This window comes from Sminthopsis crassicaudata, chromosome 1, assembly GCF_048593235.1.
Source record: "Sminthopsis crassicaudata isolate SCR6 chromosome 1, ASM4859323v1, whole genome shotgun sequence".
NCBI classification, from domain to species: domain Eukaryota; kingdom Metazoa; phylum Chordata; class Mammalia; order Dasyuromorphia; family Dasyuridae; genus Sminthopsis; species Sminthopsis crassicaudata.
The window spans coordinates 632251702-632323790 of NC_133617.1; the positions used below are offsets into that span (position 1 = coordinate 632251702).

At 34.2% G+C, this 72089-nt stretch overlaps 1 protein-coding gene across 3 annotated transcripts; it reads right to left on the bottom strand.

The window, feature by feature from the left end:
* Positions 1–1288: 1288 nt before the first annotated feature.
* Positions 1289–57400, bottom strand: PUM3 (pumilio RNA binding family member 3). 3 transcript variants are annotated; one of them, XM_074282824.1, is made up of 19 exons: positions 57328–57400; positions 41460–42479; positions 37493–37584; positions 36139–36642; positions 34203–34338; positions 33641–33716; positions 31412–31505; positions 30922–30988; positions 29924–30098; positions 28993–29096; positions 27817–27895; positions 23875–23973; positions 21814–21867; positions 11244–11324; positions 7857–7999; positions 6118–6340; positions 4803–4890; positions 3694–3784; positions 1289–1589 (listed from the first exon to the last, which is right to left on the bottom strand). In XM_074282824.1, exons 3-19 carry the CDS (start codon positions 37572–37574, stop codon positions 1460–1462), a joined length of 2226 nt encoding a protein of 741 aa, XP_074138925.1. In that variant the 5' UTR covers positions 37575–37584; positions 41460–42479; positions 57328–57400; the 3' UTR covers positions 1289–1459. The 3 variants fall into 3 exon arrangements, with proteins under 3 accessions (XP_074138925.1, XP_074138924.1, XP_074138926.1); XM_074282823.1 differs by lacking the exon at positions 57328–57400 and having other exon boundaries at positions 41179–41462; XM_074282825.1 differs by lacking the exons at positions 41460–42479; positions 57328–57400 and adding an exon at positions 40331–40511.
* Positions 57401–72089: the final 14689 nt, after the last annotated feature.

Consider the following 72089-nt stretch of genomic DNA (forward strand, 5'->3'; position numbering starts at 1 on the left):
AATTGACAAACAATAAAACAAAACCAAGAAAATAAAAAAATTGAAATAACTCATTGAAAAAATAACTGACCTGAAACAAGAAATTAGATCCAGGAGAGGTACTTTAAAAATTATTGCCTTACTTGAGAGCCATGATTAAAAAAAAAAAAAAAAAAAAAAAAAGCCTAGACATTATATTGTAAGAAATTATCAAGGAAAACTGTTTTGATATTCTAGAACCAGAGGATAAATTAGGAATTGAAAGAATCCACTAATCATCTCATGAGAGATTCCCAAAACTCCAAGCAATATTATAGCCAAATCCCCAAGCTTCCAAATTATTGTAACCACAAAGAAACAATTCAAGTATCATGGAGCCACAAACAACATAAGATTTTGCAGCTTCTACATTAAAGCATCAGACAGTTTGGAATGTGATATTCTGGAGGACAAAGGAACTAGGATTACAACCAAGAAATCACTTATCCCGCAAAACTGAGTATAATCTTTCATGTTTAAAAATGGATTATCAATGAAAAAGAGAACTTTCAAGCAATTTTTATGAAAAGACCAGAGCTGAATAGAAAATGACTTTCAAATACAAAGAAGTATAAAAAGGTAAACAAAAAAGAGAAATCATAAGGGATTCAATAAAGTTAAGGTCTTTACTTTCTTATGGGAAAAGATGATACTTAGAGCTCCTAAGAACATTCTTATTACTATGACAGAAATAGTATATGTAGCAGGCAGTGGTGTGTTTTGAATATGAAGGGATGATTTTATATATATATGTACTAGGGAAAGGGAAAGGCAGAACAAGGCAAATCAAAATAATCAAATAAAAAATAGATGTTAATTTGATTTACTGAATTAAAGTTTTCTTTATATATATGTATCGTGATTTTTTGCAGTATGCTGCAAATCGCAAAAAATTCCCGATTATCAATGGCCCATGAATAGCCCAAAATATGAAAGAAATGTGTAACCCATAGATGTTGAGAGATGACATATTTCTGAAAGGAAACCAGTTTCTTAGGGTACAAACTTTGATTTCTGCCTTTGTATCTCCAGTGACCCACAATGCCAGGCAATTAATGTTTCTTTTTTGATTAAGTATTAAATATTTTTGCTTTCTTAAGTTATGAAGTCCTTGAGATTCATGCATTAAACTGCTTTGTATTCTCCTTCAACTCTTAAAGATGCTGGTACATTTGATGATTTGCTGATATCAATGAATAAGCACTGAAATGAATACATATCTAAAGAATCTGATACAAAAAAAGACAGCTGAAGTTTTGAAAGAAGACAATTTATATTTTAGAAAATATTTATTTTAGAAATAGACATTTCTACAAAAAAATTTATATATATATATATGTATATATTATATAAAAGCCTCCTCCCAACAACCAAACTGGATGATACCCTTCATCTGAATCACCAGGAAAAGTGATTCTTATTCTTCATTATTATTTTCCAATTAAGCTCTTAATTTCTCAAGTAAAGCAGTCATGCCTTTGCTGTTTTTCTCTTTTTCCAATGTGGGGATGAGGCTTTTCAGTCCAGATTTAACTTTATTTACCACTTCTGGATCAGGGCTTTGGAGCAGACTGAATAAAGAGAGGGGGAAAAAAACCACAACTTAATTTAATGAAATTTCAAATGATCTCCTTTAGGTCAAGTGACAAAATTTCTGAGCTAGATACCTAGAGATGTCACTTAATCTTAACTCTCTCAATTTTTTACATGAGAAAACTGAGGTCCATAGAGTTTAAGTGATTTGTCCAAAGTCACACAGATGTTATGTGGTAGAGACATTACGCAAACAGATTCCTTGACATCTGTTCAATACCTTTTCTCCTGTACTACATAGCCTCCTTAAGAAAACTGATGTAGAGACCTAAGAAAGAGAAGAGATCCCATATGTACAAAAATATTTATAGCAGCTCTTTGGGGGAAAGCAAAGAACTAGAAACTGAAGTGGTGGCCATCAACTGGAGAGTAATTAAACAAATTATGACCTATGAATGTTACTTACTGTAAGAGATGAGGAAAAATTTCAGAGATATAGAAAGACTTGTATGAATTGATGCAGAGAAAAGAAAGAATTAGAAGAATAATGTATAACATCAATAACATAAGGCATTCTTAGGTCACTCTTGCAATTTATACAGATTGCATATGTGTATTACTAGATAATGATGTGAGACTTGTTTTATGGAGTCTTGTCTTCTTTACTGCATTTTTCAGCACAAAAGGAAAGGTCTTTTTTCTCTTTGTTCTACATCTGGTGTGCTCTGTAAAGTGTTATATAAAGTAAAGATACACTTTCTGAATAAAGAGTAAATCAACAAATATACATGAGGGGCTTCTGAGTTTTTAGTGTTCTTTGAATTTTTTTTTGGATGACAATACATAGTGCCAAATTTCCCTCAGTTTACTATATTTTAACCATCCTGGAAAGTAAGCACAACACATTTACTGCCAAGTCTTGGTATCTTTTCAAGTATTTGATTTAGCTAAGAATGAAAAACCTATTATCAATAAGAAAGAAAAAAATGCTACTGTATCATCAAGAAGGCAAAAATTTAGCTGAGGCCTAATAAAATTAATCTTAAATTGTGAATCAAGAAAACAAGCAAACATGTACAGTTACATGGCCAAAAGGCAGTTACTGACTTAAAAAGAAGCTATAATATATTAGATTAGATATGGTCACTAAGGGAACATATGACAAAATGTGATAGGCAGAGAAGTAAGATTAGTTAAGAGTGCCTAACACACTTGGAAATTGGCGAGCAATTGTCACAAGAAAAGACAAGAGAATAAAGATGATAAAGCTAAGCTTCAAGGAAGAATGAACAGCAACAAGAAAATATAGGCATTAATTGTATTTAACATAGACTTTTATCCTTTGGGATTTTAAAATCTGAAATAAATCCATTAGTATTTTTGCCATATCTCACATTACATAAAGTAGAAATCCGTTATCCCTATTTATATATAAATTATTTATTTTTATTGAGATTATTGAGAATATGACGTGTTATACAGATATGCAAAAGTATAGTGAAAAGGCTCTCCCCACTACAGGGCAAATCTTTAATTCTTCAATGATTGGTCTATCTCTCAAACTCCATCATTCTAGTGGATTTGGAGATTTATGTTACACAATGGCTTTGCTATGCATTACTCTGTGACTGTGGACAAATCTTTCCCTTTGAATTTGTCTAAATTTCTTCCTTTATAAGAGATGAGAGTAGGACTAGATGAACTTTAAATTTACTCACAATTCAAAACCCCATGATAGGATTGTTAACCATGGCTTTCAATCACTTAGGTTTTGTTTTTGTTATGTCAGTTCCAGGTTACCTTTCTTCAGACATGTAAGCTTCTAGGACAAACCCACTTACAGTATATAGTATATGCTTAGAAGCTGAAGATTAATTTGAATTTTGGCAAAATGTAAATATAAGATAAAAATAATGAAGTTACATATTGCATTATAATTCAAAATATAATCCTTTAGAATGGTAAAATGGATAAAATATTAAATTTGGGTTCTGACACATGAAAGATTCAGTTAAGCCACATCATTTCTATGATCTTTATCTGTATGTTTTCTCTTCTTTTATTAACATAAAACAGAACCTATTAATAAGAACAGAACCTTAGTATTGGGGACTAAGATGAATCCCAAGAAATAATACTCACCGAGAAAGAATAATAGCACCCCGATTAACTCCTGCCCAACTCTTCAATTTCTTGACACCAACATGTTCTACCAATGTTTTGGCAAAAGAACCTATAATGACAGATATAAAATTAGTCAGTAAACTTTAGCAAAGGAAAAATCTACAATGATGTGTTAGCAATAGTACTTTCAGTATGAAATGGTCTCTTGATTGCCTTTCAAAATAATTACTATTTAATATTGTTAACTTTTTGGTCTATATCTTTTAACTCTCAAGTGGTATATAGGATAATTAAGGATAATTTAGGATACAGTCGCAGTCAAGTATTCCGAACACTTACAAACATGAAAAAAGGCCACATATTCATTTTTGAGGGTATTGTTTAAATGGTCTGATACAGATTAAAGAATTATCAATTAAATATTTATTAGATGACTATTGTATAGCAGGCACTTTTGCTGGGTTCTGAAGATACTACTACAAAGAATGAACAATTCCTAGTCACAAACAGCCTACATTTTAATGGGAGAAAATAGTAATTACATTATATAGAAAAAAGTGAAAAAATACAGATAAACAAAAAATAGTTAATACAAGATTGTTTGGGAAGGAAGGCACTTGCAGTTGGTGGGAGTGAGGGAGTTACACATTGTAAAAGCACACACACACAAGATAGAAGGCCAGTTTGCGTGGCTCTCAAAAGCGAAATAGGGAAAGCAATTTCTAATAAGAATAGAAAAGACAGGTTAAGATCAGCTTATAAAGGGGTTTAAGGGCTAAAGAGAGTTTGTTTTTTCCCTAATATAGTTAGAAACCCTTATGGTTGATTTAGGGGAATTACAAGATCAGATTTTCACTTGAAAAATTATACTGGCATCAGTATGTAGCATGGAAAGACATTTAATATAAGACAAAAGAAGACATATTCTGATAAGAAATCAACCTAAACATGCCTCTAACTCATTTGATATACTGTATTGCTTTAGTGGTACTTCAGAATTTACTGATGTAAAATCAGCTTAAAATTTAAAATGTGCTAATCCTAAAAACATAAGTAAGGTATATATTAGTTGGAAATTGCTGAATTTCTAAATAATCCCTAAGAAAAATCCAAATTCCATAACTTACCTTCTCTTCCATTTTCTTTCATTTTTTCATCTTGTTCTACTAACCATTTCAGAACTAGATGTCCAGCTGGATGTTCTGCCAAGTGGAGCTATGAAGAAATCAAAGTTACTAATGTAAGTGATTTTCATCTATGATGTAGCATGTGGCTCAGCATTACTCATTTAGATACTTAGATAAAAACAATGTAGAATAAAATAAGGGATTGTTCATGTTTGGATCCTTATTTGGATATAACTATACCCATAATAATTTTCATATTACCTGCCATCTGTGTATTTGAAGATAGCATGACTTTCAGAAGGTAGTTATGTACTTAAAAGTACATTAACACATATTCTAAAATATTCTTGCTGTTTCTGTAGGAACCATTTTACAATAACATTTTAGAACTACACTGACAGGCAACAAACATATTGCTAAGCATCCACTAACTGCCGAATACTATTCCAAATGCTGGGGACACAAAGAAAGGAAAAAGATAGTTCTTGATCTCAAAAAACTTAAGAGACTTATAGGGGAGACAACATACAAAACAATGTTTGTATGCTATATGCTTGTATGATCAAGCTATATACTAGATAAATTGGAAATATGGCAATCAAGGAGGATTAAGAGGAATTTCCTGGAGGTGGTTAGTTTTTAGCTGAGACTTGAAGGAAGCAAGGGAAGTCAGCAGGTAAAGATATGGAGGGAGAGTACTCCAGGACTGAGAGATAGCTAGAGAAAATGCCGGGAATAAATTGATGGGATTGGGGAAGGGAAAGAGTGGTGGTGGTATATGTGTGTGTGGGGGGGGGGGGTGGGGGGTTGAGAGAAAAGGAAGAGAGAAGAGGGGCCTTTGTATGCAAGGAAGTCAGTGTTAATGGCTTAACATTTTTTCCCCAGAATATACATGGAGGGAACTGGATATAAGCCAAGATTGGAAAAGCTGGAGGAGGGGAATACCAAACAGAGGATTCTATAAGAATATTTATTTAGCAAGATCACTTTAAAGACAACTAAGTGGAAGACGAATTGTAGTGGGGAGAAACTTGTGTCCAACTGGTGTGTGACCAATCTGCAGACTACTGCAACAGTTCAGGTACAAGAGTGGTCATGAGGGCCTACACCAAGATGGTGTCAGTATCAGAAAGAAGGGGGTATGAGATGGTGCAAATGAAGATTATGATATATCATGTTAAATCCTGCTTCATGTGTGATCTGTTTAACTAAAAATACTTTTAAAGTATTTATTTCATTATGTTGATCTCAGAAGATTCAGGCTTTTTAGAATTAAGCAAGTCTCCTCTGTTTGTTTCATAATTTGATATATTACCTCTCCATCCTTGCCACCAGGAATCATTTCGAAAGCGGCTAATTTGGCAATGGTATCCATAGCAGGTTGAATATCTCCAATAGCAGATCCCAGAACATTAACAACAAAAACACATGTTGATTTGTCTGTCATCAATTTCTGGACATGTTCTTGCATATAGTTTAACAGGGATGGGGAAATAGACTCCAAGAGCTCTTTACGGCGGATTATACTATCTTTCTTACTGTCAAAAGAGAAAGCAAAAAGAGAGATGATGGTCTTGTTATCACAGAATTCCAATGATACCACTTGTTTCAGAGCTTACAACCCTGCTTAGATACAACAATCTAGGTAAATTTTAGCATGTTTTAGGATCCTGGAACTTTATGTGCTCTTTAAAAGAAAAAGATTATGAATCTTCATCCTCAGTTCATCAAAGCCCAATTTTATACAATCAATACCTTCTCTTCTATGTTTTTCTTTTGATCCTTAAAAAACAAACTTTTCTAGCTACCTGAAATGTCTGGCACACATTTTCTCAATTTATACTGCCTTTATTTTTCCTGAATGTTAAGAGGAAGAAGATTTAAGAAGAGGCTAACTTGTCCAACCTCTCATTTCATACATGAGAAACAGAGGTTCAGAGAAGTTAAATGACTTGAACAATATTTGAATCCAAACTCCTGATTTCAAATCTGATGTACGCTGATGCTCGGAGAGTGTGTTTCTACAAACAGAACCACATAAGATAAGGATTTGAGAAAATAAAATGGATTGGTAGCACAAAGATAAATGTTTCCATTTATTCTTACGTTATTATTTGTCTCTAGATAAATAACTTAATTTAACGAAGCTGGACTATGCATTTCTTGTTTAAGTACATTACTTAATATTTCCAGACTTCAGTCTCCACAACTGTAAAATGAGGGAGTTGGACTACATGGCCACTGAGGTCTCTTCTAATTTTCAGCTTAAGATGTGTCTGTGCATAGCTATACTATTAACATAAAATTTTGGTGGAGGATAGGGAGATAAAATCTTTCCAAAGGAAGAAGGTATAATATTGTGAAAATTGGAACCCATAAAGTTATATAGTAAGGGGAAATATCTGTAATATATGTCTGTTTTCCTGTAATCATTTTGATTTAGAAAAAAGCAGTTTTCCCAACTCTCTTAAATGTGTGGGTCAAAAGCACAGTTCTCATTAAAACATTTTACAAATTGAAAGATCTGACAGTCATTAAGCACCTTTTAAGTGCAAAGTGTCATGTTGTATTCTAAGAGAAATACTGAGGAAGGATTACTTCAGTCTATATAAATTAAGGAAAACTCTGAGTTATGAAGAAATTCAACAGAGATAATGAATAAAAGGCAACAGTCTAGGTTTTCTGAATACATTTGGAATTCAATGGAAAGAATAAGTTAAGATATTTGGGAAAACTGAGCAAGAAACATATCTGTCCTACAGACTACTATATGAAAGGCATGCCACCTAAATATTTATTTTTCTGCTATAAAAACACTAAGAATCCCTTCAACAGTTTAAAGGTGAAGCTATATCATATGTAATTCCAGAGGAAAACTGATATGCATACTTCAGTTCACAAAAAAAAAAAAAAAAAAAAAAAAAAAAAAAAAAAAAAAAAAAAAACCAAACCAAACAACAACAACAAAAAAACTCTGGACAACAAAAGTAAAAAGAGAAAAATAATTCAGATTCTTCTTTGGGCTCTAAATACAGAAAATGTTACCGAAATTACCTATGTGCATTTCCATCACCCTTCTGTAAAACTTCAATGATCTCAGGTACAAGATGGGCAGGATCTCTAGGACTCAGTAAATACAACAGAACTTTCCTTCCATATTTGTTATTCACTATATCCGACAGGGAGCTGATGATTTCCTATAAGAATACATGAAAAATCAAATCAAATTACAATCAGTTTGTTTGAGTTTTGAATATATAATTGAACGCTTGATTTTAACAGTGAAAGGAAGTAAATATAAGTTTATTTTCTCATTAGGTAGATATGCCTCTAAGGTCTTTCTCCCTAAATCATAAATAACTATCTGAAACAAAGCCAGGATCCCCTACTTATCTCCTATGTAAAGAATATAAAAAGTCAATTCACTTGAAGTTTATTTAACATCCCAAAAGAATTTTTCTAAATTTATGGAATCTCCATTCTCTATGACCATTATTTAAATTATAATTATTAAGGATACTATGTGCTTGGACTATTGATTGGATGTTAATTTGTAGCTGTATTTAAATTTAGCAATAGGCAGTGGAGAATAACTTTTCCTAGAACATGGTTACTGAGATAAATGCAATAGGCTACTATAAAAAATTCTTACTAAAATAAAGAGTGGATAAAAGTGTAAAATTAGGTTGTTTGTCATGATGAAGTCTGTTTATAGTAAGGGAAAAAAACTTTAAAAGTGAAAAATTTAGTTATACTCTACTGAATACTCAATCACCAAGAGAACATTTTTGACCTCATTCAAGATTAAAAATCTTTCTAGTTTAATTAACAGTAATTGTCAAAAGCAAAGGAAATCTTTCTCTGCATCCCATTCAAAAGTAAATTATGTCTTTAAGAATAGAAAGAAAATCCTCCAAAACTTAATGTTTCCTAACAGAAAAGTTAAAGGTTTCTTTTAAAAAAAATTATCTACTATCTCCTATAATAAAAGTAAGATAAATTAACTGTACTCTTTATTTTTTTCCATCCTATTTAGTAAATATTGTTGATAAAATGAAGTTTAAATATAAAAAATTGACATGCGAAAACCAATCAAGTTAAATTAATTCACCAAGATACTAAGAAAAGATACTACACTGCTATATCCAGAAAAGGAACACTGGGAAATGAGTGTTAAGCTGTTTGCATTTTTGTTTTTCGTCCCAGGTTATCTTTACCTTCTGAATCCAATTCTTCCTGTGCAACAAGAAATTCGGTTCTGCACACATATATTGTATCTAGGATATACTATAACATATTTAACATGTATGGGACTGCCTGCCATCTAGGGGAGGGAGTGGAGGGAAGAAGGGGAAAATTCAGAACAGAAGCAAGTGCAAGGGATAATGTTGTAAAAAATTACCCATGCATAATACTGTCAAAAAAAAAGTTTTAATTATAAAATTAATAAAAAAGATCCTACATTAAGAAATAAGAAAAAATAACAAGTTGAAAATAATGGCATTTCTCAATGGTGAAATGGATAAGTATTAGTTCAATTTTAAATCCTATGATGCCAACATTCAGGCTACTTAAACTATCATACCACCTTCATGTAAAGTTGTAAGAAGAGGATGATAGCTTTGTTAAGCTTTAAAATTTTATAAAGCATTTGACAATTATCTTTTTTTCTTCACTCTTCATATAAATAAGTAGGTATCACATCTTACAATCAAGATTATATTTCCACACAACAAAGCTTAGAGTCAGAATTTTCTTTAATCAGAATCGATTTTAAATATGGCTTCATTTAACCTCTATTTGCCTCAATCTTATGTCTGTAAAATGAAGACAAAAATAGCACCTAACTTTCAGGGCTATAATGAGGATCAAAATGAGATAATAATTATAAAAGTGCTTAGCATGGTACCCTGGCACATATTAAGTGCTATAAAAATGTCAGTGACGATGATGATGATGATGATGATGGCCACATAGAAAATAGTGGAGGGATAAATCTAAAATCAGAACTCTCAATTCAAAATATGTTCCTTTTTGATACACCACTTTATCTTCTTTTAAGGAAAGAAGATACTTTTTGTATCCTGATCCCCAAAGTATTCAAAACAATGCTGTATAAACATCAGGGGATCATTAACTATTTTAAATGATAATAGGGTCTGTGTTCAGTAGACATATAAGGGCTACTTCGAGAGTTAAGCACAGTACTTGATACATAGTAGGTTCTTTAAACTTTTTATTTATTGAAAGATTGGTTTAAGCATCTGAAAACTATTTGTGCTGACAGATTTGGTATATTTTCCCATTTGATTTTTAACCAATTCATGTGAAAAGGGACACTAGTATTTTTGTATATGAATAATTAGAAAACGGACAGATTTACAAATCTTGGGTCAATTTCTACAATATTCCAAGAGCCATGGTATTTTTTCTAAGTAATATTTTTTTTGAAAGAAAAATTCTTATGGCAATAATTAAATTAGTAAGACACAGTAAGCCCCTGTTGACAAAAAATTTTATAGTAGCATTTTTGAAACTAAGAAGGTGCTCTTTACTTTGGGAATGACTATATGAATGTTATAGAATATTATAGTGTCTTAAGGAATGATACAAGAGATTACTTTGTAGAACCTGGGACATTTATGTGAACTGATACAAAAACTATTTTGAAAGACTTAAATGCAACAACCAATGCAATAACTAAAGATTCCCGAGGACTTATAATGAAACAAGCATACTCATTAACTCCTGACAAAGAGGTGATAGACTCAAAATGTGGAATAAGATATAACACTTTGGACCTAATGCAGGAATTTGTTTTGCTTCATTATACGTTACTAAGATAATTATTATAAAAGCTTTTTTTTTCTTTTTTTTTTTTTCAATTGAGAGAGAAGTAAAGGTGAGAGGGCACCTAGGGATAGGGGAGCTCATGCTCTGAAAAACAAAGCAGGAGGACCATTGAAATTTTTAAGGCACAAAATGGCCAGAAATAAAAAATGCATGATAGCTCTGAAAGTTGCATATTAAATTTGTTATATATATAAAAGCAAAAGTTGTATACATATTATAGAATTCCTGTTTAATATATAATCTTTCTCTGTCCTACTTGTATAATAATATGCTTTTATTTGGTATTTGTTAAATTCAAAATTTAAAATTGTATGTGGATCTGTAGCCAAATAATATTCAAATGTTGATGTTGTTTTTTTTTTTTTTTGTTTATTTGTTTTTAAATGATAAGGAAGGAAAGTCTAGAAGACTGATGCCAAAAACCGGGGAAAAGGGTCATTAAGACATTTTTCAATCATATACACAAAAAGAAAGATAAACTATATGGGAAAGCTGTGAATGTATATGTAAACCTTTCTTGTGTTCTATATGGAAATGTGCATTTTTGAGGGAACATTTGTTCTCTTAAGAATATAAAAAAAGACTCACCGACATAACTATTTGCTTCATAAGCTTAGTATCATCCACACAATCAAATGCTGCCAGCAAAACTAAATGAGAATATTCACCCTGCAAAAATGAAAAATTAATAAAGGTTAAAAATGCATTTTCCCACTTAGTCCTTCTATTAGTACATTTTATAAAAGTCACTAATGATGACAATCAATGTCACCTATCTAGCATGCATCAAGCAGTTAAACTGGATCAAATGAATGGCCAGGCCTAAATAATTACTTTCTGCAGGCAATATTAAAAGGACCATAGATTTATAGCTGGTAGGTACCCTAAAAGTAATTTAATCCAGTTACTCCTACACCTTGCAGATAAGTGACTTTGCTGAAGGTCATGTTAGCAGCAAGTGGCAGAACATAGATTTAAATTGAAATCTTCCAATTTTCCATTCCAATTTCACAATTTCCCATTGTACCATTGTGTTAAAACACTTTTGACTTAGTCAGCTACTAAAAGGACACTTCCAACGTGACAGTGCCCCTTCTGCTAGTTAATGAAATAAGTTCCCTGAATTAAGTATAAAGTATAACTCTAAAGAAGTGAGAAATATTTGTCTCCTTAAATAGGCACCATAAAGAGAGGGATTCTCCTGAGCTCTCCCCTGGACAACTTTAAATAATGCCTCAAAACAGATTTTAGATTTGGCTCTTTTTTCATAATTTTCTTGCATTACTCATTTTCCTAATTTTCTTCTACTTCTATTATGATTTTAATGCTCATTTTTGAGTTCTTCTGCAAGTTCTTTTTGGGCTGGAGACTACTTCCAGTTGTTCTTTGGTGTTTTGACATAGTTGCTCTCTTCTGAGTTTCTATCTTGATCTTTCCTATTACTATAATTGTTTTCTAATAGTCAGATTCTTTTTTTTGCTCATCTTTTTTGGGCCTTTCCCCCTTAAATTTGATTACTCCATTGTTTCAGGTTTCACATGCATGAGTGTTTACCCCATGTTGCACTGAGAGTGCCCTGAGGCCCATAGGGGACTCTCATATCTGGCACTATACACCAGATGGTGATGGAGTTGGGGGTAGCTAGTGCTGCTAGAGGTCTGGCAGTTTACCTGGTGCCAAGTTAGGATTCTATTGCTGGTTACAATGTGTTTTTGCATTTCCCCAGGGCTACACTGAAGCATGCAACGGTCTGGCTGCTGGCTACTGCCGTGTGCTTGAGATTATGCTAAAGTACGCAGTGGTTTTTGGACCCAGAGTCTGCTATGCTGAGGCACATTGGGATGGGGTGGGGGAAGACACCTGCTATTGGTGCTTGTTGCTTCATCACAGGGGATCAGGATCTCCCACTTGTTTGCTGAGATGGGGCTTGCTGCTCACTTGTTGGGACATCTCCTGTCCTGAATTGCATTCCTCCTTTACTCAAGTAAGACAGACCTTTCTTGTTGATCTTTTAAGTTTCTTGGGGTAAAAGATTGCTTCATTCTGTTTTTTTGCTGGTTCTGCTGTTCCAGGATTTGTTTTGGGGTGCATTTTATGATTGTTTGGAGGTGAATATAGGAATCATGTGATTTACTGTTTAACCTGCCATATTGGTTCTCAGAAATCTAACCAAAAATTTCTCACTATGTTCCACAGATGGATGCACAAGAATCCACAGAAGAATAATAATTCTTTAGTTAACCTAGTTATTAACTTCTGAAGGTAGTTATCCTGGTTCTCAAAGGATAAACACACTCTACTATCAAAAATCCTCCAGACTACTTAACAGATATCTCACAATGATATGGAATCTTCTTTCTTTTAAAAAATTTTGACTCACATGTCAGTGATCCTCTTTCCTTCTGAAATGTCTTTCTTAATAGTTCTCTAAAATCTCAATCCTAGTCTGACCTTCTTGTAGGTGTTGGTTATCCCAAGAGTCAGGTGGGCTAGATTCCCAAACTTCACATTTGGCACATGAAGAAGAGTTCAGTAGTCATAATCCCATTTGAAAACATTTCCTGTCCATTTATGAAGCCTTGTGCCACAATGGAGCCTTGGGAGATGGCTGTAATGATGACAATCTCATTCCGTTCTTAATTTGATTGCAAGTTCACCATCAATCTTAAGCCATTTATGCTTAACAGAATATTCTAATAAAGCTGGTTATCTGATTTGCTAGCCCACAGCAAATGAGCAAGTAGAAAATGTTATCACTGAGAGTCAACAAAAATTACTATGGACATTATTTATTAGATCTCCAAAAGGCAGACATAAGTCAGAATGGTTTTGGCCCATATACTATCGAAGAAAACAAATATGTTTCTTAATTATATCTGAAGGCAATAACACTGTGGTCAGCATAAAACTATAGCTAGTGCAAATTTATTATTTTTTCCTTTTTATTTTCTTTTTCTTTTTTTTTTTTTTAATTTTTTTTATTATATATATATATATTTTATAATATTATCCCTTATATTCATTTTTCCAAATTACCCCCCCTCCCTTATTCCCTCCCCCCGACGACAGGCAATACCATACATTTTACATGTGTTACAATATAGTCTAAGTACAATACATGTGTGTGAATATCATTTTCTTGTTGCACAATAAACATTAGAATCCGAAGGTACATGCAACCTGGGCAGACAGATATTAGTGCTAACAATTTACATTCCCCTCCCAGTGTTTCTTCTCTGGGTGTATCTACCTCTGTCCATCATTGATCAACTGGAAGTGAGTTGGATCTTCTTTATGTTGAAGATTTCCACTTCCATCAGAATACATCCTCATACAGTATCGTTGTTGAAGTATACAGTGATCTTCTGGTTCTGCTCATTTCACTCAGCATCAGTTGATTTAAGTCTCTCCAACCCTCTCTGTATTCCTCCTGCTGGTCATTTCTTACTGAGCAATAATATTCCATAACTTTCATATACCACAATTTACCCAACCATTCTCCAACTGATGGACATCCATTCATCTTCCAGTTTCTAGCTACAACAAAAAGAGCTGCCACAAACATTTTGGCACATATATGTCTCTTTCCGCTCTTTAGTATTTCTTTGGGATATAATCCAGTAGTAGCGCTGCTGGGTCAAAGGGTATGCACAGTTTGATAACTTTTTGGGCATAATTCCAGATTGCTCTCCAGAATGGCTGGATTCTTTCACAACTCCACAGCAATGTATTAGTGTCCCAATTTCCCCACATCCCCTCCAACATTTGTCATTATTTGTTCCTGTCATCTTAGCCAATCTGACAGGTGTGTAGTGGTATCTCAGAGTGGTCTTAATTTGCATTTCTCTGATCAGTAGTGATTTGGAACACTCTTTCATGTGAGTGGATATAGTTTCAATTCTCTTCCTCTGAGAATTGTCTGTTCATATCCTTTGACCATTTATCAATTGGAGAATGGTTTGGTTTCTTATAAATTATGGTCAGTTCTCTATATATTTTGGAAATGAGACCTTTGTCAGAACCTTTGTTTTTAAAAATATTTTCCCAATTTGTTACTTCCCTTCTAATCTTGTTTGCATTAGTATTATTTGTACAGAAACTTTTTAGTTTGATGTAATCAAAATCTTCTATTTTGTGATCAATAATGATCTCTAGTTCTCCTCTGGTCATAAATTCCTTCCTCCTCCATAAGTCTGAGAGGTAGATTATCCTCTGTTCCTCTAATCTATTTATTATCTCCCTCTTTATGCCTAAATCATGGACCCATTTTGATCTTATCTTGGTATATGGTGTTAAGTGTGGATCCATATCTAATTTCTGCCATACTAATTTCCAGTTTTCCCAACAGTTTTTTCCGAATAATGAATTTTTATCCCTAATGTTGGAATCTTTGGGTTTGTCAAAGATTAGATTGCTATAGATGTACCCTTTTTTGTCCTTTGTATCTAATCTGTTCCACTGATCTACCGGTCTATTTCTTAGCCAATACCAAATGGTTTTGGTGACTGCTGCTATATAATATAGCTTTAGATCAGGTACACTTAGACCACCTTCCTCTGAGTTTTTTTTCATTAGTTCCCTTGCAATTCTTGACCTTTTATTCTTCCATATGAATTTTGTTGTTATTTTTTCTAGGTCATTAAAATAGTTTCTTGGGAGTCTGATTGGTATAGCACTAAATAAATAGATTAGTTTGGGGAGTATTGTCATCTTTATTATATTCGCTCGGCCTATCCAAGAGCACTGAATGTCTTTCCAATTATTTAAATCTGATTTTATTTTTGTGGCAAGTGTTTTGTAATTTTTCTCATATAATTCCTGACTTTTCTTTGGTAGATGGATTCCCAAATATTTTATACTATCAACATTTGTTTGGAATGGAATTTCTCTTTGTATCTCTTGCTGTTGCATTTTGTTAGTGATATATAAAAATGCCGAGGATTTATGTGGATTTATTTTGTATCCTGCCACTTTGCTGAAATTTTGAATTATTTCTAGTAGCTTTTTAGCAGAGTCTTTGGGGTTCTCTAAGTATACCATCATGTCATCTGCAAAAAGTGATAGTTTAATTTCCTCATTTCCTACTCTAATTCCTTGAATCTCTTTCTCGGCTCTTATTGCCGAGGCTAGCGTTTCTAGTACTATATTGAATAGTAATGGTGATAGTGGGCAACCTTGTTTCACTCCTGATCTTACTGGGAAAGGTTGCAGTTTATTTCTATTGCATATTATGCTTACTGACGGTCTTAAATATATACTCCTGATTATTCTAAGGAATAATCCATTTATTCCTATACTCTCAAGAGTTTTTAGTAGGAATGGATGTTGGATTTTGTCAAATGCTTTTTCTGCATCTATTGAGATGATCATATGGTTCTTATTAATTTGATTATTAATATGGTCAATTATATTAATAGTTTTCCTAATATTAAACCAGCCCTGCATTCCTGGAATAAATCCTACTTGATCATAGTGTATTATCTTGGAGATGATTTTCTGAAGTCTTTTTGCTAATATCTTATTTAAGATTTTAGCATCAATATTCATTAAGGAGATTGGTCTATAATTTTCTTTCTCAGTTTTCGATCTACCAGGTTTAGGTATCAGTACCATGTCTGTGTCATAAAAGGAATTTGGTAGGACTCCTTCATCCCCTATTTTTTCAAATAATTTATATAACATTGGGGCTAATTGTTCTTTAAATGTTTGGTAGAATTCACATGTGAATCCATCTGGCCCTGGGGATTTTTTCCTGGGGAGTTGATTAATAGCTTGTTCTATTTCTTTTTCTGAAATGGGACTATTTAAGCAATTTATCTCCTCCTCTGTTAATCTAGGGAGCCTATATTTTTGGAGGAAGTCATCCATTTCACTTAAGTTATCAAATTTATTGGCATAAAGTTGGGCAAAGTAACTCATTATTTCTCTAATTTCCTCTTCATTGGTGGAAAGATCCCCCTTTTCATTTGTAAGACTATCAATTTGATTTTCCTCTTTCTTTTTTTTGATCAAATTTACCAAAGGTTTATCTATTTTATTGGCTTTTTCATAAAACCAACTCTTGGTTTTATTTATTAATTCAATAGTTTTTTTACTTTCAATTTTATTGATTTCTCCTTTTAATTTTTGTATTTCGAGTTTAATTTTTGGTTGGGGGTTTATAATTTGGTCTTTTTCTAGCCTTTTAAGTTGTAAGCCCAATTCGTTAATCTTCTCTTTCTCAATTTTCTTCAAATAAGCCTCTAAAGATATAAAATTTCCCCTTATTACCGCTTTAGCTGCATCCCAAAGATTTTGATATGATGTCTCATCATTATCATTATCTTGGGTGAAATTGTTAATTGTTTCTATAATTTGCTCTTTCACCCAGTCATTCTTTAAGATGAGATTATTCAGTTTCCAATTACTTTTTGGTCTATTTACCCCTAACTTTTTACTGAATGTAGCTTTTATTGCATTGTGATCTGAGAAGAAGGCATTTATTATTTCTGCCTTCCTACATTTAATTTTGAGATCTTTATGTCCTAGTATATGGTCAATTTTTGTATAGGATCCATGAACTGCTGAGAAGAAAGTATATTCCTTCCTATTGCCATTCAGTTTTCTCCAAAGGTCTATCATACCTAGTTTTTCTAATGTTCTATTTACTTTTTTAATTTCTTTCTTGTTTGTTTTGTGGTTTGATTTGTCTAAATCTGAGAGTGCAAGGTTGAGATCTCCCACTATTATAGTTTTACTGTCTATTTCTTCTTGCAGTTCTCTTAACTTTTCCTTTAGAAAGTTAGATGCTATACCACTTGGTGCATATATGTTTAGTATTGATATGGCTTCATTATTTATGCTACCTTTCAGCAGGATATAGTTTCCTTCCTTATCTTTTTTAACGAGATCTACTTCTGCTTTTGCTTGATCTGAGATAAGTATAGCTACCCCTGCTTTTTTGGCTTTACCTGAAGCATAATAGGCTCTGTTCCAACCTTTTACCTTTACTCTGTATGTATCTCCCTGCTTTAAGTGTGTTTCCTGTAGGCAACATATTGTAGGGTTCTGCTTTTTGATCCAATCTACTATCCGTCTCCGTTTGATGGGATCGTTCATCCCATTTACATTTACAGTTAAAATTACTAATTCTGTATTTCCTGCCATCGTATTATCCCCAGATTATGCTTTTTTCCCTTGACCCCCCTGATCCCCCTCCCCGATATTTAATTTACAGACCCCCCTTGTGATGCGCAACCCTCCCTCTTTTTTTTTTTTTTTTTTTTTAGGATCCCTCCCCCCTCCCTCCAAGTCCCTTCACTTATTCCCCTTTTCCTTTTCCCTTTTCCTCTCCCCCCTTTTAATGAGGTGAGAGAAAATTCTCTGAAAAACAAATATGTTAATTATTTACTCTTTGAGCCTCTTCTGATGAGAGTAAGATTCACACAATGATTCTCCCCCTCACTAAGTTCCCTCAGATATGGTGTATTTTCTATGTCTCTTCCTGGGATGTAGTTTCCCTCTTTTTATCACTTCTTCCCCTTTTTCTGAACCGACCTCCTTCCCTTTACTACACCCCCCTTTTTTTCTTTTATATCAGTAAAATCAAATTATCCTTGAGTATTTTTTATATACCCACAACAGAGTTACAGTTCTCAAGGGTTCTGTGTACCTTTTTCTGTTTCTCTTCAGTCTTGTGGATGTAGATCAAATTTTTTGTTTAAGTCTGGTTTTTTTCTTAGAAACATATAGAATTCCTCTGTTTCATTGAATGACCATCTTCTTCCGTGGAAAAAGATGCTAAACTTAGCTGGGTAGTTCATTCTTGGTTGCAGTCCTTGATCTTTTGCCTTACGGAATATCAGGTTCCAGGCCCTTCTATCTTTTAATGTGGAGGCAGCCAGATCTTGGGTGACCCTTATTGTGGCACCTTGGTATTTAAATTGTTTTTTTCTAGCTGCTTGCAGGATTTTCTCCTTTGTGTGGTAATTCTGCAGCTTAGCCACAATATTCCGTGGTGTTCTTTTTTTAGGGTCTATTTCAGAAGGAGTTCGATGAATTCTTTCCACATCTACTTTCCCTTCTGTTTCTATTATCTCTGGACAGTTCTCTTTGATAATTTCCTGTAAAATAGAATCTAGGCTCTTTTTTTGGTCATAGTTTTCTGGAAGTCCAATAATCCGCAGATTATCTCTCCTAGATCTATTTTCCAGGTCTATAGATTTTCCCAGTAAGTATTTGACGTTGTTCTCCAGCTTCTCATTTTTTTTGTTTTGTTTGACTGATTCTTGGGTTCTCTGTGAATCATTCATTTCTATTTGTTCCATCCTGACTTTTAAGGAGTTATTTTCTTCTTTCACAGTTTTTAGTTCTTTTTGTAAATGCCCAATTTCGTTTTTAAATGAATTGTTTTGCTCTATTGAATTTTTTTCCATTTCCCTAATTTTTTTTTTTGAGAATTATTTTCTTTTTCCAATTCAGAAATTCTATTTTCTTGAGACTTTTTTATCTTTTCCAATTCAGAAATCCTACTTTCCTGTGTTTTTTTAACCTTTTCTAATTCACTAATTTTGTTTCCCTGCATCTCCTGTGAATTCTTTATTTTTTCCAACTCCAATTTCAGGACGTTGTTATTCTCTATCATAACTTCCCTTTCCTTGCCCCATTTTTCTTCGATCTCCCTCAATTTCTTAAGAGCTTCTTCTAGGAGAGAGTTATGTGATGGGGGGCAGGAATCGTTCCCCTTTAGGTTGTTATCTTCTGAATCTTTGCTGTTAACTTCCTCGGGGTTGGATACCCGCTCTTTCTCTGTATAGAAGGAATCTATAGTTTTTCTAGCTTTTTTGCTCATACTTAAAAAATGTTTTGGGGTCTGTCCCTGGGGTAGGAAATTATTTACTTCTTTACCAGCTTCCTCCCAGACCGGATGGATGCAGCGGCCCCTGCGCCCGCGCTAAGAGAGAGCTCTGGGAGAGAGTTCCCCACCCCCTCCCTGGAAGTGCCTCAGAGGTGATTAGCACTGCTGTGCTTTGAGGGCGTAGAATAGTGAAGACAGCAAGAAGCTCAGCCTATGTGTCCGGGTGGGGAGTGGATGTCTGCAGCAGGTGACGTGAGAAGCCCCTGCGCTCAAACTGGAAGTGTCTGCCAGAAACCGCGGTCCCTAGTTCAAAGGTTCCGCTTCTCTGGGACTTCCTGGAGCTGAGTTCCACTCCCTCCAGCTAAGCTAGGCAGTGTGTGTTGCCTTGGGCCGTATCCACCCACTTGTCAGTCTCTTAACTATTCTCAGGAGGTAGCTGAGGCCACACCCCCTGGTGCAGAGTCTGCCGAGTCACCCCCAGGGTGTGTGTGGGGGGGGAAATCTAATCTGAGTTTTAAAATATTTTGGCTTTCTCTTCTGAACTGCTAAATAATTAGCAGAGAAGAGCTAACAGCCTGTGCCAGATTCCTTTACCTCAGTGGCTTCTCTGATCCCAGAGCCCCTCCCAGCGCAATGGGCGCAGTGTGCCCCTACCCCACCGTCTGTGCTGGTCTTTCTTATTCCTCCCCTGAGAACTGACCTTTCCTGTTGAAACTCCAGATTCTCTTCAGCTGGTAAGTCGTGCTTCCAGTCCTTGTGGTATCTATCAGTCCTGAGCTAATTTTGAGACTTAATTTATCTAATTGGTTGTGAGGGAGTGAGGACGTTCACTGAGTCGTGTGTTTCTTCTCCGCCATCTTGGCTCCGCCCCTTTCCTTTTTATTTTCAAAACATATGCATGGATAATTTTTTTTTAACATCTACTGCTCATTTATAATGATTCTGAGCCAATAAGGATATATGTTTTATTTAGGAAAGCTGAGAAGTGTGATTGATAGATCTTGGAAACATATTTCTACCAAAAAGGGCAGAAATCAGAAAAGGTTTTGTTACTTAAAGGGATGTCTCAATAAATAGCAAAAAGCTTTATAATCAGGAAAGGCATTTCATATATTAAGACTGAAATTTCATATAGTTTTGAAAAGTCAAATAAACTCTCTTTTAAAGGATTTGTCTTGCAATAACACAGGTTAAGACCCTGATCAAACTGAAGGTAGTTTCTAATGTATAAGATGGTACGATGGTACTGGAAAACCTCATTTTTATGTGGTGGTGGTTGTATTTCCTTCTTACTTCTCCTTCTATGGATCCTTATTCTTTTTTTAGGTCTGATTCAAGTGCTACGCTTCCAATTCCCCAGTGAATTTTTTTCTCCTCCTCAAATTGTCATAAATTTATTTCTGTACATGTTTTATGCCCTAACAGAATGTGAGCCCCTTGAAAACAGGGATAACTCGTTTTTTATCTTTATACTCCAGCCCCTGGCATAGTTTATTGAATTGAGATTCATAATGTTATAGAAGGTAAGCACTAAAAAGCATCCATCTTAACCAGAAGGAAAAGATGAAAATCAACACTGAAGTGGGAGGATAAAGTAACAACTCCTATTTGATATATTAAAAAATTGATGATTTTTAAAAATGGAAACTGCTAAGACATGAGTTTTAATTAACATAATTCAATTATCTCTCAGAGCCTCAGGCAACTTTAAATAGTACCAATCTGCAGGGATAGAAGATGTTTCTTCATCAGTAGCTACACTAATGAAATTTCAAGAGGAAGATTATGAGTAGTATAGTCACACAAAACAGTAAAGAATGGAAAAAGCTTGATATAAAATCCAATTAAGGGAGAGTTTGTATAGACGTTAAAGATAACAACAAAATAATAATGGAAGCATGGACATCATTTACATAACAAAATATTTACATCACCTTATTAAATTTATCATATTGAAACATTTATAATCATGTTTATAATATTTTACTATTTGAAAAATTGTCATATTTCTAATTGAATTATTTGTAAAGCACTTAGTATAATATCTATTACATTGTAGACATTTAACAAATACTTATTTTTCCTTGTTAGTTGATTTTTAACTCCCTCCTCCTGTCTCCCCCCTCTGCCTCCTGCCATGGGTGAAATTATATTCAGACCAAAAAATATAAATATTTCTTAAAACTAAGCATGCACCCCAAATTATGACTGTACATGTACACATGATCCATAACATAAATAGGATTTATTTTAAGCAAATCCTACAAAAATAATCTTTAATCTACTATAATCAGAAATACATTTAAGTTTTATTTTACTTACGTTGGCTACTTTTTCAACATAAGTCTTCATTGTTTTAATAATAACTTTTCTATCCTATAAAAAGAAAAATCCTTCAGTGAATATGATTAATGAAACAGTAACTTTCCCAATGTACATTATTAAATCTCATTTACTGATTTCTCATAAGATATTCATATAAATATTCTTAACAAAGATGATTCCCCTACATTTGCATATTGAAGTCAGAAACACCTGGATTCAGAAAAAATAAAGGTAAAATTCACAATTAAGATGAGGCAGGGCTGTCAATTACCAGCCTATCAGACAAAGAATCTTTATTTTAGGTATTTCTAAAATTTGAAAACGTGAAAAAAAATAACAGGAATTTCAAAACATTCAAGCTACTCTAAAACCATTTTTTGGAGCTAGCCAAAATATGTTTCAAGGAGTATAGAAATAATTCTAAATTGAGTATTAATTGTCTAAGTATTGATAAAAAGAAATGAATACAAGACTTCTTTCCACAGTCTACTTGACTCTCTTTAGTACAATCAACATTAAATCTGATGTATCATTATTTCAACTACAATTACTCTTCTGAACCCTAACACTTTTTTTTCAGGTTATTTTTAGCTTAGAGATTATGAGACTAAGAACTGGAGTGTTACTCTACTGTAAAAAGACTAACAGTTAGTCACATGTCCAAATATAAACCCAAAAGGCAAAAAATTCTCTGGAATAATACAGGTAAAATCCAATGCTGAAATGAATTATTGGGTCCCAAATTTATAAATAATGAGATTTATATAGTGCATGAGACAGTTAGCTGTTTATCAGCTGCCACTATATTAAAACAATATAGCATAATATATATGCTAATCTACATTATAAGACATCAAGCAGAAGATATTTTTAAAAAATAGACAAAACTGTTTTCATAAAACTACTTTGAATTTGTAAAATACTTCTCTCATTCTGGGTGTCCTTGAAATTGTATAAAACTAATTGTTGTGATCAAACAACATGAATTTTACCTTGGCTTTCCCCCCCTTTTCTGTTCCATAAAAATGCTCTTGATTCACAACTTTAACGCTAAGCATAGAAAATTATTTTCTATAAATTTCTTGAAATATTTTCATAAAAAGCATATATGAACCAAACTTTTTTAAAAATGAAACTAGGACACTTTATTGACAGAGAGTGATATTTTCAATGGGCAACTGTCTTTAGGTTTTTAAAAAATATCATGACTAAAAACACTTTTTCTAACAGATTTGTTCACTTACCTACAATATTAAATAACTATTTCCTTCAAAATTTAGATCATAACCTATTTTAAATGTATAAATCATTTTTGTATTTTTATGACCATTAACCATTCTAATAATTTAATTGCCATCTTAAATCAGTCATTTAAAATTTTTCTACCACTATACTCTAATATCAATGACTGTATCTTATTTCATATCTCCCCCAATGCTTAACACAGATGCTTAATATATCTATTTGAATGAACAAATTTGTATTAATCATTAATAGTGCAGAATGAATAAAGTGAAATTTTGTCCTAAACATGGTGCTCCTTGAATCAAAACCAGATGATGTTTATTCATATCTATTCATTTCCAAAACAATGAATATAAGTATTATAGTGATCTAATTTCTTGCCCCTTATCCCAATAATTAAAAAGTTAATCACCAAGTATTTTGCTTTTGATGTCTTTCTCCAAAATGAGCTCTTTCCTGATTTACACTAATTTCTTTATGTAGTTATGTCAAAGAAGTGGTTTTATTGAATAACAATCTCTATTGTTTAACTGAAATTGAAATTAAATTATGTTTATTAAATTACATAAATTAATTTCATATCATTTAATATTTAAATTAAAATATATCATACTACGGAGAATTTCTACATCCAAATAACTGTTGATTCATAAAAAAACACAGGGAATTTTGGGAAGAGAAATGCTATTAATGTGCATTAGAACAAAGCTCAAAGGAGATTTTAAAATCTAAATAAAAGACAAAGAAACTTGGTGACACCTAACGGACATGTTACATTCTCTCTCCCTTAGCTGCTGAATCTGTACAGCATACCTTTGGTGTGCCATGCCACAGACAGTACATGGCTACTCTAGCTCCATCGTGTGTATGTGCAAGATATATTACAGCTTCTCTGATTGCTTCAATCATTTCCTAGGGAATAAAAAAAGAAAATGATTTTATTTCTGTACAGTCTTTCCTCATTTCATCAACTGATTAATTACTATTTAATTTAAATTTAATTATCATTTTGTTTTTTTTTTGGGGGGGGTGGAAATGGTTTTAAAACTCAGATTGATATTGACTGCCTCTTTCCTCAGCTTCAGTCCTGAATCATCAATTAACTATTGAACATTTCCAAATGAATGTCCTAGAATCAACTCAAAATCATCATGTGACACTTTTCCTGAAACCCTCCCAATTCCATCATTTATTATGGGCACAAGTATTCCATTACTTTCATATATTGTAATTTGTTCAACCTTGTTCAATTGATAAACAATCTTTTAAGTTTCCAGTTCTTTGCTTCTACAAAAAGACCTGATATAATCACTTTTTTCCATGTGAATTATTTTCCTCTTTGAGTTCTTTGGAAATAGCTCTCATAGTGGTATCAGTGAGTCAAAGTAGATTTGCAATTTATTAACCTTTGGGAATAGTTCTGATTCTTACAGAATAAAAGTATACAAATCACAGCTCCACCAATAATGCACTATAGTCCTTTCAACATTTATTATTTTCCACTTTTAAGGTCAACTTTGTAATCTGATGGCTATGAGGTAGAATTATGGAGTTACTTTTTCCAATTGTTAATTGATTCCAAACATTGTCATATGGCAAAGTGAATTCTTAAAAAAAAAAAAAAAAAAAAAGTAAGCAAGCATGTAGATATTGTCTGTTTTAACAATATCTGTTTCTTCTTTTTAAAAAAGACAATGAACAATGAAGTGACACCTCATACGTATTGGATTGGCTAAAGAAAATGACAAATGTTGGAGATGTGGAAAAACTGGTACACCAATGAACTCTTGGTGGAGTTTTGAACTGATCCAACCATTTTGGAGAACAATTTGAAATATGCCCAAAGGGCTCTAAATCTGTACATGCCCTTTGGCCCAGCAATACCACTATTAGGATTATATCCCAAAGATAATAAAGAAAGAGGAAAAAGGCCCATATGTACAAAATATTTATAGCAGTTCTTTTTGTGGTGGCAAAGAACTGGAAATTGAAGGGATGTCCATCAACTGGGAATGATTGAACAAGTTGGGGTACTATGAGGATGACGAAATACTATTGTGTTAGAAGAAATGATGAGCAGGATGGTTTCAGAATAACCTAAGAAGACATTCAAGAAATCACCGGACAGTATTGTATAATGATCAACTATCAATGGCTTAAGCTTTTCTTAGTAATATAATATCAGAAAACAATTATGAAAGACTTATGAAAAATGCTATCTACTTCTAGAAAAGGAATTGTTTAAGTGTGAATGAAGATGAAAGCATATTTTTGACCTTTTTTATTTAATTCTTCTGTAATACAGTTAATATGGATGTTTTTCATGACTTCATATGTATAATATATATGAAAATACTTGTTTTCTCAAGGAGGGGGGGAGAGAGGAAAGGAATTTGAAACATAAATTATTAAAAAATGTTAATTGTTTTTACATATAATTGAGAAGATAAATATATTCTTTAAAAAAACTAAAAAAATTATTAGGCAGCCAAGTAAATCTCTCTAAATGCTTATATTCCTTTGCTATTTGAATTTGCAATGAAAGGATATGGCCATTTACTATTTAAAGAAAAAAATATTTCATTCAGAAAAACAAAACAAAACAATTGTTTTCCAGAATCTGTTACTTTTACCCTAGTTTGAACGTGTTAGCAAAATATCACCTTTTTTGGGGGTAACAATTCTATTATCAGTGAAAGAAGATAGTTATATTACATAATCCAAGATTCTCTTCTACTAGTTAAGATTCCATATCTTCAACTTCACAAGATAGAGTAATAAATTATAATTGGGAACTAAAAATGAAAATTAAATATTAAGAAAACTAATAATGAGCTAACAGATGAGAATTTTACTTTTACTATAAAGTCAACATATTAGGAATCATTACCTGAAAGTTCAGTCATGGTAGCATTGTGGGATAAATAAAAAGACTTGAAAGACTTACTAATTTGAAGGAGAAAAACATTCATTTATAGGTATATAGGGTGTGAAAGGATCTGATTAAAAGTCATATTACTAATCATCATGCCAATAAGGAACCAATAACTCAAGAAATTATTATATATTGAAGAAAAGTAAAGTAAAAGCTCAGAGGAATAAATCCATCCACACCTATTTCTATACACTCCATGATATAACAGGTCTCGTTTATCCAGCTAACATCTATTTTTATGATTTTAGGTTGCCAGTTATAACCTTTCCTGTTGAAGCTGACATCCCTCCAATCCAGCTTCTCTCCAGTTCTGTTCCTTGAAAAGTTTTATTACTAAAGCACTAGATTAGAGAATCACAAAAGAGGCAAAATAACAAAGAAGAAGAAATCTGGAAGGCCTGGAATCAGGCCAAGTTTCTTTTAAATGTCCATCTCCTAAAAATCTGCATCCCACTTTCTTATCTTATGCAGAACCATCTGGACTCAGCTTTCTGTCTAGGGGCTTCCAGGTACCTATCCCCAAACCTCAAGACAGGCCTTCTCCTAAGAGTCTTAACTTAAGAAGCTCAGTTATTCCTCTTACCCTAGAATCCTAAGTTTTGTGTCTAGTAGAACCTCGTCTTCTATTATCTCTGCTTCCTTGATTCTTTCTCCGGCTTTCAAGAGATTTCTTACCCAAGTTTCTAAACAGCCTTTTTGCACTCACCTGTTACCCTGACTTATTTTAGTGGCATTAGTTCTTCAAACTGTCATGTGTTTATATCATTTTTGTTTTTGTTGGTATTTGTTTGAAGTTTGCTAGCACTTGTGAAAATTAGCTAAACCCTAATTTATGAAATTGGTTTCACTACCCTATGGCCTTAGATACAAATCTAAGGTATCTAGGTTTCTAAGAGCTGGACTCCAGGACTTCTGGAACTGCATAGTCTTGGAAGTCATGATCTCCTCCTCTAAGAGTTTGATTTTGGCATGGTGTTCCTACCCCAATTAAACTTCTCCGTGTTCAAATAAACCTATGCCCTGTGGTGGTACTAGCAAATATGTTTCTTTCTCTTGGTTCACAGTTTATTGTTAAAGTGAATATATAAAACACACTTTTAAGCAAATTTTCTTTCTAGTCTATGGTGCTACATATTAGCACCATACAGTCAATAACCAAATTCTTATACTTATCTTCTCATTGTGCAATGGGGATTGATAATTAATTGATTCCAGAATAAAGAATAAATTCTAACAAAGCAATGTGGAAAACTCTTATGGACATACTAAATAATGCTTTCTGTGGAACTTAACAAATAATGAATTTGCAGAAAAAGTTAACTCTTTTTCTCAATATTTGAGGCCCTATGTTTTTACAATTTATAGTATTGCCCTACTGCTGTTCTTTCTATCCTTTTGACTCAAAGCAATTTTTCTAGAAATAAAAAATGAATTTTTTTTTTCAAATTTTTTATTTTTATCTAGAGAGTAGGTTAGTCAGGTGAATTATAAAAGCAATAACACCTATTTATGTTCTAGGATGCCTTTTAATCTACTGGGAATATTATTCTAGATCAATATGTCCTATATAAATTATTTGCCTGGGTAAGAATGAACATTTTTGTAGGGAGCGGAATTCTATTTAATGACTTCTATCAACTTGAAGGAGTAACATTCATTCTTTTTCCTTTCCCTGTCCAATTGCTTTATTTCAAATAAGTAAGAACATCTGGCATTTAAAAAAAAAAATCTTATTAAATATCCAACTCCACACTAAAATCTAAATATAATGAAATCTAAATATAAGAATCTAAAAATATCAAAATTATGGAAAAACTTACTGATCTGAGTTTTGGCGGTGCAAAGGTGAAAAAATCCAAGAATACTTTATGTACCAGTGAATGTTTAATTACCATTTCTCTGTAAATAAAACAAGAAAAGTCAGGGTCAATCATCTTGAGAATTTATTTTGCATTGTAATGAATAGTATCGGGTAACATTTAAAATAAACTGGCAAAGAGTTTTGCTAATTACAGCAGAGCAAAGGATAATGTAGCTTGTTTGGAATACTTTAATAACTACTTTTTAAAAAAGTCTTTAAAACTCAATCATGAATAACTAGGCCTAAGGAATTATTAAAGTCTAAAGTTTAATTAGAAAATATGAACTAGTTTCTATGAAGATGTCACCTTACTGCATCTGTTTTCCAATATAATGTTCAACTTTATTTGTAAGTATATTTAAACAGCATCCATACAGACACTGTGTTATATGAAACAGGTTAACAGATATTGTCTCTCTTATCCAGAAGCTTGCAATATAATAAATCAAAACCCTGCATTTATTAAAAATGTATAGAGTTTACATTTTTACATTACTGTCTCATTATGAAAGATTTCTGTTAATATTAGAAAAATAAAGACTAGGGGAGGAGTACCCATGTTTTAATTTCTGACCTTATTTTGTAAAGGCTATATGTTGCTTGGACTTTAGGAAAGCAGAGCTGCCAGAAGACGTAGGTCTTAATTAAGCAGTCTACTCTTCCAGACTATAGAAAAGTAGGGAACTACCATCTTCTTGGAGTTAAGATTGGGAATTAGATGACAAACTATTAAATGATTTGCTCAAGATGATACAAGGGATCTTGCTACCTAGTTATACAGAATTGGCTTACGTAGAACAGCCAGAATTTGAACTAAGATCATTAAGACTCTAAATTCAGTATCCTTTTCACCATGTCCAGAGCATAGTATGAAGTTTGCACATGGTAGGCATTTAATATTTATTGATTTAGCAATTAAGGTCATTGATTATCCTGGAGAAAATGATTTCAGTACAGTGGTGAGGTTAGAAGCCAGATTATGGGACATTGAGAAATCAATGGATAACGGAGAAGGAGAAGCATCAAGTTCAGAACAATCTTTTTTATTTAGACAAGGTCTACTCCTTCCCTTGACCAAAGGGATAAAATTTACCCAGCTATTAGTTCTTTAAAGAAACAAAAATATGTTCCTCACTTTTGAGCCAGTGGTGTAAGAATCTGTTTCATTTCATCCATAATAGCCTCTTGCTTATCAGGCTGTACCTCTAACACTTTTTCCAGAGTTGGGTGGATTGCAGACTGAAAAGAAACCAGTAACAAGTTTACAAAAGGTTTTAAAAGTCCAGAATAATGAAAAATATTTGTATTACACTGCAAAACTTTGTGTAATTCATAATGATTCTAAGTTCTTTTTTTCTTTCCAGATCAGTATACATAATGTACCAAGCAAACCAAACATCATAAAATTACCACCAACTGCAACAGATTATATATAAAAGCAATAGCTAACACTGACAAATTTGCTATGATTCATTATCAGCAAGGTAACAAAGTCAATGGTAAAAAATAAGGGTACTGGAAAGCACCTAAATTATTACTTTTAACCCTAAAACTCAATTCAAAATAGGCAGCCCTATGGACTAAAGCTACACCACTTCTAATAAAAACATTCTTCCTTATAGTTGTCCCTGGCTCTTTCCCTCTCACTTTTCCTACCCACTGCTTTTTCAGGTCCAATACTTACAATGACCCCACAGCCTAAATTTTCCTATCCTTGCTAAAACATGAACAAATGTCATTTGTACAAAGAGATTTTTCTTTGACAAATAAGAGTTTCAAATGCATTATCAAGTTTGAGTGGTTTTTGGTATGATATTAACCACTGCAATTTTGAGAGTTTTAATCACTGATCAATGGTACAAATAAGAATTTAAATATTACATTCTCAGCTTCAGGGGGAGTAATTAAATGTTTAATTTAAAAAGTACTCCCTGAAGGAAAGACAAAAAAACTTTTAGAAAAGTAACAATAGTTACAATAAAGTCTATTAAGTGACCAAACAAGAAAGGAATGCATTTTTAAAAGAGGCAAGGAGAAAAACGCCTAAAAACATAAGAAATTTGTACCTTGTAAAGTTGAAATGTATTTCCATAGAGTTCTTCTACCAGCATGTTTCGTTGTTCTAAAATTGCTTTGTCATTGTAAGCATATTCAACAACTGCCGATGCTTCTGCATGACGCAACATTTTTCGCACTTGGCCTTTAAAACTTTTTATTATTTCTGCAATTTGTGATTTATTTCTGTACAACAAAAGAAAAAAAAAAGGAAGTGGAAGGGCAAGGTAAGTTCAAGGGACAAATTTACAACCTTAGTTTTACTTAACTTTTCAGTTTCTGTAAGAGATTTGAAAGAAAAAATGAAATGGAAAATGAGAATAGGTAAAAACAACAAATGAACCATCTCTTCTAAATCAAAAGGATTAAAGAGAAGCAAAAAAACACAAAAATAATTTGAATTAATCTTAATATGACTGCAATTTTTGGGGTGGGGAAGGATGCTATCAATTACACACTTCTCCATTATTGCCTCTACTTACTGACCTCCTTATTACACAACTCAAAATCTGCCCTCTATGGGAGGGTTTTTTCTCAGGCTTTCCCAGACATTGCAATCCTCCTTTTCCCATTCTCCTCCTACCCTAAATGCCAGTGAATTTATTACCTTCCATCTATTCTTATATGTACATAATTGTTTGCATGCTCTCCCACTCATTAGAATGTTATCTCCAGGAAGACAAGGACTATTTCTACCTTTGTATTCCCACCCCAGGGCTTAACAAAGTTCTGGGTGCATAAAGTGTTGACCTCATGCAATTCAGTTGGTTCAACTTTCTCCTGAAACTTCCTTAAATAATTTTTAAGTATTTAAGTTCTAAAGAAAAACAAGAACAGACGAAACAGTGGCAATATTTTTCCATTTTCTCCATTCAACCAGTCCTTCAGGACATAAGATATACCTTCCAAAATTGCAGAAGCATTGCTATAGTTTGTTAATTTTAACATGTTTTAATTTTTTAGATAAAACCAAATCAAACCAAACCAAAAAACCTTCTCAATTGCTTACCCGTACATGAGAAATTTCTTAACAACATTTCTGGAATATTTGGCCTTACTCAATTCAACCCAATTCTCTGAAAAACAAAATAAATTACATTTCTTTGGTATTTACACTTGAAACAAAGTAAATGCTGTACACAATTTAGGTCACAATACTGAGGACTCATGTATAAATTATTACTCAATTTATTTCTTCCACCCAAAGAAAAATGAAAATGAAAACAGGGCACACTATCTTTTGGGAGAGTGTAGACCTGTGAGTCCATTAATATTTTCTACTACCAATACTGAGCTGTGATTGGACTGGAGGTACAATATATACTTCCAGTGACACTGAAAGGATAAGGGAATTGTCCAAGGACACAAAGTCACATGGCAGGGTAGCCCTTTCTTTCCTGTGCATCAGTTGTTTTTTATATCACCATTAACCAGCCTTAAACATGAAAAAGAAATTTAGCTAGAAATCTTCAACTTGAACATATGATATTAAAAAATACCTTTTAATTCTTCAAATGCCTCTTTCCTTTGTTCCTCATTACCATACTGAATGTAACACTGGATAATACGAGTTGAATCATGTGCAAATGCAATCTGTAGGGGAAAAATTTGTTGTAATTAGCCATAATGGGAGTAATAATTTCTAGATTATTCAGACCCAGAACCCTACCTAGAAGTCTAGTGGAATAGGAGGGAGTGATTTAGGCTATACTCCTAGCCCTTGATGAACAACAATTATCTCCTCAAAACCAGGAGCATTATTTTTCATCTACCAACCACTATTACCCTTATACCAACAATTCTGTCTATGGCTATTTCTCTATGCCTGGATGTATATAAACAAATCACTTCCAACATTCAACTGCTATTCTCTCTCTCCTACTCAATTTTCCATTATACCATCTTAATTCTCATTTCATGGTAAAAAAAAATTCTTTTAACTCTAGACTTCCCTCTCTCAAACTCCTTCCACCTAATTGTTCTCACTAAGGCCTTGTTTCCCTTCATTGATAGTACTGATCATACTTTCTATCACACTCCATGAGACACTGATCCTAGAGAGGGAGTCAGGATATTCCTTCCCCTGGATCTTCCAATATAGAATGTTTAACCTCTTTTGTACAGTTCTTCCCTGTCCTCTCAGAAGCATGAGATATAGGGTAGCTTGAGGCAGAAAACAGGGTACCTGAGGTTATTTCTGAGTTTCAGTTACATCCAGATTGCTTTTCTGAGCTCTTAGTAACTGCAGAGGAGAGGATTATTTGATATCTTTTAAAAGTATTAGTGAAGTAGTTTTGACTTTATAGTCCACAAATGCATATTAAATCTTGAACCTGTTTGACTGGCCTACATGCAATAATGCTTTCCAGGTATCATCCATATCCTCATTTCACTTTCCTTCCTTTCTAATCCTGACCCTACAGTTGGCCAACTTAGCTCCATATATACAGTGTTCTATTTTTTTTAATCCCATGACCCTTTAGTGAAGGTTAAAAGTGACTCCTTAAGATTTAGCTCCTATCTTTGATATCTAATACAAACTGTAACATGGGTATAATTTATAAAGCACTTGGTAAATCTTTTTATGTCAATATTTCTAGCCCCAGATATATAGTGGCATCTGTAAATAGTAAAGTGGAAACAAGACTCTTTAATCTCAATTAATTCTTTCTTAAATGCTCCTGCTTCTAAGTGTACAATGGTATGGCAAAGACTGCCCTATGATGCCTTCAAAGATGATGGACTATACTGTAGCCTACTGACATGAATCTTGTTTCAACCATAGAAACATTAATACTGAAAGACATTTTGTACAAGACAACATAAATAAAATCTCAACGTCAATTATTTCATAATAATAAGCTTTACTACTACAAGTCTTTCTTAATACAATAAATTTTCAAATCATAAATTTAGAGCTAGAAGTTCAGTTCTGCAGTACAGAGTTAAGGAAAAGTATGGCCTAGAGAGGGAATTTGACTTGTCCAAAGGTTCCAAGAGTAAGCAGTGCTGAAATCTAAATTCTGTTGCTCCAATTCTAAATCCAGTGCTTATGTATGATAGATAGTAAAGATAGTAAGGAGATGAAGAGTGAAAGAATTGTAAAACTATCTTATATTGGGGATTTTTTTTTAAAGCCAATAATTCTCAGTGTTGACTAACTAATCTACATGGAATTCTAACATATTTTAAAGAATGTCACTTCATTAAAAATCACCTAAGTCTACGTAAAAGAAATTAACAAAATGAGGATCAGTTTGGTCTAAAATTCATTCTTTGTGGAATTGAGAAAATCTGGGTCAAGTGACACATATGAAATACACTGGTTGTGATTCTGTGGATGTAACTTAACCATTCAGTTCCTGGGCAACTTTCTAATAGTAAGCTGCAGAACAATTATAGAACTGTATTAATACTATGAGTTTAACTTTCTAGGATTTGAAATAATAATGGAATTATAAAACTGGATTAAAAAAAAGTCAATAACAACACAAATTTAATAATCCATTTAGTAAAACAGAGAGGGAGGATGAACTGGATGAGACACTTGACATATTCAAATGAAATTCAATTCATGAATTATATTCAAAATGTTTAGTTGACTGAGGAATCAAAAATTTTATGTCACACATTTATCAGCCATGCTTATTAATATTAATTAACATAATATCTCATTAAGATATTAAGTTTAGCTTTCAAAATTACTTTGGTGATTATATTTTACTTACGCTTTTAATCTTGCCCTGAATCAACTTCTGTAATTCACTCATCAACTTTGTTCTTTTTTCTTTGTCACAATTTTTCCTACAAAATGAAAAGAAATTACAACTTAGATAAGGAAGTATTTTGAAATTACAATAGTTATGTTCGCCTAATTCAGCATATTGATTTAATGAAATCAGCAAATCCCCAAATAAGGACAAATAAAAACTACCACTCTAAAGAAAATTAGTTTTTCAGTGCTATTGGACATTAGATAAAATTTTAAATCATATAAGAAAAATTTCAGAAGTAGAAAAATAAATCCAATCTATAATATAAAACACTTAAATTCAAACTCACAAGCAATATTATTTTTCTCAGAGATGTTTCAGGAGGAATGTTGAATCATTACATTTATTCATTTTAATGAACATCTCTTATAAAAGGTCAATCATCCCCAAATTTCTGCACAAACTTGTTAATTGGGATTGTGATTGCCCTTAAACAATAGACTTTAGGTCATTTCAATTATTTACAAGGTATAATGAGCAGATCCCTAGTATTAACAATGACTTGAACCAACATTACCTTCTCAGGTATTCCCAAATTTGCTTTGCCTTGAAAACGGTGTCATAGTTGCTTTTATCATTGAGTTGTCTGCTCTGCCTTAGTTCTTTCTTTTTCTTTTTCAAGTCATCCCACTTGGGTTTCTTAGCGGCTGTCTCTGATAATTATAAAGCAAATATAATCTATTATATCTAATGTACAGATTGCCTCTCAACTTTCCCCATTAACAATTTTTATTTTGGTTTTGTTCATCTCAAAAATGGCACCACCATTCACTCATTCTCCTATGTATAAATAGTATAATCTTAGAATTGACAACAGAAATTGATTATCATTAGAAAGAAGCAGTGACTAAGAGGGAAGCCACTACCTCTGCAATACCTTGCATCTTTCCCCTTTTTCTTCCTTCCTTATTGCACTACCCTGATTCTGTTTGTCTGAGCTATTAGAACTTGTACTATCTCTTCTATTCCATCACTAGGAGAAATCATTTTTTATTCATATTTTCTGATGTGATATTTCTGCTTAAATTGATCACATTCTCATGTCTACAGAACAAAAATGCAAGTTCCTTTTGGTGAACTTTTAAAGACCCTGACACCAGCCCTCCTTCTTCTAAGTCTTCATTCAAGCCATGAACACTACTGTGTCCCCCCTGCAATCCTCTGCCTCCACATCTTTGCTCACATTATGCTACATACCCAAGGTGTTCTCTATACGTCTTATGAAATGCCTATCTTTTCCTTAAAGCCTAATCCAAAAACCTTCTTGAGGAATCCTTCCATGATGCTCCTATTGCCTAGTTCTTCATGCCTAGTTAACTAAGTACAACCAGGCTGGAAGAATTCCTGAAGGGAAGCCTGGCAACTAATCTGAACTTTTTATCTGCAAACATCTGGCACAGTGTTCTGCACACAGAATGCAATTAATGTGCTGAATCCTTTGTTATTTGCATGGGTGCCAATATATATTTCCTTTTTTTTTTTTTTTTAATTATATATATTTTTTTATATTATCCCTTGTATTCATTTTTCCAAATTATCCCCCCCTCCCTCTACTCCCCCCCCCCCCCCATGACAGGCAATCCCATACATTTTACATGTGTTACAAATATATTTCCTTTTAATGCTTACAGTAAATCCCTTTGTAACCAGGTCAATCAGTCCAACCTACCATCTAAGCAGAACACTTCTCTATAACATCTTGAAGTAAAGACTTGCTTGAACTCTTCAATCAACAGGGACCTCACTACTTTATGAGGAAGTATATTTCATTTTTATTCAAATTTATGTTTAAGAAAGTTGATTCTCATTTACTGGGTAGAAACCTGCATCCTGTATCTTTAATTCAATGATGTTTATCTAGCCCTCTGAAGACACCTGAATTTTCCACTGTGGCACAGAAACAACAAAGGTGTGAAGAGCACCAGGTTTAGAGCCCAAAGATCTAGGTTTAAAACTGGGCTCGAAACTGGTACATATTCGCTAGTGACCCTAGACAAATTACAACTTCTTTCTGTGAAGCTTCAGTTTCTTTATCTTTAAAATTAAGATGATAATACTTGCACTATCTATGTCAGGGTCTGTTGTGAAAGTTAGATCATATAATGCAGATAAAGTGTTTCATACTTTCTGTACAGTTAAATGGAACAAGAAGCCACATGTTGTATATGTGGCCCAAGACAAGTGGAGTTCACATTCTGAGGTTAGCATTCATATGAGGCTTTAAAGTTTGCAAACTCTTCACAAATAAATATTACCTCAATTTATTTTCATAGAAAGTCTGGGTGATAGGTAATATTATTTCCATTTTTTGAATGACAAAACTGAGGCAGACAGAGTAATGATTTACCTAGCTAGGTAAGTGTCTGGCACAGGTCTTCCTGACTCTAGGCCCAGTACTCTCCACTGCACCATCAAGCAGCCAGGCAAGGCAAATTTTCCCTAAAAATATTTACCTTCACTTTTGCCCTCAGGTTGGAACTTTCTTTTTGTCTGCAACCTGTTTCCTTCTTGTTTATTCTTGAACTGTTTCAGGTTAGTTTTCTTGGGTAATAAGTCTCCCTCCTGTTTATTCTTGAATTGTTTTGCACCATTTTTCTTGGGCAATAAATTTCCTTCCTGTTTATTCTTGAACTGTTTTGCACCATTTTTCTTGGGTAACATGTCTCTTTCTTTGTTCTTCAACTGTTTTGCTCCAGTTTTCTTGAGTAACATGTTCCCCTCCTGTTTATTCAACTGTTTCAGACCAGTCTTCTTGGACAATACATCTACATCTTGTTTATTCTTCAACTGTTTGGTGCCAGTTTTCTTAAGCAACATGTCCCCTTGATGCTTATTCTTGAGTTGTTTCAGGCCTGTTTTCCCAGGCAGTGAATTACTTTTCTCAAACTTTTTGGAGCTGAATTTAGGTCCTTCTCCTTCATCACCTTTACTTGGAAACTTCTTTGGAGATTTAGAATCTATATTTATCAATACATAATAGTTAGAATGAAAGTATAGTTCTTAGAACTATGTTCTTTCCCCAAATGACCACAGAGAAACAAATACTTTTTTCATCTAGAAGTCAATAAAGAAGATGAGAAATACCATATTATGTGGCTTGTCTAGATTGTAATTCTCTCCTGTTACAGAGAAGAATTTAAAACTGAATACTAGAACAAAATTAGATACTGAAAATTAAGTAACATTAAATCATCTCTAAGATCACTGCCAACTCAGATTCTGTGAGATTAATTCTGTTAGGTAAGATTAACTTGGGACAGATTTTGAGGCAGTTTATATTTCTTATTATCCATAATTTAAGTGCATATTATAAAAATTAATTACACTAATAAATAAAATGAAAATTATAATAGATATGATCTCAGATGACTGTAAGAAATAAGGTTTATATAAAAAATAGCCAAAAGCTAAAAATATTCTGTTTATTGATATATGTTGACAAATTTAGACAAAATGAAAATGTTTTCATAAATTAAAGGTAATATTCCCTTCCCCCCCCTCCCCCCCGCAAAAACAAAAGGAACTTGTCATTGCCATTAGAAGTCTTTCTTTAGGAGATGACAGTTGGTACTATTTACTCTGTACCACTGATTTACTTTTAATAATTTAAAAATTCCTAGGGTTTGAATGTAAATGCATCTGGCTACATTAAGTAACATCCACATTCCAATATTTCAGATACATTGAAATTCTGATTCTTATCAACTGATAAAAAATCTAGTATTTTCTACTTGTTATACTCCTCTCCATAACATCCTAATAACTAAAACCAACTTTATAGAGTACATTTTCAAACAATTGTCTTACCATTGTCCTTTTTAAATCTTTTTTTCCCTTGTGATGTCTTCCCACCCTTTCCTGTGAAATTTTTTTTACCTTTGACTTCCATAGTAGCAATTCTGTAAAATAAACCAAAGGACTAATTTAATCAGGTTATAATAATCAAATCAAGCACTCAAAGAAGAGGGAAAGCACCTATGTACACCTGATGTATTAAATATTCCTCAAAGGATTTAAAAAATAAAATTAACAAAATACACATTACTTAATATGATATTTCAAACATTCTGGAAATTAAAACAGTATGTAAACAATATTTCAGTCATTATAACACAGGCTAAAATTAAAATAATTATATTTTTGTGAGAACCGAGAGGATCATGTTTTATTTCCATTTTAAAATCTCATCAAGACTATCTTTATAATTTACATATATTCAATTATATGAAAAGGAAAACTACTAAAAAGAATATCCCCAACTAACTCAGGGCTTATCTTCTGGCTTGTCTTACACTTAAGCAGGGATAGGCTGTGAGATTCAAGAGCAGAGTTATCTGCTAAGAAACAAATTTTTCAGTAACTTTACAGAGTTTTCAGTAATTTTCAAAATGATTTTGGTTAACAATTTCTTTTAATAAGTATTTATGCAATACTTATCACATAAAAGTAACTAAAAACTATAAAAGCTATAACCAAAGTCTGAAATTGCTACTTACTGGGATAGAAAAAAATTTTATATGATCTATTTTTATATGATTCCTTCCCCTAAGCCTACATATCAAAGGATAAAATATGTATAAAGCTAAGTATATCAGAAGGCAAATGTCATAGAAGCAAAGGAGAGAGCTGGATCATATTCTCTAATAGAATCTAAAGATTTTGTCTAGGAGGATCAGAAAAAGTTCCATTTAAGAAATGGCACCTACTATGGGGAAAAAAGAGAGATCTTCCAAAATAGAGAGATGAATGAGTACTTTCTAAGAAGAGGATTCTCTTTATCAATGTAAGGAAGAGGCACTTTGTACATCTCTTGGTAACAGTGGCTTCTTTATCTGTTAAGTTTTGAATCTGTGATCTAGCTCCTCTTTTTCACTTAAATTAGTACCAGAATAGTTTATGCCTATATACTTTTGAACTAGACTATTTTATAAAGTTTGACACTGCAAAAAAAAAAAAAAAAAAAAATGAAGATTATTGGAATGGACACTACAATTTCACTCATAGTTGTAATAACCTATGGCAAAATATACTCATTGAGAAATATTTTGAACATTATCTGTTCAAAGGTTACTATCTAAAATTTTGAAAGTAAGGTTCAATACTTCCTACTCCAGTCCTTATTTGACGAAAATCTGATAGGTAATTTCAGTTCAGTGATTCCCTTTTGGTTGTCGGGAAAAATCAGTTCTAAAGTTCTTAAGAGAAGTTTCTCTTAAGAACTTTAGAACTGATTGTATGACACGAGCGCAGGACCACCCAGCATGGCCTGCCCTCATCAGAAAAGATGCAGTGCTCTGTGAGCAAAGTAGAACTGAATTACCTTAAAAGAAATTCAAGATGTACAAAGTTAGGGAATCTACCCAAATGTTCTTAGATATTGTTTGTGGCAGAGCATTCTGCGCTCCTATTGATCAGCTTCATTCCAATACACTGTAACTCAACTCTTAACATGGTAATGTTATTTTGGCCCTCCTTGAGAAAGAAGGACAACACCACAGAATCTGACTCAAAAAAATCCAGGATTCTTTGCAATGTACCATACTAAAGGAATAAATGTTAACCAGTTAAGATTAAGAGGATTTGGCAAATAGTTGGCTATAGAGATGGGGGGTGTAAAGATAGGGAATAGTGAAGAGATGATGATCCTGAGTTTTCCAGTTTGGAAGATTAGGGAGATGGGGATACCATTGAAAGAAATAAGAGAATTTGGGAAGAAGGTCAGGTTTAGGAAGGAACTAGAGTATAAGCACACAAAGATTTTGAGGAATAAGTGAGAATACAAGAAAACATATGACTTTCTTCCTAGCTTTCTGAAGTGGAACAGACAGGATGAGAGATATGTTAAAAGTATGGGACTATGAGAATATGATTGAATAGATAAATTTTGAAGTCAATTGGGTAGATGATAATTGAATGAATAAATTTAGCAAGAGAGAACAGAGGTGAATAGGAAAGCCTAGGAAAGTGTTTTGGAAAACAGAATTAAGATGAAATAAAAAAAACAATCTTATAGGTTATAACACAGGTCCAGAAGTAGTGTTCCAGAAGAAGATAGTACATGGTATTCAAATACTGCAGCAAGATGGAACACAAACATTTAAGATAATGACAACAATTTTAGCAATTAAAAAAATTGCTTGGGAAATGTTTCAATAATGGTGGATTGGAAAACATTAGTAGATGTTGAAGAATGAATGGATATTGAGAAAATGTGAAATAGCAACTTTAAATTCCAGTGGAATGAGATATTATAAGAGTTAGGTTAATGGGAAAAGGTTTCTTTTTTCTTTTTTCCTAAAGGATGGGGACACGGGGTCATTCTTGTAGATAGCACAAGATAAACAACATAACTAAAATTTATATAGTACTTTAAGATTTATTTTCTTAAATCGAATCACTTTCCTCACAACAGCCTGTGAGTTAGGTCATATTTTATTATCTCTATTTTAAAGATATATATTTTTTAGTTCAGTGAGGTACAGTGCACAGAGGCAAGAAATGTTAGAACTTCTATTAAGTTTAGGAGAGTAACTTGCAACCCTATTCCATTCAAAAACTCCATACATTTGTAAAAAAAAAAAACCAACCAAAAAAAACTACGCTGCAGAATACAAATATATATATAATAATCCTCTTCCAACTTACCTCAAATCAACTATGAAAGTGTTTTCAAGATTTACTAATTTATCTACGTCTCCTACTTTTGCCTTCCCCTCCTCCTAACCTTAGATTGAAAAGCAAAATCACTTAATTATCTTTTAAAATCTCTTTCCCCTCTACATAAATGAAAGAGTAGAGGCTAATGAAAAGGCTGAGAACAGCCCACAAGAGTATAAAAGTCCGCGTATATCTCCGTTTCTCAGACCTGGAAAACTCCAGTGTTAGCAAAAGCTATACAATAACCCCGTACAAAAAATGACAGCGGGGTCTTTCCTCGAACCTCCTCCATTCAAGCCCTCCGGACACATTGTCAAGACAACTGACATCAAGACGTCCAGTATATCCTGTATACAGCCGGCTTATCTTGTAGCACAAGAATTTATTTTGGAAAAACAACAAGAAACACCAAAGTTCTTGGTCTCAGGTGGTCGTTACACACAAAGGTTAAGTCCGATTTCCTCCGACACTCATTGACATTTAAAGGCACAGTTTTGGCCTTGGGGCCTTCGAGGGTCCTCAGACCACAAGTTATAGTCCAGTTCCCAGGAAGAACTGATACTATTTCGATCAAAGACTCACAGATTTAATTAAGAATGCATTTCTTAATTAAGTCACCTAGACTTTGAAGTCACTAAGCGCATACCGTCATTTTAAGGAGGAGGAACCTGAATGGAGGGAGCACCTCTCCCACGCCCACACAAGATTGTGTGGCGAGCCAAAGCCAGTGCCCTTCCCGCGCCCAAAGCTCCCGGGGAAGCTGCCCCCGCCGCGCCCGTCATGCAGCGGCTGGGTTTGATAAAGAGCGCTAGAGAAATGAGAACAGCGGCAATTACTTGAGATGCGGGGCTTCCCGAAACCGCGGCTTTTCTTCCCGGCCCAGGTAAACCCGAACAAAACAACGCCTTTTGGAGTGGACAGTCCGCGGCTTCTCCAGAAGGCTGCGGAGCCAGCCGCGGATAAGACCCCAGGACCACAGATGAACCGCCCGCCCTGGAGCACAGGAACGTCCCCCCGCCCCTAGCGGAGCCCACGAGACAAAGTTTCACAACCGCCGGGCTCGCGCCCACCGCGCCTCCAGCCAGAACTCTGAGGCCCGCTTGAACCCCGCACTCACCACGCACGTGTCACCGCCACAGAACTCTCTTTACTCTCTTGGCCCCGCCCTCCCCCTGCAGCCACTGGATACTATTTTCTGACTTCCGTTTTCCGGTTAAAAGGGAAAGGCTGGGCGGGTGGGTGGGCCAGCGTAGAGAAGGAGCGCAGGTTCCTATTGGAGCTTTTAGGCGTAAACGTCACTCGGAGGCGTTGAGGAAGAAGTTTGGCCTTAATGGAATCCGTAGTTTAAAAGGGGAAGCGGTGACTGCTTGCTGTGACGTTTCCCCTCTGCCCTTTGTATCTTACCTTCCGCTGAGTTTTAGCGTTTTCTCTCCTAGTTGTCTCAGGGCTTTGCCTTTTGTTTCTATAGTCAGATCTGCTTCGCTGAGCACAGTGCTTTGCACAAAGCGCTTCATAAAGAATCGGTTTCCGTAATTTCCTGAGGAAATGGACGGGAGGTGTCGCCTGTCACTGAATGTCTAGTTAGTACCTCCTGGTGAGCCTCTAGATTTTCCGTAGGGAAAGGGTCAAGCCTTTCCAAGGACCATAGACTTTAGAGGGGGAAGGCCCCGAAGATTCCATTTCTATCATGTTTACAAAGAATGGAACCGCCAGAGGCTCAGAGAGGGCAATTGACTAGCGTAAACGGCCCAGGGGGCTGTGGAAGAGCGCCCTCTATGAGAATGAAGCGTGGTGCTGAGGGCCTCTTAGTTTGGCTGCTTTTTGAGGTTGGTTCTTAAGGCCCAACTTAATGTGCAACCTCTTTTTTTCTGAATAATTTTGTATTTTTATGAACTCGACCGACGTCAATCATGAAAGTTGCAAATAAAAAGCATAAAAAAGGATTGCTTATGATATAGAAAATTTTATGTACAACATGCTTTTCTTTTTTAAATAACTGTCCTGATTAAAACCAAAGGACTAATTATGAAGCCTATCAGCCTCCAGTGAAAGAAGTGATGTTGTTTGAATACATACTGACGCATGCTACTTTTTCATTTCCTTTCTTAAATTTTTTTTTCTTTAATTCGAGTCTTCTCTGCAAAATAAAAAGGGAAATTTTTATGATTACACATGTGTAACCTATAGATATAGGAGGGGGAGAGAAGGGAGAGAGAATTTGAAACTCAAAATTAAAAAAAAACACAATAAAAGTTAAACAAATTTTTTTAAACATATAATTTGGGGGAAATTTATCTTCCTTCCTCCCTCCCTCCCTCCCTAACTCCTTCCTCCCTCCCTCCCTCCCTAACTCCTTCCTCCCTCCCTCCCTCCCTAACTCCTTCCTCCCTCCCTCCCTCCCTAACTCCTCCCTCCCTCCCTCCCTCCCTCCCTTCCTTCCTTCCTTCCTTCCTTCCTTCTTTCCTTCCTTCCTTCCTTCCTTCCTTCCTTCCTTCCTTCCTTCCTTCCTTCCTTCTGTAAAAATGTTAATTGAATTTGGTCATAATGTAAGTTCTTCATGAGGAAATATATACATACCCCCACACACAAATATGTTTATGAATAACAGGGAGGATTCTGTGGGAAAAGGTGAAGAACTTACAGCATATATTGATCAGAGACTGTTAGCTAAAGTAGATCAAGCCTATAGGCCTCAGTTTCGGCTTCTCCAGAGTTATGTGATTTTAGATAAGGCCTGGACTACATCCCATTGTTCAATGTGGCCAAAGAAGCTGCATATCGCCTTGTCTACTACATTCCACTGACCAACTAGGGGAATAGTAGACTTATGTGACCAATCACAACATATAGAGGGTGGGATTTTGGAGGTTCTTTGTCTGAAATATATAAAAGCTGTAAGATTTTCAAAACTCTGGCCCTATCCTGCTGTGAATTCTGCTTGCAGACCAGAATGGGGTCTGCTTCTTGAGATTCTAATAAATAATTCTGCTTTCTATGAGTGATTTCTGAGTAGTCAATTTGGGTAGGACTTTTTGTCCCAAACAGTTGAGGGCTCTCTGGAATGGAGTCTTTGGGGGAGATGGCTGTGCACCCCGGACAGGGACAGGCTCCCACAGAGCAGTTTTCTCCATGGTCTCTGGCTCTGTGTGTGCAGCCTCCCTCCCCTCTTAGACAATGACTTGAGGTAGAGATAATCAGTGGAAAGTAGAATTGAAGATTGAAGATTGACATAAGTGGAGTCTTGATAGTTGGCACTGCAAGCCTGAAAGATATTTACACATGTAAACTTGAAGTACCTGCTCTTGGGAGTCTGGGGGTCTACTGGCTGGGCTGAGGGAGATTCTGAGGGATTAGCCTTCCTAAATTTGTTTTTATGTTGGGACTGCATTAGACTCCAAGGAAAGGACTGTCCTAAGAAAGCGCTCAGGTGGCTGTGGGGAGGAGGGAGGGAAGAACTCTCCCAAAAACCGGGACTGAGTCCAGGGTGGTGTAGAAGCAGTCCATGAATTTATATCAGGAAATCAGGAAAATAAAGTTAAAATTCACAGTAAGATGAAGCAGGGCCACCAGTTATCAGCCTATCAGACAAAGAATCTTTATTTTAGGTATTTCTAAATCCTAGGGAATTCTAGAAAAATAGAGCTCTGCCTGTGTGTGTGTGTGTGTGTGTGTGTGTGTGTGTGTGTGTGTATGTTTGTCTGCTTTGCACTTTTTGTCCTGTGTTAAAAGTTAGCAAGCTCCTAAGAGATAAGAATTCAGCCTCTGGGTTACAGGCTTAGAAAAATATCAGGCTGAATTGTGGGAATTGGAATTCGTTCAGAGTAGTAATTCTTTCAGAGTGGCTCAGGTAAAACAAAAAGAAGTTTGAAAAATATTTTTCTCTCTCTCACTCTACCTCTATCTAACAGTTTCAGCTTTGTGGGGACAAGGGGGAGGAGGGAGAGAAGGGGAAAAATAAAAACAGAGATTGAAAGTTTGGAAAGTTTTGAGAAAATAGAAGAACAGTGGTTATCACTCCTGTAAACAAGGAGCCCTGTTACTGATAACTCAGGCTTGTGGATTCCTGTCAGAGAAAAAAATTCCCAAGGTAAAGCAAGGATTGGTGCTTAACTCTTTCCTGGGTTACTAAAGAAAAGAAGTTTGAATGGAATAGCTAGATAGATTTTAGGAAATTTCACAAACTAAATTACTGGTTAATTTTAAAATAACTTTAAATCGGCATATGCATTAAGATTGGAAATAAGAAGTTGTCGGGACCCTGGATCACTTAGAATCAGCCAGAGTCAGGATAATCAAAAGTCTTTATTCTTGGTCTTTTGTGGTCGTGGTCAGGGGGTTAGATCTAGCAATCTCCACACCTCCTTCCACTCTCTCTCCAATCAATCTCCTCCTCCTACTCCACCCACTCATCTCACTTCCCCTTCTTTGTCCACACCCACTGACCCAGCCAACACAGAATAGTTGGGGAGGGTCATCCTTCAAACATGTTAATAGAGAATTGTCCAACTGGCAATTAGTCTCACGTGCTCCATTATCCAAGTGCATTTGCTCAGTTCTAGCCCTTTACAAGAAGTTGCAGATATTGGAAAGGAGGAATAAAAATAGAGTAAGAAAGGTAAAAAGTTGAACACAGGGCTCTCTGGCCTGTTGGACCTGTGGGAAAACTAGGCATACTACTAAAAAGAAAAAAAAATTTCCCAGAAGAAGAAAGAAAAATCATTATTAGCAAATTTGCTTTCATGGAATTAGAGAACAGAAAGTTTAAGAAGGGTAAATTTGATAATTGTTTGTCTGCAACATTTGATTAAGAGTTTTGGGAACTTACTATATTTTAAAGAGGTACTATAATTTTGAAATTGAAATGAAATTGAAATAATTTTGAAATAATTTTACTGTTGCCTTGCACATGTTAGATTTATTAAGAGGATAACATTGTTTTTTAAATTAATTTTATAATTATAACTTTTTTTGACAGTACATATGCATGGGTAATTTTTTTTACAACATTATCCCTTGCACTCACTTCTATTCTGAATTTTTCCTCCTTCCCTCCACCCCCTCCCCTAGATGGCAAGCAGTCCCATACATGTTAAATGTGTTATAATATATCCTAGGAACAATATATGTGTGCAGAACCGAATTTCTTGTTGCACAGGAAGAATTGGATTCAGAAGGTAAAAATAACCAGGGAAGAAAAACAAAAATGTAAACAGTTTACACGCATTTCTCAGTGTTCCTTCTCTGGGTGTAGATGATTCTGTCCATCAATTGGAACTGAATTAGATCTTCTCTTTGTTGAAGATATCCACTTCCATCAAAATTGATCCTCATACAGTATCATTGTTGAAGTGTATAATGATCTCCTGGTTCTGCTCATTTCACTCAGCATCAGTTCACGTAAGTAAGAAGATAAAATCTTAAGAATTGTTTGAATATTGTGGCCTTTACAACTGAAGAGAAAAACTTTTCTTTTTTTTTATTTGGTTGGACTTCAAATTGAAATACATGTTATTAAGCAAAATGCCTGTAGTTTACCCGTGGTTGTATTTGTATCTCCCTTCTTAAATGGCATATTACTTTTTAAAAGTATTGGGTAATTTGTAAACTATATTATAAGTCATATGAAATTTGGTTCAAAATTAATTGTGAATCTTGAAGTTTAAAGTTAAAAAAAAAGGTGATTTAAAGAAAAAGTACAAGAGAGATTGATTTACAAAAGCAATTAATAGTTTAAATAGAAGGGTTAAAGTATGTCGAAGAAGGTTTGAGCAAGTAGGCATTGGGAGGAGAGAGATAGGGAGATGGGACAAGAGAATGAAGGTGATTTAAGAAGGATTAATTAGTGGGAGCAAATGATTTCAAGAAGAAATAAGTGGGAAAAAGAAGGAACTGGTTGGAAAAGGTAGCCACAGAAAGTCAGTTGTGAGACAGGATGTGTTTTTGTAGGGGGAGAGCAGCAGTGGAAAGCTGAAGCCACTTTTGGCTGAAGAAAGCAAACATTTAAAGGTACAGGCTGCTCTTAGAAGATGTTAATTGATTGAACATTTGTTTCTTTAGATACATAATGGTTTTCTTGTTTAAAGAATATGATCAGAAATGTGATATATAATTCGAAAGGGTTATCTAAAAAAAGTTTTATTGATGTTTTAAATAACTTTTCAGATTCTTTTATGTGAAAATAGGAAGTTTTAATTAGCTGTATTGATGCCAATTATTTAAAGGGACTCCAAGGATAATAGTTTTTACCTTTGTCTTTTTGAAAATGTTTTTGTTATGGACAATATGTAGTTTGGCATTTTTCTGCGTATTGGGTATTTTAAAAGCAAAATGACTGGTATAATATTCAATTTATGGAACATCTACTTGGGTATATAAGAATTGTGTGAACAGTCTGGGATAAATTTCTTACTGTCAAAAGTCTTATAATATGTAGATGATCCTCTTGTGGCAGGGAGGAAAAAGAGTGACCTTGTCCAAGTCACTATCAGTTTGTTAAATTATTTAGGAGCACAGGGACTAAGAATTTCTTAAGACAAATTGCAATTTGTGAAATGTGAGGTAAAATATTTAGGTCATTGTATAAGTGAAGGGAAAAAGAAATTGGATCCTGTAAATTACTTGAGAGAAAGAATGGAAACAGTAAAGATAAGGGATTGGCACACAGGCTATTGGTCACTAAAATTTTGACTAATCTTATGCTACTTAAGAACGTTGCAGTGGTTCATGTGCAGGGGCACCAAAGAGGAGATTCATTTGAGACAAGGGGAAACTGCTTTGCAGATGAGGAGGTGAAATGGGCTGGAGAAGAGGAATTTGTAAGTATGGAAGAGACGATGGTGCTAATTCTGGCATTTCTGCCTCAGATGTCTCCACCTTCCCTTACCCCCAGAAGAGAAGCAGGAAATCCAAAGTCTTGGCGCTCGGGAGGATAAAGAGGGGCACTGGCTCCTCCCTGACGGCAGAGAGGTACTGATCACAGCAGGTATGGGATATGTACTCCATCAATTACATCATGGCAGTCATTGGGGTGCCCAAAGCCTGTGTATTATGGTGCTGACTAAGTTTGTGGCACCGGGCTTGTACACAATAGGCAACTGGTCAGCAGGTGTCGTGTTTGTTAGAATAGGGAGGCCCAATGACAAGTCCAAAAAGGAGGAAGGCCCTCTTGGTATCAGGCCTTTCCAAAGCACACAGGAGGACTTTATCGAGTGCCATCAATGGGGCGTCTCAAATACTTGTTGGTCGTAGTGGAGCATCTGACCTTATGGGTGAAGGCCTTCCCACTTGTCTGGGCAACTGCCTCAGCAGTCATAAAAGTACTCCTTGAGCATATCATTCCGAGGTATGGGGTGGTGGTACAGGTAGATTCAGACCAAGGCATCCATTTCATGGCTAAGATCCTCCTATCTGTGGCCCAAGCTCTAGAAATATTATGGGATTTACACACCCCATGGCATCCACCCTCATCAGGTAAAATGGAAAGGATGGATAAGGAAATTAAAATAGCAACTGACTGAATTGGAGTTAGAGACACAATTGCCCTAGACCAAGTGCCTTCCCCTTGCCTTATTAAGAAGAATTAGAACAAAACCTCGAAGGGATGTAGGATTGTCACCTTATGAATTATTGTATGGTCACCCTTATCTAAAACGGATTCAAAATTCTTCCTTGGATCCAATATTTGAAACAAGGATTTGTTTTTAAGGAAATATGCCATGTTTTTACTGCAACATCTGAAAACTTAACAACTAAAAGGGCTTATTGCTCAGACTCCTTCCTTAGGATTCACAGTACATAAGTTCTAGCTTGGAGACTGGGTCCTGGTTCAGATGTGGAAGGAGGACAAGCTGACCCTGAGCCGGAAAGGACCGTTCCAGATCCTCTTGACATCAGACACAGTGGTGCTACACAGGAAAGAGGGGGGACTCAGTAAACCAGAATTAAAGGATCTGTGGACACTCCGAGGGTGTGGACTTCCAAACTGAATAGAAACGAACTGAGACAAACATTGAAAAGGAACTGATGCACTGTGCATGTAAAATCTTGATAGTGGTATTGATCTGGGTTACCTTAATGGGGCATTGCCTAAATCAAACAGGTGCAGGGTCATGGATGGGAGAGAGTAAGTGTGAATGGACTTTTACTCTTCAACCAGAGGGGGTAGATATAGATTATGGTGAGCATAGAAACAGATGGGGCAAGTTAAATATTATTTGTAATGATGGGTCAGTGCTTAATTGTGTCCACCAGCATTCATTAGGGGATAATGAGGACAAACTGGTGATGATCCAGATGAGGAGATTAACAAGCAATGTGTAAAAATGTTAATTGAATTTGGTTATAATGTAAGTTCTTCATGAGGAAATATATATATATATATATATATATATATGTACACACACACACATATACATACACATTCACACACACACAAATATGTTTATGAATAACAGGGAGGATTGTGTGAGAAAAGATGAAGAACTTACAGCATATATTGATCAGAGACTGTTAGTTAAAGTAGATCAAGCCTATAGGCTTCAGTTTTGGTTTCTCCAGAGTTACGTGATTTTAGATAAGGCCTGGACTACATCCCATTGTTCAACGTGGCCAAAGAAGCTGCATATCGCCTTGTCTACTACATTCCACTGACCAACTAGGGGAACAGTAGACTTATATGACCAATCACAACATATAGAGGGTGGGATTTTGGAGGTCCTTTGTCTGAAATGTATAAAAGCTGTAAGATTTTCAAGGCTCTGGCCCTATCCTAATGTCAAATTTTGCTTGCAGACCAGGATGGGGTCTGCTTCTCGAGATTCTAATAAATAATTCTTTCTATGAGTGATCTCTGAGTAGTCAATTTGGGTAGGTCTTTTTGTCCCAAACACTTCCTTCCTTCCTTCCTTCCTTCCTTCCTTCCTTCCTTCCTTCCTTCCTTCCTTCCTTCCTTCCTTCCTTCCTTCCTTCCTTCCTTCCTTCCTTCCTTCCTTCCTTCCTTCCTTCCTTCCTCCTTCCCTCCCTTCCTCTCTCCTTCCCTCTCTCCCTCCCTCCCTCCCTCTCTCCTTCCCTCCCTCCCTCCCTTCCTCCCTCCCTCTTTCTCTCAGTCTTTCCTTCATCTCTTCCTACCTCTTACCCTCCCTTCGTCCATCCTCCCAAAGACCACTGACTCAAATAATTGAGATTTCTCAAGGTGACAGAAGAAAGCAATTTTATTGCAGTCTCAAAAGAAGGTCTTCTCTCTCCTAACAAGTAGTGAGACCAGGAGAGGAACATTTAAGAAGGAGAACACCACATTTTATACCCTTAACTCAGAGATTTCCCTACTCACTGCTCCCTTCCAATGCTAGTGATGGAAGGGGCAGGCTCACAATCTAGATGACCCAAAATACAAAAAATAAGGAAACAGAAATTAACCAATACAAAATCACAAAAGTATTCATAACCTTATTTGGTATAATTCCTGTTGATATGGCAAAGTCTCACCATAGCATTCAAAGGAGAGGGACTCAGAGTTCTTGTTTTTAAGGTAGATGATTTTTGGTAAATGAAACAGGCCTAAAGTTTGAACAAATTTATCCTAGGGACTCTGAGAAGTATTTACTTATCACACTCAATCCCTCATCTTGTATTTTATATCTTCTTTATCAGTATCCTTGTTAGGGTTCTTCCACAGCAACAAGGGCCTACTTTTGATTTCTAAGAATTATTAACTTGATAGATCCTGCAGCCTGGCCCTCTATTCTAATTATCTTGGATAATGTGTCGTGCATGGAATACAGATTGGGAGTAGGAAAAACCCTACTGAATGTTATGAGGATGCACCATAAAATTTGCTTCTACCAGTTGTCCCCCAAACAAGACCACCATGAATTGTTAAAGGGCAAAGTCCAGGTTTGAACAGGAAAATGTGCTAACTTCTTAAGTCCTGCAGTAATCCCCATAGGAGGAAAAAGCAGGGACACGGTTATAATAGTATCAAAACTGGCCCTTCAGACCTTAGTCTGAGAACACATACATGACAGGATAAAACATCCTTAGCTCTATTTGACTTCAGGTAAATGTCACAGTTTTTAATTAATTATGTAGCAACAATTCCACCTTATAGCCATACTCAAGAATAATCAGGTGGATTCTTATTCAAAAGAAGACTGGGGAACTGAGCCAGAAGGATCCCATTTTAAGTAGAAGCCAAAGTTGTCCTCATAAATCTTGCCCTGATACCAAATTCCATCTGTAACAATTTAGGATTACATTCTTCTGAGTAGCTTGTGGCATATTTCTTTCAGATGGTGGCTTACTGGCTTGATGATCTATCAGACAATCATACTTGAATTTAAAACTCCAAATAATATCAGCTACAGTCCCAAGAGATTTTATCTCAAATAAATAGCAAATCTTATTACTCAAAGCTTCAGGTGAATTTAGCTCTGAAGGATCACATATTCTAATTTACAGAGTGAGGACCTCTCCATTCTAGTAACTATTAAATCTCCTTTTTACTCTTGTTCTATACACACTATAATTGCCAATTGTAGTTTTTGACATAATGAATAATCTTAGAATTTTCATAAGTAACAGCCAAATGGTCAAATTCATGGTCAAAACCCTCTAACTCATAAGCAAGGGTGGAAAAATCCAATCTCCTAAATTACATTTACTGACTTAGTAAAGCTGATAACAACATTTTATTTATTTATTATTATTACTATAGCTTTTTATTTACAAGATATATGCATGGGTAATTTTTCAGCATCGACCCTTGCAAAACCTTCTGTTCCAACTTTTCCCCTCCTTCCTCTAACTCCCTCCCCTAGATGGCAAGTAGGCCCATACATGTTAAATATGTTAACTTACATGTTAAATACAATATATACAACAGGTTCTTTAGCACATTTTCTGTTCATATTCTAATAACATTCAGAGTATTAGATAACAAACCAAATATGGGTTCTACAATCTCAGAAAGAAGCCATTTCTTATCAATTCAGATAGAACAGAACCAATCTGTATCACAAGTTTAACATTCCCTAAAACCTACCTAGATGTTCCATTCAAGCAAAATTACCTTTTAGTTGTTTTCCTAATTCACACAAATCTCTTCTCTTTTGTAAACAAAGAAAGACTAAAGTTTCAAGGTGGTAGCACAGGATGGTTGAGCAACTCTGAAAGAATTATTATTCTGAATGAATTCCAGCATTTTAGCCAGGTATTTCTCTAAGATAGCAACACAGAGGCTGAATTCTTATTTCTCACAAGCTTGTTAACTTTTATCACAGAACACAAAGTGCAAAGTAGACATCCACAGATAGACACACAGAGAAATCTCCTATTCCAGCTTTTACATACACATATAAGTGTAACATACTCAATTAGCCCTGGAACTGTCTTCCCCATATAGAGCAACAACATTTTATTATTTTTCTTTTATCTCTCCCTTTATTTTTAGGGAGTTTTCTCCTGATTCTTAAGTTTTTATTCCCCAAGGGGCAGTCTATTGGTATCACAGGTTTAGACTCTGACTTAATTTAGCAAGGACTCCGGCAATCCCAGGGCCCCCATTCAGCCTAGCTTACTAGATGCTGCCCCTTTTGTTAGATCGATATACAAGCAACTACAGAAGGATCATTCTTTTCCCTCAGTCACTAGATGGTTTACTAGGCACTACCCCTCTCTGAGGGTATCCTGAAGTCAGGAAGACCTGAGTTCAAATATGACCTCAGACACTTAATACTTCCTAGCTATGTGATCCTGGGCAAGTCACTTAACCCCAATTGCCTCAGAGGGGGGAAAAAAAGCTTTTTCAGCATTTGTTAACATAATTGTGTTTTTAAATTATTTAAATTTTTAAATGGCCTATTATGTTTATAAATTTCCTTATAATTAATCAACTCCATATTCCTGATATAAATCCTATCTGGTCTTAGTTTCAGACTTTTTCAGTCATTGTATCGTTTTTGCTAATATTTAATATTTTTGTGTCATTGTTTATTATATTGGTCTATAGTTTTCTTTTTCTACTTTTTCTCTCTTGGTTTAAATATTAAAAGCATATTGCTCTCATAGAAAGTGTTTTGAAGGATTCCTTTTATTCATATTGTTCCAAAATAGTTATATAATGTTCATTTAATTATATTTTTAGTTAATAGAATTTATGTGTAAATCCACCAGGTTCTAGTTTTTTCTTTTTCTCTTTGAGAGTATTTTTTTTTTAATTAAAAAATTTAATTGCTCAGTGCAGGGGTAGGTAATGGGATGAGGTAGGATAGAGGAAGAGACAAACTAATTTTTTAATAACACAAAGGAATATTTATAATGTGTTTGTTTCAATGGATTTTTTTTCTGATAATGGGGTATTTAAATTGTTTTTAAAAAACTTGGATATTTATATTATGTAAATATCCATTTTAACTACATTATCAGTTTATTGGCACAATTTCTGATGTTTTATTACTTTCAATTGTTATGAATTTTCCTTTTTCATATTTTGATAAATATTTGCATTTGGTTTTAAAATCAAAGTTGCTAACTGTTTATTTTGCTAAGAGCTGTTTATTTTTTTTCAATTCAATGTTTTGGATTTTTTTTTTGTTTGTTTCTTTTGCTTTCAGTACTCTCAAAGAAATCAAAGAAAGAGGAAAATGACTTATATGTACAAAATATTTATTTCAGATCTTTCAGTGATAGCCAAAAATTAAACTAAGGTAGTATCCTCATATTGTGGAATGACTAAATGATTTGTAGTATTTAGCAATGAAACAATAAAATGGATAGTTTCAGACTTAAGTGAGAAGACCTTTGATCTGATCTAAAGCAAAGTGAATAGAAACTAGGAGCACAATTTATATAATGTTGAAAAATAATTTTGAAAGACTTTAAAACTCTTATATCATTTTATGAACTTTTGAAATATAGGAGACATGTATTTTTGAATATAGTCCTGAGAGAATTTATTTTGATGGGCCCTGTAAGCATGTATTGAGCTATTTTATTTTAATTGCTCAGTGCAGGAGGAGGTGATGGGATTAGGTAAGATAGTGAAGGAAACAGATTAATTTTTTTAATAACATAAAAGAAGAATATTATGATATAATGTGTTTGTTTCAATGGAATTTATTGTTTGCCAGTGGTGTTGCTTTGAATTAAAACTTAGAATCTAATGACACAGCCAAAAATGAATGAGGAAAATATTTTACTTTATCTTGCTACTAAAAAAAAAAGTAGTATTTAAGTGTACTGCCTTAATCATATAGGATTGCTATTGATAGTATTATAAAAATGTATCAAATGCACAGGATTTAAAGGGGACATAATTTGTGTTTTCAAATGATTGCATTGCTAAGACATGCTATATAGTAAAATGACATTTAAAACTTTTTGCTAATTTTTTCTTTGATTTTCAGAATTTTTACCTTTGGTTCTTGGGGTTTATTGATTTTTTTTGCTTTTCCAGCTTTTTTTTAAAATTGCATGGCCAATTTATTGATCAATGTTGTTGATGAATGAATTTAGAAATATTAAATATTTTCCTAAGGATTGATTTAGATCATCCTAGAAGTTTTCATATATTATTCATCTTTATAATTTTATTTAACCAGATTTCCTGTTGTTTCTGTGATAAATTCTTTGATCCATCAATTACTTAGAATTTAGTTATTCATTGTCCAATTAATTTTAAATCTTGTTTTCAAAGATCCTTTATTGAATATAATTTTTATTGCATTGGGATCAGGGAGGTCTTTATGCCCAAATACAGAATCACTTTTTTATAAAGGTGCCATGCACAGTTGAGAAAAAGATAAATTCCTTTTTCTTCCTGTTTAGTAATTGCTAAAATCTGTTGTCTCTAACTTTTCTAAAGTTCTATTAAGAGCCTTAATTTCTTTTTTATTTGTCTTTTTTATTATATAGTCTTGGCCTGAAAGAGTATGTTCAGGTCTCAAATTATTATAGTTTTAATCTCTTTCTCCTGAAATTCGATTAATATATACACACTTGTATATATGTATACATATTATATATCTGCATATATAATACATTTAAGTATGGATATTGACTTATCTAAGATGCCTTTATGCATAATGTAGTTTCCCCGTGAAAATGTCTTTTTTTTTTTTTTTTTTGGTATTGCCCTCAAATGAAATGTTTCTACCCTTGCTTTTTTGAGTTCACTTGAAGCATAGTAGATTTTGCTCCAGCTTTCTTTTTAACTCTCTATGAATCTTTATTTTTCAAGTGTATTTCTTGAAAGGCTTCCTCTTGCCAGAATGCATTTCCTTTAGGCCTTTATCACCTTTCCCAAAGACTGTTGCAGTATCCTCCTAATTGGTCTCCCTGCAGCTAGTCTCTTTCCTCTTCAATATATCCTACACTGAGTTGATAAATTATATTCCTTAAGTGTGGGTCTGACCATGTCACCACATCCTTGAAGAAGATCAAGTGGTTCTCAGTTGCCTCTAGAAAAAAAAAATACTAACGTTTCCAACATTTAAAACCTTTCACAATTTCCTTCCAGGGTAGTTACATGTTCTTTTCCTTTATACACTATTTGTATCCTAGTCAAACTGACCTTAGCGTTGCTGTAACATGAAATTCCATCTAATTCTTCATTTTATTTGTATAGGCAGTTCTTAAATATTTGGAATGCTCTTCTTCCTCATTCACCCTCTTGGAATAACTAGCTTTCTCCCTCCCCACCCCCAGTGACATTTTCTAACTCCCCATTGTTAATATTTCCTCTAGTAATTTTTTTTAAATTCTATATACTGTATCCTTGTTCCAGGGATTTTACTTGACTCTGGCAATACAAATATAAAAGTGAGTACCCTCAAAGATCTTGCTTTCTATTGCTGTAGTATAATTTTTCATAAATCAGTAAATAGAGGATGTATAGAAAATAAATACACAGTGATGTCAGGTTGGGGTAGTAACTGTCAAATGGAGATGTACAGATCAAAAAAGTCCTGACATATAGATTTAGAAAGAAAATAGATTAATATTTACCATGTTTCATTTGACTTAGAGAATCAGGAATTATATTCATGAATTGGACAAAGCTTAATTCAAAGTAGAAAAAATGAAAAGAAATACAGAAACAATTTCATGCTTAAAAGTTCCATAAAACACTTTCAAGTATTAAATTATCCACTAAAAAGCATAGCAATTAGATTCTTAAAGGAAAAATTAAAGGAAATGCAAAAAGGGTTAGAAAGACAATAAGAGATTTCAAATATTACTATCTTTTACACAATCTATCTATCTATTACACAATATTAAAATTCGGAGAATGCAGAAAAAAATGAAATTCATATACATAACTCCATATTAGTTAACAGATATATTAGGGAAATTTTTATTCAAACTTGCATGATGGTGCTTTCATGAAAATTGATCATGTCCTACAATATATGTCCTTATAAACTCTGTGAATAATTTATTCTGACTCTTACTGTACTTGACTTGGGTTCCTGAGGAATGCTGGCTACATCCTCTTTCAATATACATTTTTTCCTCCCCAAGATTTTAGGAGTATCCTTAAAGATTTTTCTCTAATGGTACAGCTTGACTTCCTACCCTGATGTATTTTACTAATATCAATCACTAGTTACAATATCTCTCTTACATAGGTCCTCAGTTTCATTTAACCAATTAACAAACTATTTTTTTTAAAAAAGGGATACTTACTAAGAAGATGGAGGAAAGAAGTACAAATCATGTCCCAAAATACTGATAGCATAGAGACCACCTAGGTCTTTGGAGAGAGTGAAAGCATTTGCTAAAAGGTTCCATTAAGTTTATTTCTAAATGTGGCATATCAATGGATAGAATTAATTCCTTGCTGATAGGACTGGACCTCTTTGATGAGGAATCAATTCACTATTAGACTAGATCATAGCCATTCTTCTAAATTGTGGATTAAGCTTGGTTGTACACAAACTATACTGTGGACTTTAGCTCCTAAACCTCCAGAGGATCTTTTGACAGTTTTTAAAATTAAATTTATTTTATTCTAAACTTAGGAAGTAAAACAAGCATTTCTATAACATAGTAGCATAGAAAAAAAAGATCATTATATATGAACTTGCAAATCTCCTTTTAAATATATAATATGTAACTTTTCCCCCATTTGCTCTCTCCCTCTAAGAGTTGGCTATGATTAGATACAAATATATGTATGTATGTGTGTATACATATACATATGTATGTAAAACTATTCCATACATAACTCTTAAATGAAATAATGAATAGTGAAATGAACAGAACCAAGAGAACATTTTATACAATAATAACAAGAACAACTTTGAGTGAATAAGTCATTTTGACTATCATAAATAACCAAATTAATTACAAAGGATATATGAAAGAAAATGCCATATGCATCCAGACAAAGAACTGATAAATAGAAATATTGAATGGTATTTTACACTTTTACAGCTATATTTACATAGATATAGATACACATATATGTATGTATACATCCATTGCCATACATGTATGTATAAATATATGTATTTGTGTCTAATGATAGCCAACTTCTAATTTTTTAAAACTCACAAGGTCACAACTTAATCATTTTAATCTCCAGTCTATATTCACTGAAAGCAAGAAATAAAAGACACAACATAATTTACATGAAGTCCATGTGCTCATAACTTCATGTTAATTCAAGTTGAGGGAGAAGGAAGATAGAGAGCCATGAGTTCATGGGTTCATGTCTAAGTTCCTTTTCCAATGTAGAAGTCAACAGTTATCTAGTTTTCTCTATTGGATATCAGGAAGGGGGGAAAAGGACCAACTTGCCCCCATAGAATTTTGTATGTGTTTATCAATTTGGCTTACTGGCCAAATTTCACCACTTGGTTGGATTATCAAAAATGATCATACTCAAGTATTTTCTGAAGTAAGAACATCAGCACATAGATGAATATTCCCTTCATTGTTATAGACAACAACCCATCTGTACATTTTCAGCCTGTTTGATTTCTTACCCACATTCTTCCATGGAATCTTCAGAGAGCACCCACTAAGCATGCTAGAGGCCTTCCTTTAAGTTTACTGCAATACATAGTTGTTTGTTATCTGTTCTTGTCATGTAACTGGCCAGCCTCTTTTTTGGATTATTCATTTCCTTAATTATATTCCTCCTATCAGTTCTTGCACATGGATTATCATTGGAAAAAATATTGCATTTTACTTTGCTCACTATGCTTCTCCATTCCTTTTTTGGTCATCTGAAAATTCATTGTGGTTTTTTCCAAGATTCACAAATAGAAAATTACTGGGAAAACATTTTTGTTAAAAAAAAATGCAATGCAGTATATCAGAATTTCTGGGATGAGTAATATACTCAGAGACATATTGATATTCTTGGGTACTTATGTCAATAAAAGAGAGATAATGGGAAACCTAGTGAGTATAACATATGATTTTTAAATAAAAATTTATAAAATAAGCCAATTAGTAAACCCCCTAAAGCCAATGGAGAAAACTGTAAGAGACAAAATAGATAAAATCAAATGTAGACAAAATCTTTATGTACCTAAAATAATGCATTCAGAATAAGAAGGAAAACCGGGGGAAATTTTTTAATTAAATGTAGAATCATACCGAAAGCTGGAAAGAGCCTTGGAAATTATTTAGACCTTTCCCTTATTTTACAGTTATAAAAGGAAACTGAAATTTATAGGAATAAATGCTTTACCCAAAGTCACACAATTAATGAATGAGAGTCAGAATTTGAACCCGATCCTTAGACTCCCAGATCTAAAGCTTAAAAGGCTTACACAAATTTATAAGAATCAGAGCTATTCTCCAAAGGATAGATTAAAGAATATTAAGGCATTTATTGAAGAAAGAAATCATTAACACAACTATCTAATTGGTTAAGATGATAAAAGATGCTAAAAGGAAATATTATTATGGCTGCAAGAAAATTGGTATGCTATTATATTGCTGATTAAGTTGAGCAGTCTACCTGGAAAGCAATATAGAATTACACAATGAGAATTACAAAAATATTTTTATACTTTGAGCCAGTGGTTTCACAGGCTAAAGACTAGTGCAAATGTAATAAACTAATTGGGATAAATACAATTGAAGTTCAATATTTCAAGCTCAATGTGAGTCAGTAGTGTGATAGGAGAGCTGAGAAAGCTAATGCAAAGTTGGACTGCACTAAGAGATAACTATTCAAATACTTTTTTAAAATTCAGGAATAGGGAGGTAATAGTACTTTTGTACTTCACTTTAATCATAATTCCAGCTTTGCCTTTATTTCTGGCCATCACATTTTAGCAAAAGTATAAATAAGCTGGAGACAAGCAGAAAAAGACAGCCAACATGATGTTCAAGGAACTAATTCATATTATAGTAGACTCCTTTGAAGAGGTGGGCAATTTCTAATCTAGAAGATAAGAATAGAGGGATGTGATAGTTATTTTGGAGTACTTGAACTGTCAAATGTAAGAGATATTAGACTTGGCTGCAGAGGGCAAAACTAGGAAATATGGGTGGCAGTTTCAAAGATGAAAATGTAGGCTTGATATAGTGGCTAGATGACCAGTTCTTGGGCATTGTGAGAAGTTTGTATTAGATGAGCTCTGAGGTCCCTTCCCCATTGGATATTCTGTGATTCTCTGTGACTTGATAGAATCAGGAATATAGAATAAAGAACCAAAAGAACTTTGACTGAACTATGTTAAATAAAGATATTAGACAGCAATAAAACTTATAAAAATACATAGAGTGACTTTATTATTCCTCTTCAAAGTTAATATTTATGGGTCTTGTTTCTTTTAGAGAGCTGATTGATTATGTATATATATTTCTATGTATAATCATTTATAAATTTTTTTTCATTTTGTTTACTTTTTGATTTATGGTAATTTTTGTACCTAAATTTGATTGCTTATACTTTTTATGAAAGTTAAAATTAAATTTATTAATACATTATTCTTTAAAAATTCTTGTTATCAGCTTTAATATAATTGAGTTAGAGAAATAAAATAAATCATAGTTCAGATGTTTAAAAACCAGGAAATATTATTAATAATTAGAACACCAGCAATGCATGTGGTTAAATAAAACAAACAAAGCAAGTCCTCTTCTCCTTTCCACCTTAACCCCCATACCAAGAACTTTTCAATTGGAAATATAGGTATCAGCTAGAGCTGTAGGAAGAATGATTACCTTATTCATGAGATTCATGTGTTATCCTCTGGCTGACACTTCAGTTTCAGTGGTTGGATTTTCATTTAAAATTCGCTTTAGGTTTTCTATTCCAAAGAGAATTCTTTTTAGAATGAGAAATATAAAACAAAAATAGTTAACAGGAATGTGTGAAAAACATGTTTTTCTCTTTCTTAAAAACCTTCAGTGATAACCTTTTACTGAGAGTATAAAATCAGCCTCCTTAGGCTGGTTCCATCCTTCCTTTCAGCCTTATTTCACTCCTCTTCATACACTTTGCATTGTAGCGAACTAAACTATTGCCTATTCCCTGAACTCAAAATATCTTCTTCTATTCATTTATGTAGTTTGTCCTCTTCTCCCTGCCCTCCCTGCTTCATTGAATGCACTTTCTCTTCATCACCACCTGTCAAATTCTTCCTTTTCAATATTCAATTCAAGTGCTATAATCCTCATTGAAAACATTTCCTAATTCAGTGTTATTTCCCTCCAATAATTTTGTAGAGAAGTATATGTTTTTCTTCTTTTTGTCCTCATCTTTCTTTTACTACACTTATCTGTTCACGTATTTTATCATCCAGTAGACTCTTGGAAATCAAAGACTATGCTATTTCTCAACATTGCATTCACAGGGCCTTGTATAATGTCCTTTATTTATTAAGCACTAGTATATATTTGTCAAATTGTTAAATTGAGGTAGTTGTTCTTAATAGCTCATGTTTCCAGGACCAGACAACCCACATCCCAGGATACTGAAAAAAAAAACCTTGTAGATGAAATTCTAAAGATATCATTAACAATATTAAAGAAATCATACAGAAGAGGAGAGAGGTCACAGGACTGTAGACAGGCACTTGTGGTTCCCATTTTCAAAATAGAGGAAGAAGGTGGCTTTTCCAAATTATAGAATAATGAGGTTAATTTAGACTTCTGATTTTGATTCTGAAACACATTATTAAAAGGATGTTTTATGAACATGTGTTTAGGCCAGCTACATAGTGATCCCAAGGTCAAAGTCTAAGAGAATGAGTCAATAAAATAGGTAATAAGAAAATAGTTCCCAAATATGGTATTCAATGCTTTCTCTGTCTGTCTTTTTTTTTGTGGCTATTACAAAGGTGATAGAACTGCAGAGAGAGACTGTTCCCCAAGGAATGGGGGAGACTACCTGGGACAGGTATAGAGATAAATAGATTATAGCTGGTAAGATTTCCCCATGTAAGGATGCACTTAAGTTGATTGGCATAAAAAGTTTTTAGTTCCAAAAATCTGTCTTCTCAATACTGGTTTATATAGCATTCACCAAAAAAGTGGTTCTTAATGCATTTAATCTATCTCTATTCCAGGTCTCCCTGATTAAGTGGTATAAATCCTCTTTAAAGTCACTAATGACATGAAGTCTAGTTAATTCTTTAGGGCCCAAGGTTTGGGCTGAATGAATAATGCATAGGAGATTAGAATTACAATTCTTATTTCTGCCTACTAGTAAATAACCAAGACTTCCATCTTACGCACAAAGGGAACAATATATAAGGCATAATCCAAACAAAGGAAAAAAAAACAAATAATAACTAAAATCACAACAACTTGTCACCCTCCCTCCAAAGTCCAGCAGTTGTGACATTTCCAACATCATAAACTATGAGAAGGTAACAGTGACATGAGAAACCAATTGTAAATAATAGCATTTAGACAGCAGCTAGGGATAGAAAGATGGCTATCATCACCAAGAGAATTCGAAGGACATAATTGTTCCAAAATACATCTGAAAGTCATGACATCATTCTGGGGATGTCATTGATCCTCTTTGAGAAGGACTGAGATATTTTCCTTATCTTCATTCCACCATATATTTCATATTTCCTTGCCTACCAGTTCTCCTTTATAGGGATATCCATTTGTAGGTCAGTGAAACCATACTTTCTGCCTAGAATATGATTCCTGAGTTTTTCTAGGAGGACTGTTGCTTACCCCTGATGTTTAGTCATGGTCTGGGTAGGAGAAAAATCTTGTCTTTCTCTGGGCAGGGTATAAGGTAGCTTCAGCTAATATTTTTACTATCAGGTCTCTGATTCTCAATAAAATCTGACTAGTGACAAAAACATTTTCACTTTCACTCTTTACCCAATTGTCCTTATAAGGGACATTAAGAATGCAATGAACCAGAAAACCACCCTCTTTATAAACTTGGCTATGATTGGAGACTCACTATTTATATGGGAGTTTTAGCTTTCCCCACTATAGTGGGCATGGCTAACAAAACTATCTTCTAGAAATCCATCTACACTATACATATATAGGCTAATTTATAACTGTGATAAGGAGGTGCCTTGCCAGTTATCTTCCTACCTTCATCAGGATGTTGACATTGTCTCTCATATAGTGGTTTCCCCAAAAACTTTCCACTTCCATAGAATTTCCATAGTCACCTACTTCCCTGTGTTCCAGTAAACCTCTCAAGATCTGACCCTGCTTTCTTCTCCATGTCTATCTGGACATTGAGCCTCCAATTTCATTTTTGGTCAAATGGTAAAAACTGAACAGATTTGTGAAGCTTGGTCCTAACTGATATTTTAAATACTGTAAAACCAGAATACTATGGAAATTGGTAGCAGTGGAGGAGGTTGGTGATAGGAGCAAGATCCTAACCTCTGTTACCCCATGCAAAGTAGGCTAGTTTTGGTATTGGAAGTAATCTCAAGACTTGATTGGCTTGGGGAACTAAAAGCTTAGGCTTATGAAATAATTTCCTGATCACCAGAGTACAAAATAACTTTGAGAAACCTCAGGCACTTTCTAATGCTTGGCTAGTGGAAAATAATGGACAGTAGAGGTGTGCTCAGTTTAATCAACTTAAGGTGTATCTAATGCATAAAGGGACTGGATATGAGAGTTGAATTAACCTGCTACAGCCAAGTAATTTGTTAACTGTTAAATAACCTATGAGTGGCTCATTATATTTCAATAGTGAACATAGATTATCATGAGACTGGAATGAGTCAGCCCAAAATAAAGTCTTACTTTATCATCTTACCATATTTCCTAAGTAAGATGTTAAATATTTGGTCACCAATCTTCCTCTTATCCAGATCATGTTTTAATCTCCCATCTAGACAAAGCCTCCTGTTCTTCCTTTTAAGGCAAGCCAATTGGGAGGGAAGCTCCCTCTGGATTTGCTTAATATTCAGTAAGTCCTAAATGAATATACCTTTAGGTTTCAATCCTATGGGAAGGCAGGAGCTAGAACCAAGAAGGATAAGATTCAGTACAGCAGAAGTCATTTTTACTCCAGTCTTTGTCCTTTCCCTGAGTCTCCTTTCTAATAGCTCAAATTTCCTAGTGAGAAAAATCAAAATAGGGTTGGGAACTGATGTTGAACAATATTTTCTCTGTCTATCCTTACTTTGAGCTATCACAAAGGTAATCAGTCAGTTTTCTATCCTCTGCTTGAACACAGCTAGCAAATCTCATTGTCTTACTCTAACCAATTAATCTTCAATCTTCCCAGATCCTGTTAGCTACACTAAAAATTTAAGTCAATATATGCTTATTCCAAGCTTAGAGTCAAGATTTGGAAAGATAGCATCAATGAGGTAGATTAACAAAACAAAATAAAACACTTTTTACTGAACATAAATATTCAATAAAAATATACAGTAATAGGTACCGTTCTTCAGAGTTCTGCCCATGGAAATTCATCCAAATTAATCATAATTGTCTGAACAGGAATAGAAAGTCCATAGGATCCAAATAGCCATACCTTCCTCTCAATACTGGCTGATATAAAATTCACCTGAAAAAAAGTTCATCTTAATACATTTAGCTTATTCTTGTTCTAGGCCTCCATGATTAAGGACTACAATATACTTTGTACCAAATATCTGTAATATGGATCAGATAGATAAAATTTATATGGAATTAATACAAGCATATTAGGTTAAGAATCATCCCAAAATGGATAAATGATAAAAGATATGAAGCAACAGTTCTCAAAAGAATAATCAATAAACTATTAACAACCACATGAAAACCTGTTTAAAATCACTAAAATATAAATGAAGTTAAAAACAAATCTGAAGTTTTTCCTATAAATTCCCCAATAAATTAACAAAGCTAATAAAAGAGAGATATAATAAATTCTTAGCTGCTTCCTAAATTGTCATTACTTTGTGAAGATTCATATTTTATATAGCAAAATGGATCTGGGTTTTATGCTCATGCTGATACATTATTGTACAAAGTTCCTTTAGACTCATATCTGTATTAATGTTTGCAAGCCTGCACCAAAAAAAAGGTAAGAAGTAAAAATAAACAAACCTGCAAAAATACTAAAAACATTTAGGGCATCAATGTTTTCATGAACCTATATTGCATAGATATCCCAGACAAGTTCCTAATATGGGTTAGTGTGGTTCAATTATGATGAAGTATCTTCCTTTCCAATCCCATGCCTTGTCCAGCTCCAAGAAAAATGTAATAGTTCTTAGTGAGTCATCCATACAATGCTAGGCAAGAAGTCTACCTTATCCCAATCCTAAAACAAAAGAATCCCATAATCATCTTGAGTTTCAAACAGACTGGATACAATCAATCAATCAATCAATCAATAAATAAATCAAATAATCCCAGATAAACTGACTAGGCTCATATCTTTAAAGAATGAGGAATCCAGCTCAAAGAAAATCCAAACAATGTAGGCTTCTTTCAATTCCCAGTTGCTTGGGACTTTGATTGAAACTCCTTTTGGAGGGCATCAACATTTTCAATCAATCCATATTCACTTTAAGTGGTATAGCTATACTTTTTACCAAGACAGGTAGTCATTTTTCGCACAAAAGGTTTACCTCCTTGCAAACTCTTCAAGTTCATTAGTGTATTACCTAAATCAAATCCTTCCCTCTGGTTATACTAAATGCTCCCTCTAACAATTTTCTGTGAGTAGATTCACAATTTCAAACTGAATTGCACCATTCAATAAAAACTCGTGACCACCAGATGGCACCATTTTCTCTGAAATGCTATGCTATGCATGTCTAAAATGCACAGTGATGGAATCCTTCAAATTTGGACATGATTGAATTTCTTCCAGTATCTGAGAACGCTAGCTTTGGGTGGATTGGGATAATCTTTGTGCTTATGTACCTTTCTAATGAGAACTCTAAAGGGAATTCTCTAATTCATGTTATTTACTGGCATGTAGTTTTTATAAAATTCAAAGTGCTATATATAAAAATGAGCTATTTTGACTTTTTGGACTTATTAGTGTAACCTGATGACCTATCATTATCCCTTGAGACTCTTTATTCTATCTTTTCTTCTTTCTCCTCTTTGATACCAAGCATTTCATGTCTTCAACAAGTCCTCTATGGATTTCCAGGTCTGTTATCTCCAGTCCTGGTTTTTCTCCTGAGCACCAACCAGATCCATAATTCTAACTACCTGTTAGAGACAGTCACTTGCCGGCATCTTAAGCTCACCATGGCCAAAACTGAGTTTGCCATCTTCCCTCTAAAATCTTGCCTGTACTAATAATCCCCTATTTCTACTATGGTGAAGCTAAGTGGTATAGTAGATAGAGTGCTGGGTTTGAAGTCAGGAAGACTCATCTTTGTGAGTTCAAACTTGGCTTCAGATACTTCCTAGCTGTGTGACTCTGGGCAAGTCACTTAATCCTGTTTGCTTCAGTTTCCTCCTCTGAAAAATGAGCTAGAGAGGAAAATGACAAACCACTCCAGTATCTTCCAAAAAAATTCCAAAGGGGGTCATGAAGAATTGGGCATGACTGAGACAATTACATAACATTAATTTCCATATTTTCCATTTTCTCATTCACCTGGAATGCAAAATTTAGTGTCTTTTGACAATTTTTTCTTTACCTTATTTCCCAATTTAATAAGTTATCAAGTTCTGATCTGTTTCCTCCTTTCTACTCTCACTGTTGCCATCAATATTAAGGTCTCATAGCTGGCTTGTAAAGTGGAAAAAATGATGAGTTCAGAATTGTGGATAATAATCTTTGTCCACCTCAAAATTAATTTACTTTATTCAATTAAATTTTATTTTTTCTCTGCAAATCTATAATTTTATTTTATTGTTTTTTTTTGTTTTTAAATAGTATTTTATTTTTCCAAATACATGCAAAGGTAGTTTTCAACATTCACCTCTGTAAAACTTTGTGTTGCAAATTTTTCTCCTTCACCTCCCAAAGACAGTAAGTGATTTGATATAGGTTAAACATGAACAATTCTTCTAAAAATATTTCCAAATCCATCATGCTGCACAAGAAAAATCAGATCAAAAGGGAAAAAAACCATGAGAAAGAAAATAAAAGCAAACACCAAAAAAGGTGAAAATGCTATGTTTTGATCTAAATTTAGTGTCTATAGTTCTCTCTCTGGTTGCAGATGACATTTTCCATCACAAATCTATTAGAATTGCCCTGAATCACCAATATCAATACATTGCTGAGAAGAGCCTTTCATAGTTGATCACCACATAATCTTGCTGTTAGTATGAATAATGTTTTGGTATCAGTTCATATAAGACTTTCCAGGCTTTTCTAAAATCAGCCTGCTCATCATTTCTTTTAGAATAATAATATTCCATTACATTCATATACCATAACTTATTCAACTATTCTCCAACTGATGGGTATCCACTCAATTTCTAGTTCCTTATCACTACAAAAATGGCTGCCACAAACATTGAAAATGTGCAATGTTTTCCCTTTTTATGATCTCTTTGAGATATACACTCAGTAGAGACATTGCTGGATGAAAGGGTATGCACAATTTTATAGCCTTTTGGGTATAATTCCAAATTGCTCTCTAGAATGGTTGGATCATTTCATATCCCCACCAACAATGCATTTATGTCTGTTTTCCCACATTCCCTCCAATATTTATCATTATTTTTTTCCTGTCATCTTAGCCAATCTATGAGGTATGTAGTGGTACCTCAGAGTTGTCTTAATTTGTATTTCTCTAATCAAGAGTAATTTAGAGCATTTTTTCATATGAATATAAATTTGACAATTTCATATGAGTAGATAATTACTTCATCTGAAGATTGTCTGTTCATAGCCTTTGGGCATTTATCAGTTGGGGAATGGCTCATATTCTTATAAATTTGAGTCAATTTTCTATTTATTTTAGAAATGAGACCTTTAGAGAATAATAATCTTTTATTTTCTCTCTCTCTCTCTTTTTAAAATAGATTTTATTTACCATATATATGCATGGGTAATTTTACAATATTGACAATTGCCAAACCCTTTGTTCTAATTTTTCCGTTCAATATTTAAAGTGTAAATTAAATACAATATATGTATACATGACCAAACAGTTGTTTTGCTGTCCAAATAGAATCAGATTTTGAAATAGTGTACAATTGGCCTGTGAAGGAAGTAAAAAATGCAGATGGACAAAAATAGAGGGATTGGGAATTCCATGTAGTGGTTCATAGTCATCTCCCAAAGTTCGCTCGCTGGGCGTAACTGGCTCAGTTCATCATAGCTCCATTAGAACTGATTTAGTTCATCTCACTGTTGAAAACGGCCACATCCATCAGAATTGATCATCATAGAGTATTGTTGAAGCACACAGTGATCTCCTGGTCCTACTCATTTCACTCAGCATCAGTTCATGTAAGTTAGAGAATAATAATCTTAAAAGTACCTGCCTCCTGGATTGTTGTGAAAATATTTGACAAAACTTAACCCACCATAAAAACATAAGTTTGTTCTCTCTTGCCCAGACTATTGTAATTTCCTATGTTCTAGCTTTCATTTTTACCTGAATTAAGGTTTTCTTTCTAAAACCCAGCTTCTTAAACTTTGGTTTGTAACCTCAAAGGCTATCTTGTAACTGAATGTGGGGTGTGTGAAATTATGACTTTTTATCAGCAAATATTTGACTTTTATACCTATTTTATATACCTATATACCCAGGGTCCTGTAAAAATTTCTTGGGCAAAAAGGGGCTATAAGTGGAAAAAGTTTAAGAAGCTCTGCTTTAGAGTACAACTGATTATCTTATTCCCCTCATCCAAAACCATCCATAGCTCTTAATTGCCTAGCTAATGAAGTCTAGATTCCTTGATTGGGCATTCAAGGCCTTCTACAATATGACATCTAGTCTAACTTTTCCTTATTTATATTTGCCAGGGTCTTTTGACCTCTGACACTGGAATACCCTTAGGAAGATAGAATAGGACTAATTAGTCTTGTTTCACTGATTTATAACCACTAAAGCCCTTTCACATTCACTGATAGTAGACTCTTTGACCAGGTTAACAGCCTGGCTTGCCAGACAAAAGACACTCAGGGATGTCCCTAAGACTATTCTGTTTCATTGTGATAAAGCTTCTTATGTCCCCCTATCTCTATATCTAGTAATTTTGACTTGACAATCAACACTAAGAAAATAAAGGTTCTCCACCAGATACCATTCTACTATTTATATGTAGAACCATTAGTTATAGCAGATGGAGAAACTCTGAATGCTATGGATAAGTTCACTTATCTTAGCAATAGAGGTTGATATCTGCCTTGCCAGAGCTAGCTCAATGTTTGGGAGGCTCTGAAGGAAAGTATGGGAGAGAAGAGGTATTAGGCTGTGAACCAAACTGAAAGTTTGTGCTGACCTTAATATATGCCTGTGAAACCTTGACAAAGTCAGCACCATGTCAGAAAACTGATTGTCTTAGTAAGTTCTGATGACCACTTGGCAGGATAAGGTGGTACCAGACACTAAAGTTCTCTTTCAAATTAAACTGTCAGACTATTGACAGAGAGACCAGTTCCAATGAGCTGGCTATGTGGCCCAAATACCAAACATATGTTTTTCTAAAAGACTATTTTCCAGAGAACTTGAATAAGGTGAGTACTCACATGAAGGTCAGAAGAAGTGGTACAAGAAACACCCTCAAGGTCTCTCTGAAAAACTTTATTTTTAATTTTTTTTGATTTTTTTGATTATTAAAAATTTTAATAATAGCCTTTTATTTTAAAAATACATATAAAGATTGTTTTCAACATTCACCCTTGCAAAACCTTGTGTTCCAAATTTTTCTCTTTCCCTTCTCCCACCCCCTCCTCTAGATAGCAAGTAATCCAATAGAAGTTAAACATGTGCAATTCTTCTAAACATATTTCCATATTCCATAAATATTCCATATTAATCAAGAAAAATCAAATCAAAAAGGAAAAAAGAAAAAAGCAAGAAAACAACAAAAAAGTGAAAATACTATATTGTGATCAACATTCAGTCCTCATAATCCTGTTTCTGGATGCAGATAGCTCTCTCCATCACATGTCTATTGGAATTGGCCTGAATTACCTCATTGTTGAAAGGAGCCAAGTCTGTCACGGTAATCTTTTTGTTGCTATGTACAATGTTCTCTTGATTCTGCTCACTTTATTTAGCATCAGTTCATGTAAGTCTCTCCAGGTCTTTATGAAATCATCCTAGTGATTGTTTCATATAGAACAATAATATTCCATAACTTATTTAGCCATTCCCCAGCTGATGGGCACCCACTCAGTTTCCAGGTACTTATCATTACAAAAAGGGCTGCTACAAACATTTTTGCATAGGTGGATCCTTTTCCCTTTTTTTATGATCTTTTTGGGATTCAGACCCAGTAGAGACATTGCTGGATCAAACACATCTTGATAGCCCTTGATAGCATAGTTCTAAATTCCTCTCCAGAATAGTTGGATCAGTTCTGAAGCACTTTAGTATTGATTGTGAAACATGAGAAAGGATTGCTCAACATAGTGTACCTACATCAAAGTAGATGCTGTACTCCATGAGCAAAGCAGAATTTCAAAAGCACAAAGGAAATGTGAGATGTGTAAGCGTAAGAGACATCTCCATCTCAAATGTTCAAAAGGACTATTGTGCCTGACTTGTGGTGGAGCTTTCAGAGCTTGTATTCAACTAATCAGGTACAGTCAAACACATTTGATCCCAATATTTGGTCCTTTCTGAGTGTGAAGGATGAACATAAATAAAACAACACTTTCTCTTACAAGGATAATTTTTTGAAAAGACAGTTTGATGAAGGCCAGCTTCAAAACATGAAAGCCCAGTCTTCTCTGCTTACAGATATTGTTTGTTAGCTACATGTCTAAAATTTGAAGGTCAAGCTTATATGCCACATCTTGCATGAACCCTTCCTTAATTTCCTCCAAATGAAAGCAATCTCTCCTCTTCATATTATTTTCAAATTCCTCCTTTAACACTTTTCAGTACGGAAATTTCCCTCTGTAGGGAATCCTAGTGAGGAATCCCAAAAAGTTTCCAGCCTGTCTTCGTGTAAATTTGTTTGCTGAGAACTTTGAAATGTACTCCTGGCTATTTGATAAATGCTAGGAAGCATTAAGGTTGGCCATCCTCCTGGCACCTTTATTAATGAATATACTTTATGGTAAGCCTACATTAACTCCTAGAGTTAGTTTCTGGAGTAAATACAATCTTCCTAAAGGAATAAGCAAATAATATCCTTGATGGACCTCTTGGGTTAGAGCATCCCTGTACCTGAAGGGGGCTACTCTGACTCAAGGATCATGTATCAACTGAAAATCTTTAGCACAGTGCCTTCTTTGTTTTCAGCCTATAAAAATCCCTTAGTGGAAAGAGACTTTGAGAATTCAGTAGGATTGGTACCACTTTGCCACTCTAGACTCGATATTTGTGACTCAGGTTTTTCCAGCTGTTGGAATCCAGATGTTGGAGCTTCCTCAAAATGGTGAAAATACATGTTGTGTGTTATATATCATCTTTTTTAAAATATTAGTCTTGGTGATCACCGTGTATGTTAATTGCACATTACTTTCATGCTGTTTCCTCTTTTTCTTATATCTTGTTTGAATCAAGGTTCTAAGAGGTAATAAACTTTTGTATTGAATGTGAAATCTTCAAACCTAGGTTAATTCTACATCCCCTCCTTTGAAGTGGCCTTGCCTGAACTCCTGATGCTGCTAATTCTGTTGGCTTGATGACTTTCCCTCTTCAGGACTTTAGTTTTAATCAAAACAAGGCTATCACGGTGTCCTCCTGTTCCCTTGCAATGAATGAACAGATGTTACTGGTTGTCATGAAACATAAAATCTTCTATTTGAATTTTAAAACTTTTCATAACCTGTTTCCATCTTACCTTTCCTATTTTTTCCTCACTTTGCTCTCTTTCATCTACCTAAGGAATCAATAGCACTGGCTATCTTGGTATGTTGTACATGGCACTCCATCTTCCAATACTGTGTCTTTTTACTGGCTCTCCTCCATAAGGGGAATGCTCTCATTCCTCATTTATATTTGCTGGCTTCCCTGGCTTCCTTCAAAACTCAGTACAAGTCCTGTCTTCTATGAGACCTTCTTGAGTTCCTCTCTGCCCTATTCTTAGGGCCCTTTCTCCATTTACACAATATTTATCTTGCATGTACATAGTCGTTTGACCTGGAATCAGAAAGACATGAGTTCAAATCCAGATTTGGACACTTACTAGTGATCTGGGCAAATCACATAACCTTGTTCGCTTGAGTTTTTCATTTGTAAAATGAGGTAGAGAAGGAAAAGGAAAATTACTTCAGTATCTTTGCCAAGAAAACACCAAATGAAATCATGAAGCATCAAACCCAACTGAAATGACTGACCAAATGACCAAACAACACAAGTCTACTGGCCAAGGGAAGGATTTTGCATCCTACAAGTTTTGCTTGAGCAGGATCTAACAGTGTATCTGGCTTCCAGGAGAGAAGTTAATAATGACACTGTTGTTTGCTATATTGCAAACATGCTTCTGAATTCCTAGAAATTCTGCAAAATGTGTGTGTGTGTGTGTGTGTGTAAGGTGAGGAGGGTCTAAGGATAGAAAACTTACTTAGAGAGTGCTCAGTTAGTGACCTGGTTAGTGAGACCCTGGAGCTCTCCAAGCTCTTTTCCCAGTTGGGCAGAAGAATACCTAAGCATTCTTCCATGTTTAAATATCTTATTTATAGATATTTATAGAACTCCACTTCCTGGAGACTGCCCATATAGTGGGCCAAAGAGGGCTTCTCTGTTATCTGTTTAGTGGCTCATCCCCCTCTCCACTTCCCTGAAAATAACCTTCTATTAAACAATGTTGACTTCTTCAGGACCTCAAAGATATTTTTGACAAAGACTCTTAGTGTTGAGTCGCATAACTAGGAGGTTTACTATAACTGGGAGAAGAAACTGTATCATCAGCCCATCAGAAGGCACCATTATTGACTAAGGTATGACCACTTTTTAAAAATTTAATTTCAATTTTCCAATGAAGAAAAATCTAATTTTGCTCACTTTCAATTTTTGCCCTCTCAAAAAAATTAAAAAAAAAACACAACAAAATCTTTGAAACAAATATGCATAGTTAAGCAAAACAAGTTCCCTCATTGACTATGTTAAAAAAAAGTTTCAGCCTGAACCTTCAGAATATCATCTTCCTGTCAAGAAATGGGAATTATGTTTTATCATAAGTCCTTTGGAAAATTGCTTGGTTCTCAAGTATTGTAAAATTATTTATTTTTACAATGTTCTTA

Coding starts and splice junctions, on each gene's coding strand:
- PUM3 (XM_074282824.1), bottom strand. CDS start 37,574: ATGGAAGTCAAAGGTAAAAAAAATTTCACAGGAAAGGGTGGGAAGACA. Junction 36,643..37,492: donor AAGATTTAAAAAGGACAATG/GTAAGACAATTG, acceptor TGATAAATATAG/ATTCTAAATCTCCAAAGAAG. Junction 21,868..23,874: donor TGTGGCATGGCACACCAAAG/GTATGCTGTACA, acceptor TTCTTTTTATAG/GATAGAAAAGTTATTATTAA.